The sequence below is a fragment of the Hemicordylus capensis genome, chromosome 3 (genome assembly GCF_027244095.1).
Source record: "Hemicordylus capensis ecotype Gifberg chromosome 3, rHemCap1.1.pri, whole genome shotgun sequence".
Taxonomy (NCBI): Eukaryota; Metazoa; Chordata; class Lepidosauria; order Squamata; family Cordylidae; genus Hemicordylus; species Hemicordylus capensis.
This window is the reverse complement of record NC_069659.1, coordinates 22,330,279-22,402,367: the sequence shown is the minus strand read 5'-3', so window position 1 is coordinate 22,402,367 and position 72,089 is coordinate 22,330,279. Positions and strand designations below refer to the sequence as shown.

Here is a 72,089-nt window from a genome sequence, read left to right as displayed (position 1 = left end):
TGCACAATAAAGACCTGAGAGGGGAAGTATGGCAAGTTCTACTACTCACATTGGTAGCTGTTTTATACCAAGTCAGACAATTGGCCCATCTAACTCAGTAGTAGTTACACTGACTCCCCAGGCTCACTATGTCAAGCAGATATTTCCTAGCCCAGAGGTCCCCAACTTTGGACTACAACTCCCAACCTTGGGGCCTCCAATCCTTGGGAGTTGTATTCCCAACCTCGGACTACAACTCCCAGCCTTGGACTACAATTCCCATGATCCCCATCCACAATGGCCATAAGGCAATTGTGGCTGTGGATCATAGGAGTTATAGTCTAACAACATCTGGGGACCCAAGGTTGGGGACCCCTATTCTAGCCCTACCTGGACATACCAGGGATTTAACAGTTGATTTAAAATGGCAAAGTATATACACCATATATAATGAGCTACTGTGGTCGTCCTCCTCTATGCATTCACGTATTTCACTTTTTGCCCAGCAGTAAATTACCAAGAGCAATTTTTAAAACAAAGTATAAATTGGGGGCTTAGTGTTTTGTTTTGTTTTCAAAATTCCTGCAGAATGTAGTGTTTATTGGAGAACATTTGGGCAACATTTGGAGTGGTTTAATGGTGAAAGGGAAAGACAAAACTATTTACTTCCACTGCCTTTCTTTGCCACTGCGTGGGCTCTGCAGTGGTAACAGTGGTGGTGGCACTGTTGGCAGCCATCTTTTTCCCTTCCCATCAGCACAATATTACATCATGATGTGGTATCATAAAGAACGAACGCATGGTGCTTGCTATCTGAAGATCACTGAAAGCCACCTCTAGCCTCAGAGGCAAGTTGCCTCTCAATACCAGCTGCAGGGGAGCAACAGCAAGAGAGAGAGAGGAAATGCCCTCACCTCTTGCCTGTGGGCTTCCCAGAGGCATCTGGTGGGCCACTGTGTGAAATAGGATGCTGGACTAGATGGGCCTTGGGCCTGATCCAGCAGGGCTATCCTTAAGTTCTTATGAGAGGAGTACTGCTGCTACCACCTACATTGTGCGCCCCCTGATTTCATTCATCTCTTGAAAAATCACCAAAATCTCCCCTCCATTTTTGACATCTTAGTATGGGACAGAAAAATTATGGGCCTATGAGTTAAGGGCACACTGGAGTTATTTTTTTAAAGGCTACAGGTGGCCCTCGTTATTCATGGGGGTTCTGTTCCCACCAATTTCCGCAGTTAATGAAACCGTGAATAACAAAACCTTAACTCTATGGGAATTGGTGGGTTTAGGTTCCGAACAGAAAAAAAATGTCTAAAAAGTGGGAAGGGGGAAGAAATAAGAGTAGGAATGCACAATAGTTGCTCTCCAGGGCTGTAGGGCCCCAGAAATGCCCACAAAAAGCCCAAATCGGCCAAATTTTGACAAAAGGAATGTTTGTTTGTTTGTTTGTTTGTTTGTTTGTTTGTTTGTTTGTTTTTAAGAAAGAGCCTCAAAATGGCTCCGTTCTCTAAAATGGCGGCCGGAAGTGACACCGGAAGTCATTTCTGGCCACTCCACTATTGTGAATAGGCAAACAGGGCAGAGGTGCTTAACACTGGGTCCCAGCTGTTGTTGGGTTACAACTGCCATCATACCCCTCTGGCCGTGGTGGCTGGAGAGGATGGGAGCTGTAGTCCAACAACATTTGAGGACCGAGCGTTGGGGAACTTCTCTAATAGGGAATGAAAAAGAAAAGCATAAAGGGGCAAAACTCAAATACTGAGCACCTGCTTAGCATGTAGAAGATCATAGATTCAATCCCTGCTCTCTCCGGGTAAGGCTAGGAAAGATCTCTGTTTTAGCTGTGATGCCAATCAGTGTAGGCAATACTGAGCTAGATGAACCAAGAGTCTGGCCCAGTGAAAGGCAGCTTGCTATGCTCCTAAAATATGCATTTTCTGTCTTCCAGTGTGTGGCAACTTTTTAAATTGTTGTCTTGCAATTCCTTATATAGTTCAAAAAGACTTTGATAATATTGAAATTTAGTTTCTTTTAATCAATTAATTAATGGCTTAACAGGCAGGTGCTCAGTCAACTAAGCTGTCTTTCAACAGTTGGCATCCCTACAAAATACATCCCCTGCTGCTTAAAAAAAGCAACATGTAACTCCTTTGGGGGGACAGAATAAATCCTAAGTAAAATACTGCTGTGATATAAAGAAGTTGCATAAGATCCAGGCAATCACAGGACACGTGACAAGACTTGGATGTTTGTGTACATGGTTGTGCAGTAATTCTTCAGTTAATTCTTTCCTAACAGTATATGAATTGCAATTATGATTTGGATATGCACTGAAACTCAAGCTAATCTGAGGCCAACATGAGGGAGAGAGAAAATAGCTGTAAAAATTTAAAAGACAGATTTTGTACATCCTAAAAATGTCAGAAGAGATTCTTTTTCTTCTTCTTCTTCTTCAAGGAAAGCCTTTCCCCTGTGAAAAGGAACCTGACTCCTTTAGCTCATTGAAAGGTCCCACAGATGGTGCATTGGAAATATGATTATTGATTCCTTAACGATTGTGTTATGCATATGTGTGTCAACTCCACAATGCAACTGCTCCCAGATCACACTGAATTCTTGCTCTGACACCCACTGAGAATTAAAACTGAAAGTGAACCAACAGCTTGTTTCCAATGTGTGAAGCTTCTCTGATAGTCTAATTCATTGCTAACATATTTTAGAACACAATTACATTTCTCTACTTTCCTTTAACCCAAAGAACAAGCACACTTTTGACTTTTAAATCATTGGAAGGCCGGCTATTGCAAAGTAAATGATTACAGCATACAGCTGGCAGTGTTCAAGTAACGAAGGGGGTGCCTTGCTGATCCTTGACAAGAAAGTAGGGGTGTTGCAATTTTGCCCTTCATCTGTGAAGCAGGGCCATAGTTCAGTGGTAGATCATCTGTTTAGTATTTAGAAGGTCCCAGGTTCAATCCCCAGCATCTCCAGGTAGGGCTGGCAGGGCAGGAATCCTGCCTGAAGCCCTGGAGAGCTGCTGCCAATCAGAGTAGGCAATACTAAGCTGGTTGGACCAATAGCTGGCTAAGGAGATGGCAGCTTCCTAAGGTTGGAGATTATGTATGGGCCAATGGTCAGACTCAGTATAAGGCAGCTTTATATAGTCAGATGGTAGGCTTCACATGGACCCACCCATAGGGATGTGTGAACCGATTAATGACTGCATTGATTCAACTCGTATCTGAGCAATTCAAGGGAGTTGACCTTGAATTGTATCACCCTTGAGGATACTTACCAGATTCAAGGTTTAATCGAACCACCCTTGATTCAAGCTCAAATCAATTTGGTGATTAGAGCCTCAATGTGTCCCAAGTGATCTCCATTTTGTCCCCTCCGAGCTTATGCCATCACTGCCAGAGGTGAATTTTTAGGAATTTTTATGTGTGGATTCACGGTTGCGAAACAACTTCTTTATAGGGATTCCCTATGAAGAAGTCATTTCATAACAGAGAATCCACAACACAAAAAAATTCTTAAATATTCACTGATTCATTTGGGGGTTGGGTGGGAGTTGGCACCCATGGGGCCCTGCCACCCAACCAACTTTGGTAACCCCTAGCCCTTAAAAATTTGGTCAAATCTATTCAAATTTTAATCAGATCAAATCTGAATCAAATCAATCCAAATTCAAGCTCAAATCAAATCAGGCTGATTCAATTAGAACTCAAATTGAATCACAAAAATTGATTTGTGCACATCCCTACCCACCCAAAACCATGGGGCTCTGTCCTCCAACTCTACCACCAGGACAAACATTGAGCTCCAACGGCTGACTGAGCAGGCCCTCTCCCCAACTCTCACCCAGGTGCCAAACTTCTTGCTTTCAAGAGTAAGTCACAGCTAAACAGAATACCTTTCCATGGCAACTTGAAACAAACCAAGAAAGAAAACACCCATGATCAGCTTTTACTCCAAGGAGATACATCAAACATTCTACACTAAAAGGATGATGTTCTTTTATTCCATAATGAAAGTGCCGAGCAAGTCTGGCAGTCTCATACAGACAAGTTAAGTCAAGGTCTGCAAATGAATCGGTGCTCTGGAACTTTGAAGCTTTTACATCATCTAAGAGTTGGAAGGGTCTATTGTGTTTGCCATGGCTCCCAGCAGGCCAGGAAGTAACTCCACAGCAAACTGACAGAATGTGGTAGAGAACATGAAATCGATATGATGACAATAGACTGTAATGATAGCAGAATTTTCAGTTTCATTCCAATATATTTTTGCCTGTAATCCTGATTTTTACAATTAAACAGACAGCACTCTCTCTATATGTATAGAAACCATATGTATATGTGCCTTATGCGAAATCAAACCATTAGTCCATCTAGCCCATGATAATCTATTCCAGCGATCCCCAACTTTGGGTCCTCCAATGTTGTTGGACTACAATTTCCATCATCCTCAGCCAACTGTGACTGGGGATAATGTGAGTTATAGTCCAACAATATCTAAGGACCCAAGGTTGGGAAACCCTGATCTACACTGACTGGTAGCAGATCGCTGATCTCAGGTAACAGATTCAAAAGATAAGAATACAAGAAGGACCTTCCTGAATCAAGCCAATGCCCATCTAGACCAGCATCCTGTTTCCCTCAGTGGCCAACCAGACACCTCTCAGAAATCCAGAATTGAACTATGTTGGCAAATAGCTCTCTCCCTCAGCTGTTCCCTGCAACTGGTATTCACAGGGCAGGTCCAGAAGATCACAGAGGTTTGGTTCCCAGAGAATACGGGAACACTACTTTTCAAAAATAATCAAGGAGGGAGACTGACAAAGCACCTTGGGGTGGGCATTTCAAAAGCAAGGGGCCACTGCTGACAAGGTCCTGTCCTTGGTGCATTAATTGTGCACTGTGTGAAGAAATACTTCTTTTTGTCCATCCTAAAACTGCCAGTCCAGTCCATTGAAGGACCCTGTATTTTGCTGTTATGGGACAAGAAGAAAAACTCTCCATCCACTTTCTGCACACCATGTATCACTTTATAAACCTCTCTCATGCCCCCTTAATTACCTTTTTTCCTACACTCAAAAGCCCCAAATGTGTTAATATGGACTGTATTCATTTTTTAAATATGTGCTAAGGTCTTTCAAATGCAGAAATAATTGCCAAAAAAAATTAACTTTCCACCAAACCATGGGGTCAAGCAAAACCTAATAGCTGTTACTTCTTGGAAATATATAGACCCATTAAGTGAATACATTCTTTATACACCAGATCAATTTTGCAGGCATAATTGAACCTCCTTAAATGACTACTTGTGAAAGAAAAAATCTAGCAATCAGGATTTAATGATTTTTTTTCCCCCACAGTAAGGTCAAACACTCGATATATCAGTATCTTTGTCCACGGTAGCCAAAGATGGGGAGAAAGAGCCCATTCTAGGAGCGAACTTCCAAGGATAATGGCCTTTAGCAGTTTGAAGGATAAAATTTTTAAGTATTACTCTTCAGTGACAGTTAATTGCCTCCAGTGGAGATAATCATCCCTTATTATTATTTTTATCACACTAGTACTCAGATCCTGATGAGATTAGACCTCTGTTACAACCGGTGCCATAAAAAGCCTGCAGCATGTTACACTGGGAGTAGCAAGGAACCCTTTCATAAAAGAAGAACTAAGTATTAAGAAGAGGGCTCCAGCTGAGATCAGGTCTCCATTTCACCAAATACCATTTTCAAAAACAAAACAAGGCACAGGGAAGTACATTGGTTGTAACAGTGAACATCAGTTGCTGCTGAAATCCATACGCCAGGGCCAAAATTATCCTTACAATCAATAGGAGAACATCCCTCAGATTTACAGCGCTAGACTGAAATAAAGGTCAGTATTTATTGGTCCTGGCAAACTAGAGCTGATAGGCTGAAAAACAGGAAAACACCATAAGAACATAAGAACAGCCCTGCTGGATCAGGCCCAAGGAGGCCCATCTAGTCCAACATCCTGTTTCATACAGTGGCCCACCAGATGCCGCTGGAAGCCACAGGCAGGAGTTGAGGGCATGCCCTCCCTCCTGCTGTTACTCCCCTACAACTGATACTCAGAGGCATCCTGCCTTTGAGGCTGGAGGTGGCATTTAGCCCTCCAACTTTTGATTAATTTGATTTGATTTGTATACCGCCCTTCCAAAATGGCTCAGGGCGGTTGGGTTACATCAACTAGTAGCTGATGATAGACCTCTCCTCCATGAAATTATCCAAACTCCTCTTAAAGCCATCCAGGTTGTTGGCTGTCACCACATCTCGTGGCAGAGAACCATACATGGTTTTTGCAGGAAACACTGTGAAAGCAGGCAGGAGGACTGGGGTGACCCTAATTTGTGGGAGCAAAGGGGTGGAAAAGAATGTTATTAGGGGAGCGAGGATTTTGCTATACATTAAACATTTCTACAGATAAGGTAATTAAGGATATTTATTTATCTTATTAAGGAAGCTTGCCTTTTTCAAACTTACTCAGAAAATGGGCCAAATTCCTCTTCAAAAATATTATCTTTTTGGATTAGGTCAAACCTTCCAGGCTGCTTTCCACATTAGACTTCTCTTCCTGTCCATGTGGCAGGAAAGCCTGAAGTGGGGAGAGCGGTCAGTACCAGGCCAGCTGTAACCTGCAAGGCAGATTACCGTGCACACATGGTCTTGCCCAGCCCACTTCCTGATAAGGATGGAAGTTAAGGGGCGGGCTGGCTCTTGTGGGGGCTAGAGGAGCCTCCTACCTGCTTTGCTGCACTAGCTCCTGCTGTCTGTTCTGTGGTAGAGGAGTGAGAGAGGTTTCTTTAGAGGCCTTTTGAACTAATTAATTCAAGCTTTTGGACAATAGCATACTATGACTGCATTATCTGATACTTTGTTCTAAAGTTCCAGTCTAGTGGATGGGAGAGCAAAAGTGGGCGGGGGGAGAAATATGTTTGGGGGGAGAACCTGCTACCCCTTGCTACCCCTTCAAGTCATCCCTGCAGAAAGAGGGAGTGTTGTGCAGCTGCCACCATTGGTAATGCACAGTAACTAAAAGGGTAAGGTTGGAAGTGCATGTCGACTACCAGGCACAGTTGTATGTCAGACTACCAGGCACTACCCATCCACCCAGAGGCCCCAAACTGGATTTTTGTTGTCTTTTTCTTATTTCATTCAGACCCCTTTTACCATCTACCTAAAATGACTGGACATCCAAAATGAGCCTGAAAAGGGCCAACATTGCATGGGTCTTCTTACAGCCCTTCAGCCCTTCAGGATGTCCATCAGGAACACAAAGGGGCCTATCAGCCTCCTGAAATAGACTGGGCTCATCCCAGAGCACTCCACCAATATCTCAGGAGCATGCACAGCTCTTGGATCCTGGCTGAACGCTCCTCCTAGCCTCAACCAACCCATGGTGTACCCATGCCAACCCATATTGTGTACCCAGCACTGTAACAAGTGTAGAGGGAAAGCATTTCAGCGCCATCCTACACAGATCATGGCTAGCACATGATCATTTCCCCCTCGTGCTACCTCAGTTTTTGCCGACACATGGCCATTTCTCAGGAGTACACACAGGACTTGGAGCCTGGCTAGACATTCCTCCTAGCCTGGGTTTGATTGTCAGAACCAGCCCATTAAGTCTAGAGGGGTGCAGAACTGGTTCGAATCGAACTGGGTTCAATTTGAACCGGCCTGATTCGATCAATTCAAACTTGAACCAGATCGGCCCCCAAAATGTCAGCCAGTTCGAGTTCGAACCGGACCAGGCCCGGTCTGATAAAGTCTGGTTCGACCCAGTTCAAGGGCTATGCTCATAAAGGGGAATCCATGCGCGGAGGCCATTTGCGTGACCACGCAAATCTGCATAGTAATGCAAATGGCCTCCGCAGATGTGCAGAGGTCATGCAAATGGCCTCCTCACAACCGTGGAGGCCAGAACTGGGCTGCCGTTGGCCCACGCTGCTGGGGGTGGAGCACTGGCGGTGCTTAGAGGAGCTGCTGCTGAACTGCCACTGCAGAAGCTGTTAAATTGTCCTCTCACCGCCGCCCCCCTGGCCCCTCTTACAACACTTTTCAAGAATTTCCCCACCCCTTTGCTTGTAAAGGGGAGTCCTCACTGAATTCCCCTTTACAAACATAGCTCTCGAACTGGGTCAGCCTGGTTTGACTGAACGGACCAGATCGAACTGGCTTGCGGACCAGTGGCTCAGTTCAGATTTAAATCAAACTGCCTGAACTGGTTCCATGCTTATTGCACACCCCTAATTAAGTCATGAGTCCTCTCTCATACAAGCCCACATTATACTGCCCCTGGAACTGCTCACCCCAGAAAATTGGGACTGTGCTGCAATGATTACTTCTGTGGCCAACAGGCATTGGACAAGTGGCCACACTCTAGCTTGCTGAAGCTATGGTGACAGTGGAGCCCACTGTGCATTGATACAACCAAGCTCTCGCTTCTTGGCAATCAGAAAGAGGTAGGCTCAGATGATCAGCAGCCAAGTGGCAGCTTCTTAAGAGCCCAACCATGTAGGAAGGCAGTTTGTATAGTTTCCAAACAAGCCATTAAAATCTGGTCTTCTAGACTTTATACTCACCAAGCGATCAGCATCCCCATGGTGAGTTGTTGTTTTAATTATGACAGGCGTTTGGATATTGTGTTATGATTTATGGCTTGAAGCTTCATCTGTAAACAATGGCTCAAAGGCCATAATTCAGAAATGCAAAAAGACTCTGATTATGTGGACTGGGTGCAGTTGAAGATCTACCCGTTTATTTCATTGTTCCATTTAGCACCATAAAGGCAAACTGCTGGCCCCATTTTTGCAAAAAATATGGGAAATGGTTCAATCCCCACTAAAGCCAAGTTCTCCCTAAACAGCCTGATGCTTATAAAACATCAAGGGGAAACAGATTTGCAGTATATCCATAGTAACTTTGTTTGCTGTACAGGCAATGAATTGATTTAATCACTTGTATATTGTCAGGTTATTTTTTATCTGTTATTTGGCATGATTTTAGATGCGATGCTGCATTATTTTAGTCTGTCATTTTCTTTGCGATGGCTTCAGCTTTAACAATACAGAATGATGATATTATGCTGCGAAATTTCATAATTAATTGGCATTGTGGTTGTGTTATCATGCATTGTAAACCATGTTGAGTGCCCTGTAGGTAGAAGTCAAATCAAGTTTATTGTTGAATTGGCAATCAGACTTTACAGCATTAAATAAATCTAAAATGAAACAGATTCATTTCCACCCTTTGTGATCTAATCGTTGAGAGAAAACAATAGTTTCCAACAGTCCGTAATATCTGAAACCTGTCCCTGCTAAATCATTGCCACTCTTTTGCCTTTTGGGAATGCCTTGATAAATTACTGTTTTTAACATTGCCATTCTTCAGCTCCATTTTCTTTAGAAATGCATATTCTCTACCAAAGTGGATGTATGCACTGCACACCTCGACCACAAGGGGGCATAAATTGGGTCTCTCTCCCCATTTTCTCTTCACAACAACCCTGTGAGGTAGGTTGGACTGAAAGATGATAACAGGCCCAAGGTCACCTAGTGACCTTGAAGACAGAATTGGGTTTTGAACCAGACATGGATACAAATAATCTCTACCCATTGGTTGGTTTGGTTCTTTGGCATTTTCTTTGCTTGGAGTGGGTGAGAATTATCTCCCATTCACCATTTCACACCTCTCGGATTCCATACAAAGGAATAATTTGTATATCTATAGAAGTCTCTTTGGGATCTTGTCTACCAGAGAAAGTAGAGCCTCCAGAATACATTAAGAAGCATGCGGGGGGGAGGGGGCTTGAAACTCCTGTATGGTTGTTTTTTAACTAAAAAGCTTCACAAGCATTTTGTAAAGCAGTTTATACAAACACATTTCTCCAGAGACGGGAAGCAAACACAGTTGCCTTTTTGTGCACTGCCAAGAAATAATGAGGAAAGTTACTCAAAGTAGTCCCATCAAAGGACAAATTAGGCAATGCCTAATATGTCCTTTTAATTTTAATGGGACTACTTTGAGTAATTTCTCTCATAACATCAGCCAGTAACTTCATTTAGAAATCTTATCTATTTATTTGCAAATCTTCATTTGGAAATTTGTCTTTAGCCTGGGGCATCTGGTCTTGCACAACTCTATCTATCTATCTAAATATATAAATATCTGTCTATCGGATTTGTATGTCACTCAGTTGACCAAAGTTCTCGAAGTGGTTTACAGAAAAAACAATCAACAGAAAAACCAAAATCTCAACAAAAGCAATAATGATTTATACATATTTAGTACCACCTCCTCTGTCCTTCAGTCAGTGCTGATGGAATGGTTCCCTTTGTAGGGATGTGTGGACCGGTCCGGCGGTTCAATCCGGGGGTTCTGAGTCGAACCGAAACACCCCCCACGGTCCCGTCCGGTCCGGCAGATCCGTGGACTTAAAAAAAAAATTTAAGTGAATAAAGTATGGCCGGCCACATTTGGGCATGCACGGCAGCGGCCCAAATGGCGGACATTCGCTCTTACGGCAGCCCGAGAAGGCTGAAAAGGATTTACTTACCCGGCCATGGCAGTGATGAAGAAGGCCAGTGGGGGGAGAGGGAACCCGTGCAGACATACACATACCCCGCAGCCTCAGCAAGCCCCCCGAAGGGGCTAAAGGTACTTTATTCACTTTTTTTAAAAAAAAAATTAAGTTTGCGGACCGGTCCGGGTCTGGACCAGTCGGGGGGGGGTTTCGATGGGGGGCCGGCCCAAACTGGCCTGGTTCTGTTTGAGGCCGATCCGGCCTCGAACTGAACAGGGGCCAGATGGTTCTGTGCACACCCCTATCCCTTTGCGACACTCACTTTTATGGCTCCTGTTCATTAATCTCACTTACTCTGAGCTTTCAAGAGTCAGATCAGTCCTGAAGAGCTGCTCTTTGCCGCCCTCTGCTGGTGCCCCAGGGTGGCCCGTTCATGAGACAAGGCAAGGCAATTGCCTCAGGCAGCAGGTCATTGGGAGAGCAACCAGGCTGCAAAATGTTCCCCACTGCCAACCTCAGGGCAGCTCTTGGGGACTGATCTGAATCTTGCAAGCTTTGCAAGAAATGCTTCTCCTCCTCACATTCCTTGAAAAGCTTGCAAGAAGCATGAGACATGAAAAGGAGGCTGCTGGCAACCTTCCCTCCTCATAAAAACAGCCCTGTTGGATCAGGCCCAAGGCTCATCCAGTCCAGCATCCAGTTTCACACAGTGGCTCACCAGATGCCTCTGAGAAGCCCACAAGCAAGAGGTGAGGGTATGCCCTCTCTCTTGCTGTTGCTCCCCTGCAACTGGTTTTTAGAGGCATCTTGCCTCTGAGGCTAGAGGTGGCCCATAGCCACCAGACTAGTAGCCATTGATAGACCTGTTCTCCGTGAATGTGTTCAAGCCCCTTTTAAAGCCATCCAAGCTAGCGGACATCACCACATCCTGTGGCAGAGAATTCTATGGGTTAATTACGCGCTGTGTGAAGAAGTACTTCCTTTTGTTGGTCCTAAATTTCTCGGCCTTCAGTTTCATGGGATGACATCTGGTTCTAGTGTAGTGAGTGAGAGAGAGAAATTTCTCTGTCCACTGTCTCTGCTCCATGCATAATTGTATGCACCTTTATCATGTCTCCCCATAATTGCCTCCTTTCCAAACGAAAGAGCCCCAGAAGCTGTAGCCTCCTGGCCCCCTGTGCCATTTTCCAAGCTTTGAAGGGACAGTTTTAAAAGGGGGCTGGCCCCCACCAGGGGCATGGGGCTTGGCAGCAGACCTGCAGCCAGTGGTGGGTAAGACGGACCACCACCCCCGTGCTAAGTTTTTACAAATATATAGTATTTTAAACTTCTATATTGTAATGTGATGGAGAGCAATTAAGGTTTCTCCCCCCTACTTTGTATGGCAGCCCCCTGCCCCAAACATTTAGAATGGCTACAGGCCTGCCTCAGGCACTGCATTACCCAATAATCCATGCCTGAAGCCATCTCCTCACCTTGCCTCATGAAAGGCCCACCCCACTGTGAACCTCTTTGGGTCAGGAAAGGGCTTAGACAAATTAATGGAGGGCAGGTCTATCAATGGCTACTAGTCTGGTGGCTATGGGTCACCTTCAGCCTCGGAGGCAAGATGCCTCTGAATACCAGTTGCAGGGGAGCAACAGCAAGAGAGAGGGCATCCACATACCTCTTGCCTGTGTGCTCCCCAGAGGCATCTGGTGAGCCACTGTGTGAAATGGGATGCTGGATTAGATAGGCTTGTGGTCTGATCCAGCAGGGCTTTTCTTATGTTCTTAAGTTGTCTTCTTATCAGGGGCGTAGCAAGGTTGGAGTGGGCCCAGAGACAAGATTTTTAAATGGGCCACCGCCTCACTGCAGCTCAGCTCATGAAGTAAAGAAAAATTAAATGAGGCTGAATAGCAGGGGTTAGCAGTTACCCCTGCTAACTTGGCAAAGAGGCACCTTTTAACGTGGTGATTCTCTTTATTTAGCAGGGGGAGAGTAACTGGCCCTATCCACCCTCAGAACAGTACCTCCAGTGACTGATGCCGGTGTCTATCTGATGTTTCTTTTCAGATTGTGAGCCCTTTGGGGACAGGGATCCATCTTATTTATTTATTATGTCTCTATGTAAACTGCCCTGAGCCATTTTTTGGAAGGGCGGTGTAGAAATCGAATGAATGAATGAATAGTGGTAACAAAAAGCATAGTAAAATTTATTAACCTATGTGCCACAATAGAACATCATCCTAATTTTTTTTTTTTAAGGTTTTGCAAATTGTGGACGATGCAAGTCATTTAATGGTACTAGAAAAAGACATGCTGTTCTGGTAGCTCTAGGTCTTAACACCCACATCAGTTTTGGAGGATGAATACAACTGAAGGAAGCCCAGGTGGGTGCGTGGCTGGGGGAGTCAGTCATGTGACTTGCCTCTGCCCCCCACCCAAGGCAGTGGGCCCCCAGACAACTGTCTCCCCTTGCCCGATTATAGTTACACCCCTGCTTCTTATGCCTTTTGCTCTGGAAACTGCTCTGAGAAGAACCCTTCTCTTGAAAGAGGTTTAATACTGTAATGTAGGTTTACCCTAAAACGTTGCATTTTTTTATCCCTCATTTGAACATATCAAGTTGCCTTGTACCGAGTCATTACCACTGGTCCATCTGGCTCAGTATTGTCTTCACGGACTGGCAGCGCCTCTCCAGAGCTTCAGACAGCAATCTGGAGAGGAGAGCTGGTCTTGTGGTAGCAAGCATGACTTGTCCCCTTAGCTAAGCAGGGTCTGCCCTGGTTGTGTATGAATGGGAGACTTGATGTGTGAGCACTGCAAGATATTCCCCTCAGGGGATGGAGCCACTCTGGGAAGAGCAGAAGGTTTCAAGTTCCCTCCCTGGCTTCTCCAAGATAGGGCTGATAGAGATTCCTGCCTGCAACCTTGGAGAAGCTGCTGCCAGTCTGTGAAGACAATACTGAGCTAGATAGACCAATGGTCTGACTCAGTATATGGCAGTTTCCTATGTTCCTAATCTTTCCCACCTACCTGAAGATGTCAAGGCTTGAAACTGGGACCTTCTGCGTGCAGCACAGGTGCTCAGCAGCAGCCCCAGCGGCTTTTTGAATGCAGGCCTGCCTTTTTGTATGGTTTTTAAACACTTGCTCTTTCTTGAAGCAAGCTGCGCAAAACTGTACTCTTGAAGCAGGGAAGCGGAAGACAAACTGCCAGTATCAAAAACGCCAGGGGTGGCAGGGAGCACAAAAGAACCCTGAAGTTTGAATCGGCACAAAACAAAATCATGTTTTAATCAGGTACAAATGCCTTTGAGATTCTAAAAGCGCTGCAATTAGCATAGTCCTAAATGGAAATAATCTGTCTCGTTCCAAGAACCCTAAATATTACGGAGGCTTCTCAATAGATGGTGCTATTATCTCAGTTAATAGCTCAACTGACTATTCAACATGCAAATCAAACATGCTTGAAATGTTCTTTACCAAATGTTTTGGAGTACATCATTATGAAGGCATTTTGCCTCCTTCATTTGCCTCCCTTTGATCAGCAATAAAGGTGCCCCTAATTAATCAGGCATGATTTTTTTTCCATCCTACAAAATTTAACTTTTTAATACAAGTGCCTACAAAAACCATGACTCATAGCCGCCATCGTAGCATAAATATTCCTCCTCCTCTCTCACATGATGAATTGCCTGTTCTAAGGTGGTACCTGCTTGTAGGGCTATCCTCTCCTCACAGGGGCAATTCCAAATCAAAATGGGACTAAGGTTCCAGGGATAATATTTTTGCTAGCCAACAGGTTCATTTAAGGCAGAGGTCTCCAACTACGGCCTGCCACGTGTAGCAGCTCCCATCATACCCAGTCACAATGCCCAGTAGCCAGGGACAAGAGCCGGTCCTGCGGTAATGAGCATGAATTGTCCCTTTTGCTAAGCAGGGTCTGCCCTGGTTTGCATTTGGATGGGTGGCTACATATGAGCACCGTCTATTGTGAGATATCGTAGCTCAGGGGCAGAGTATCTGCTTGCACGCAGAAGGTCCCACATTCACTCCATGGCAGCATCTCCAGGTAGGGCTGGGAGTCTGGGACAGACCTCTGCCTGTAACCTTGAAGAGCCACCACCGGTTATTGTAGACAATACTGAGCTAGATGGACCAAGGGTCTGATGCATTAAAAGGCATTTTTCTACACCGCTATCATGGGAGTTGTAGACCCAGATCTGCAAGTTTGACCCCGACTTAAGGTTAACTTCACTCTGCCCCACCCTCCTCTCTTTACAGCATAGCCCAGTCTTCCTGAGGCTTTCCAGCTGTTCATGCAACTGCATCAGGATGACTTTCTGCACATCTGGTTCCATCAAGCCAGCAGGCCCTCTCTGCCCATGGGCAGTTACTCTCACCATCTCCTTTCTTCCACACCGGAAGACATCCAGGCCACCTTATAGCTGGTGACTTGCCTCCTTTCCTCCCACTGGGCCCAGGTGTGGAGAGGGCCAGGACTGACTGATCTACTTTGCCCCACTCCCAAGCAGCAGTTTCACTTACTGTCAGGGACATACTGTAGGAAGCTGCCTTTCTTGATTGATTGATTGATTGACTGATTGATTGATTGATTGATTTTGTTAAATTTATATACCGCCTTTCATTAAAACAATCCCAAGGCGGTTCACACAGAAAAATTAAAACAAGACTATAACAATACACAATTAAAATATTAAGCTAAAATATAGAAACCTGAACCTGACTAAAAAGATTTAAAATACAAGCATGAAATAACCACACAAAATACAATATACAAGGAAGCAGCAGTAGAAACAATCATATAAAAGTCTGGGTAAAAAGCCAAAATTTAACACGCTTTCTAAAAACTGTGATGAATAGCCACCGGGAGTGAATAGCCACCAGGAGAGCATTCCAGAGTCTGGGGGCAGCAACAGAGAAGGCCCTGTCCCGCGTGCACGACAGCCGAGCCTCCCTCATTGTCGGCACCTGGAGCAGAGCGCCCTCAGATGACCTCGTCAAACGGGCAGCAACCCTTGGGAGCAGGCGGTCCCTCAGGAATCCCGGGCCCAAACCATTAGGTATCCAGGACCTCAGCCTTCTACTGAGTCAGACCATCAATCCATCGAGCTCAGTATTGTCTACACTGACAGGCAGCAGCTCTCCAAGGTTTCAGGCAGGAGTCCCCCTCCCAGCCCTACCTGGAGGTGCTGCCAGGGATTGAACCTGGGACCTTCTGCCTGCAAAGCAGATGCTCTGCCACTGAGCTGCAGCCCCATCACCCTAAGGGGAATGTCTTAGCAGAGAGTGTTTCCATGTAGCCACCCATCCAGATGCAAGTCAAGGCAAACCCTGCTTAGCAAATGGGACAATTCATGCTTGCTGCCACAAGACTGGCTCTTCACTCCCATAGGTGCTTTCCCAGCAGCTCCCACTATGGTACTTCCTTCCTACTCTCGGTCCCCCCTGAACCATGCCCCCCCCAGCTCACACTGATGTAACATGTTGCTTTATGTAGGAGATTTGTGCCCCACCTTTCAGGTTAAAATCCTCCCCAAATGGTTAACATGATAAGCTATAATACAATAAAACATTACTAAAAAAAACCACACACACACACACACACACACACACACACACGACCATACAACAGTAATCACAATAAAACAGCAGCTTGGATTAAAATGTTCGACTAAAAGCCTAGTGGATTAAAATGGTCTAAACCTTCTGTTTAAAAGCAGCTAATGTTAGGGTCTAGAAAACCTTCCCAGAATGCAAGTTCCAAAGTTGTGGAGCCATCACAATGAAATGAGATGGGGCCATAATTCAGCCATAGAGCATCTGACATAGGGACATAGGAAGCTGCCATCTACTGAGTCAGATCCTTGGTCCATCTCGCCAATATTGTCTACCCAGACTGGCAGTGGCTTCTCCAAGGTTGCAGGCAGGAATCTCTCTCAGCCCTATGTTGGAGATGCCAGAGAGGGAACTTGGAACCTAGATTCTCTTTCCAGAGCGGCTTCATCCCCTGACGGGAATATCTTGCAGTGCTCACACTTCTAGTCTCCCTTTCATATGCAACCAGGGTGGATCCTACTTAGCTAAGGGGACAAGTCATGCTTGCTACCACAGGACCAGCTTTGCTTACGGAAGGTCTCAGGTTCAAGAAATGGCATTTCCAGGTAAGGCTGGGAAAGACTTTTGCCTGAAACCTTGGAGAGTTGCTGCCAGTCAGTGCAGACTTTTAGAAATATGGTGATCAGAATTGTACACAATATTCCAAACATGGCCATGCCATAGTTTTGTTTAAAGGCATTATAATATTAGCAGTTCCCCACAACCTTTCCCCAAGGGTTGTTCTACGCAGTTCAGTGGGAGGGGCAATCACATAAACATGCATCTTTGCATGTGCCTCTCCCTTTAAGTGAATGGAACAAGAGCTCCATGGAAATGCTCACAGAATGGCATGTGGGTTCCTTTAGAATGCTGAAGATCTTTTCCAAATAGGCAGGCAAAGGAAGTGAAAGCCCTGAAAGGCAAGTCTGACCTGCTGCAGATTATGATGCTACAGGAAGGCCTTTAACATTTGATTAATGTTAATGAGGAACATTGAGTTTAGTATCCTAAGTGTACATTTTAATGTGACATTAAACTTCCTGGATATGTAAAAGTTATATAACAAAGAATAAATCATAAATCGTAACATTAACTCAAAAAGAGAATAACTGACTATTATGTTTCCGTAGATTTCCCTGTGAAAGATCTGAAAAGTTGCTGCTTTACTTAACTGTCCTCACATTCTCCTTTTTCCTCTCTATCTTTTAGTGGCAACCACAGCTTTTAAAAGAAAATAAATCAAATCCATGGCTAGTTCCTCCTTTCACAGTCATTTTCCTATTGCATTTATGAGTGCCGTACTGTGAAATACTATGCAGTACATTGATTTATTGAACATCTTCCAATCTGTGTCATTGCAAACCAGATCTGACAGCAAAGGTAAAACACTCAATAAATGGGTGAGGAGTAGTTAGTTTGGATTTCAACCTCATATATACCAACTTTATCCTCTTGGATTTATGGGTTCCATTTTTCTTTTGAGTTTTTTAAGGAACATGTTAATTTATCCTTGTACAACCACGTGCACCTTTGCTAGGGATCATGGCCAGTGGTGGATTAACGGAGAGGCAGAGTAGGCATTTGCCAACGGTGGCAAAATTTGATGCCCCTCTCTCGGGATGGCTGCGGGAAGGGGGGTCAGGAGAAAGTCCTGGGATGGGAGCAGTAGAGGCCGCAGTGGTGGCTGCTGGGGGGGGGGTACGAGGGGAAAGTTCCCCTGTTTACCTTCTAACACAATGCCACTGCCTGCACAGAGGGGTGGGGCAATGGGAATGGCAAGAGAGCTCCCCTTCCAGCTCCCCTCCTCCCCAAATGACTGAATGGCCCTGTCTGCATAAGGCCCATAACAGGGCCTTCCAGTCATTTGGTCAGGAGCTGGAAGGAGCCCTGTCTTGCTGCCCCTGGCCCCATGGCCCCATCCAGGAGAGCGGTTCCGTGCACACCCCTATCTGGAAGCTGGAAGCTGGAAGTTGTTCTCTCTCTTTATCCCCATCACCCATCCTGCCATGCAGGGGAACTTTCCTCTCCCCCTCCACTCTCCCAGCAGCTGCCGCTGTGGCCTCCATCGCTCCCATCCCAGGACTTTCACCAGTCAGCAGCATTTTTTAAAAGGTGAAAGGGGGAACTTTCCCTTTGCCCCCCACCCCCGCAACAAGTGCAGTTGCCGCCATCCCCAGAGAGGGGCGGCAAATCCTTAGCTGCCTATGGGCATAAAAAACCTTAATCCGCCCTGATCATGGCCCTGTTGGAGTGAGTAGGGTCCTTTTGATGACCCCAGAGGCCCTGCCTTACCCATACAGGCAGAAGACTAGCTAGCGCTCCAAGCAGAAGGGCCAAAACTGGCAGAAGTGGTCTTTGGGATGTGGCTAGAGGGATTAAATTGCGGGCAAGCAGGATGGAAAGGCCGGATGGCACCTCGCTGGCCTCTTTCGGCCTCTCTCAAGATCACTATGTGCTCTCATGAGATGGCCGCTGCTGTGCTAAACTCCTCAAAGCAGTCAGGGATAGCACCAAAGAGCAGGAAGTTCTGGGGGTGAGGCTGGTTCTCCCAGGAGAGGAGGCAACCCTTGAAGAGGTGAGATTGGAGGAAGAGGATATGGATATTTGACAAACCCCACCCCTCCACAACTGAAGTGCTGGGGTGGGGGGGAGATACGGAAGGAACCACCTGGCTGGCAGAATCCTAGAAATGAAACCCAGAGCCTGTAACATCAATAAGTTTGTGGAATTCAAAAAATGATGGGCAGTGGGTCTCTGAAGTAGCCACACTTATATAGTTGCGGGTGGGGGAACCCTTGCTCCCCATTCCTCTTCCAATTAAACCGGAAAATGATGCTGAACATAAGAATTTAAGAGAGCCATGCTGGATCAAACCAAAGATCCATCGTGTCCCCCTTCCTGTTTCCCACAGTGATCAGCCAGATGCTTCTAGGAAACCCATCCTCCCATGATTGGCAGGTTCACATTGAGTCCTGAAAAGGCAGCCATTACTCCAATCAGCCATGGGCAGGGACTTCTAGGACATTGTCCCCAGCCCTTGGGATGCCCTCCCAATGGACAGCCACTCTTCATTCTCCCTCACTTCAGGAGAAGACCTGCCTGATTAATCAACTCTTTGTTGATTTTTGCTGCTGTTGCCCATTTTGTTAGCTGTATTTCAGTGGGTTGTTCTCAGGACCAAGATCAGAGTAGGATTAGCATCCAGCTATTTATTTATTTAACTTATTTTTATAACACCCAAAACACCAAGCCCTGTGCACACTCCCAAGAAGTGGTTGTGTGTCAGCAAAAATCAAGGTAGGAGGAGGGGAAGTAATTGTGTGACTGCCACCATCTGGCAGGATGGGGAAGGATGTGCTTTTCCTCCACCCTCAATACAATGCTAGCTACAAAATGCAGGTTGGCTTCCACCATCCTACGCAAATTGTGGCTAGCACACAATCACTTCCCCCTTTCGTGACTTGCGTTTTTCCGACACATGACCGTTTCTTGAGAGTGTGCAACCTGGCTTGGAGCCTGGCTGAACATAAGAACAGCCCAAGGCCTGTTTAGTCCAGCATCCTGTTTCACACAGTGGCCCACCAGATGCCTCTGGGAAGCCCATAGGCAAGAAGTGGATGAGAGCATGCCCTCTCTCTTGCCATTGCTCTCCTGCAACAGGTATTCAGAGGCATCTTGCCTCTGAGGCTGGAGGTGGCCTATAGCCACCAATTAGTAGTAGTCATTGATAGACCTGTCCTCCATGAGTTTGTCCAAGCCCCTTTTAAAGCCATCCAAGTTAGTGACCATCACAACACACCTCCTAACCTGATTTTGATTGTGAGAAACAGCTTTTTGTTTTATTGGCTGTCTGTTTTTAATTTTTTTTACCATTTTTATTGGGGGGGGCAGTTATATTCACATAGGAACATAGGAAGCTGCCATATACTGAGTCAGATCATTGGTCTATCTAGCTCATTATTGTCTTCACAGACTGGCAGCGGCTTCTCCAAGGTTGCAGGCAGGAATCTCTCTCAGCCCTATCTTGGAGATGTTGCCAAGGAGGGAACTTGGAACCTTCTGCTCTTCCCAGAGCGGCTCCATCTTACAGTGCTCACACTTCTAGTCTCCCATTCATATGCAACCAGGGTGGACCCTGCTTAGCTAAGGAGACAAGTCATGCTTGCTACCACAAGACCAGCTCTCCTCTCCCTAAAAACCTGAATTGGAACATAGGAAGCTGCCGTATACTGAGTCAGAGCATTGGTCCATCTAGCTCAGTACTGTCTACGCAGACTGGCAGCAGCTTCTCCAAGATTTTAGGCAGGATTCCCTCAGCCCTATCATGGAAAACCCAGGGAGGGAACTTGGAATCTTCTGCTCTTCCCAGAGTGGCTCCATCCCATGAGAGGAATATCTTACATGTGGTCTCTCTTTCATATGCAACCAAGGTGGACCCTGCTTAGCTAAGGGGACAAGTCATGTTTGCCACCACAAGACCAGCTCTCCTCTTCCTGTCAGTTTTCTTCACTATTTTTCAAGAAGAGCAGTATTTTTGCCACTTTGGCCAAAAACAAACAAAAACCACCCTTCAATGTCAGAAAAGAAAGAAGGAAAGCTGCTGCTCTGGATAAGACCCCAAAATGGTTCATGCATCTTAATAAAATCTTTAACAAGCAATACCAACTTCCTGCTGGGGTTGCCTATTGACAGAAAATAAATTCAGGAAAAAATAATTTAAACAGGGGGAGATAAGCTGTTTAGTGCAAAACATTTTATGGCACTGCAGCAGCCTGTAAATTTTTTAATTGGAAATTAAGAGAAACAATTTCTGATGCCTTCAGTGTTTTTGTGAAGTTCTCTAAGCATCAGGGCTGTGCATCTCAGATGTAACCAAAGTGTCTTATATCATTTGTTAGCAGTAAAACAATTAAGCCGGCTCTAAGGAAAGCAAATATCAGCAATGGATTAAGCAGGGTGCTGTTTTCTGTTCTTTAGCTAATATATCTCTTTATCAGTGAAGCAAGGGAATCCAGCAGGAAGTCTTTTGAAATGCAGCTCTCGGATGACTCTTGTAGCATCTCTATGGAAAATAAACTGCCAGGAGGCTTAAACACAGGGCTTCTACCCTGAATCTCCTTCGGGAGAGAGTATGTGCATTCACACACCAGCCAAACTTACCCCAAAGTCCCTTTGAGATCCTTGGACCGACTCCACACACAGGTCGGGCTTTGTCTTGCAAGTTCTAGCTTATCTTGAGGTATTTTGCATTTTTAAAATGCTGGTTCTAAGCTACTTTATCTGAATATGGCAGAGTAAATAGGGAGAGGCACTGACATAGAATCACTAGCATAATAAGAAGGGTACTTTCTTTACAAATGCAGATGAAGCTCTTCAGTACTCCTGCCCTCTCACCCCTCCCCACTATTGGCTAGAAGGAAAACACAAAGGAAAACATGTGAACATGTATCAATAGCAAACCCGAGAGCAGCAGGGAGGGGCTGCTTCCCTCAATGCCACGAGTGTACTTCGAAGTGGCTTTGCTCAACATTTACCCTGCAGCATGAAGCCATGTACAAATAACTCCCAAGATAAGTTCCTTCCATAACAGGCAGCCCAATTCTTATAATTCAAAGTGAATATCAGGATTCCTCCCAAGATGATGATGATAAATATTTATATACCACTTTTTAAAAAAAGTTCACTAAGCACACAAACATTTATACAATTTATTCATGTACCTTTTCCTGAACTAGGCTTTTCAGGAACTGAATTGAATTGACCAGATAGAAGTGACAAGAAATAATGTTCTAAACTGTCTGAAAAAATTAAAAACTAGCAAATCACTGGGTCCAGACAGCATCCATCCAAGAGTCCTTAAAGAACTCAAATGTGAAATTGCTGACCTCCTTGCAAAAATATATAACTTATCCCTACAAACAGGCTCTGTACCAGAGGACTGGAATGTAGCCCATGTAACACCGATTTTCAAAAAAGGATCCAGGGAGATCCGGGAAATTGTGGGCCAGTTAGCTTAATGTCTGTTTGAGGCAAATTGGTGGAAAACATTCTCAAGGAAAAAATAGTAAAGCACAAAGGACAACAGGCCCTGCTCAGGGAGAACCAGCATGGCTTCTGCAAAGGTAGGTCTTGTCTCACTAACCTTCTGGAGTTCTTTGAGAGTGTCAACAGGTGTGTTGATAAGGGTGATCCAGTTGACATAGTATACCTGCACTTCCAAAAGGTTTTTGACAAAGCTCCTCATCAAAGACTCTTGAAAAAACTTAGTCATGGGATAAAAGGACAAGTACGTGTGTCGATTAGTAATTGGTTGAAGAACAGGAAATAGGGTAGGTATAAATGGAGAGATTTCACAATAGAGGAAGGTAGGAAGTGCGGTCTCTCAGGGATCTGTACTGGGATCAGTGCCTTTTAATTTATGCAGCAATAATCTAGAAGTTGAGGTTAACAGCAACATGGCCAGATTTGCAGGTGACACTAAACTATTTAGGGTAGTGAAATCCAAAACAGATTGAGAAGAGCTCCAAAAGGATCTCACCAAACTGGGTGAGTGGGCGACAAAATGGCAAATGTGTTTCAATGTTGGCAAGTGTAAAGTGATGCATATTGGGTGAAAAACCCCAACTTCACATATATGCTGACTGGATCTGAGCTGTCGGTGACTGACCAGGAAAGGGATCTTGGAGTCGTGGTGGACAATTCATTGAATGTGTTGATTCAATGTGCAGCAGCTGTGAAAAGGGCCAATTCCATGCTAGGGATCATTAGGAAGGTGATTGCAAATAAAACTGCTAATATTATAATGATCTTATACAAAACTATGGTGAGGCCAAACCTGGAGTATTGCGTACAATTCTGGTCACAACACCTAAAGAAGGACATTGTAGAATGGGAAAAGGTGCAGAAGAGGTCAACCAAGATGATTGGGGCCTAGAGCACCTTCCTTATGAGGCAAGGCTACAACACCTGGGGCTATTTAGTTTAGAAAAAAAGATGACTGTGGGGCGACATGATTGAGGTCTATAAAATCATGCATGGTGTGGAGAAAGTGGAAAGAGAGAAATTCTTCTCCCTCTCACAACACTAGAACCAGGGGTCATCCCATGAAATTGATTGCTGGGAAATTTAGGACCAGCAAACGGAAGTATTTTTTCATACGATGCATAATCAACTTGAGGAATTCTCTGCCACAAGATGTGGTGACAACCAACAACCTGGATGGCTTTAAGAGCGGTTTTAACTTCATGGAGGACAGGTCTATCAGTGGCTACTAGTCGGAGGGCTGTAGGCCACCTCCAGCCTCAAAGGCAGGATGCCTCTGAGTACTAGGGATGTGCATGGCCTCCAAACCGGTCCAGTTTGGCACGGGGGGGTTGTACCTTTAAGGGCGGGAGGTAGTTCTTCCCCCCCCCCGCCGCTCTTCCCCCTCCGGCGCTGTAGTTTTCGTTAAAGTTTCTGGGGCAGCAGCATTCCTCCCTGCCGCCCCTGGCCCCGTCGTTAGCCTTCCAGAGCCGAAGACAGTAACACGCATTCACCCGTTCCACCGTGCGTGCGCATTTGTAGCCGCCACGCGCGCTCCGCAGACATCACACGTTGAAAAAGTCCTCATATAGTAACTAAGATTACTCATTAGCCAAGATGCTATGAGATTTTAGTAGAATGTTTTATTTATTTTTATTTAACATATTTGTATACTGCCCCAAACACAAGATGCATAAACAAATACGTCTTGGATTCAGATCATAGTTAAGAACTTGCACTGTGCTTTGAGCTTCTAGATTTGCAACAAAGAATCATGGTTTAGAGCTACTGGTCTGCTTTGGTGCGACAAGTGCACACACGCGGCGGAACAGACAGTAACACGCATGCGCCTTCGGCTCTGGAAGGCTAACGACGGGGGCAGGGGCGGCAGAAAGGAATGCTGCCTCCCCAGAAACTTAAACGAAAACTACAGCGCCAGAGGGGGAAGAGCAGTGGGGGGGTAAGTACTACCCCCCCCGCCCTTAAAGGTACAACCCCCCTCCGTGCCGAACCGCCGGACCGGCTTAGAACCAGACCGGTTCGGAGGCTTCCAGCATGGCCTCCAAACCGGTTCAGGCACATCCCTACTGAGTACCAGTTGCAGGGGAGTAACAGCAGGAGAGAGGGCATGCCCTCAACTCCTCCTGTAGGCTTCCAGCGGCATCTGGTGGGCCACTGTGTGAAACAGGATGCTGGACTAGATGGGCCTTGGGCCCTATCCAGCAGGGCTGTTCTTATGTTCATTAATTCAAGGCAAGTGGAGTAGAGCTTTCCCATCACTAAATATTAATCACTGAATCCACATCATTGCTACCATTTCTTCTTCTTCTCTCAGTATTATTTCTATAGAGGCTTTCTGAAAGGTCAATTGAGTTATATAGATATACATTTTCCAATGGTACTTTTATCAAACATTATAAGACTGAACTCTTTTTCACTTCAGAGTTTTCTCAAGCTTTGTCTTACATTGATTTTCTACAACCGGTGAGACTTGCTGAACCACAGCTGTCCAGCCAGTCTGAGAAGAGACAGGGAAGATTCCATTAGTCAATATAGATGGTGTCGAGAGAAGCATTTTCCACCATAACGTTAGAACTTGGGATCCCCCAATGAAACTGCTTGGCAGTAGCTATATGGGGCAGACAAAAGGCAGTACTTCTTCACACTGTGCACAATTAACTTAGGGAATTCAAATCACAAGATCTGAATATGGCCACTGCCTCAGATGACTTGCAGAGAGCATTTAAGGCATTCTCTCAAATACCTAGCTAGCACATTTTTATGCCACTCTACACTTGAGTCTCTGGGAGGTTCACAATCTAAAAAACACAACATTTAAAACATTAATACAATTAAAACAATTTAAAATAGAGAGAAAAGCTCTAAAACTTAAAACTATTAAAAACTATAAATTAAAAAGCCTGATTAAACAGGTATGTTACAGATCTTTCTTAAAAACATCCAGAGAAGGGGAGGCTCTAATTTTGTTAGGAAGCATATCACAAAGTCCCGGGACAACCTTAGAAAAGGCCTGGTTTTGAGTCGCCACCAACTGAGCTGGTGGTGACTGCAACCGAACCTCCCTGATTATCTTAATTGGTGATGAGGTTCCTGAAGAAGTAGGCGTTCTCTTAAATACCAAGTCTACAACCAGCAGACTTCCGCCTGCTCTAGGGGTTTGTTGACTTACAGCCCAATGGGGCAGACACAGAGCAGACACAGAAGCTGTGCTGGCTGACACAACAGCTGGTGAGCAGGGGAATGTCCAACATGCTTGTGAGCAGCAACCTAGGTGGGAAAGATACAAAGACGATGAATATTTATACACTGCTTTTCAACCAAAGTTCCCAAAGCGGCTTACATAGATATGAATGAATAAATAAAAGTAGCTCCCTGTCCCCAAAGGGCTCACAATCTAAAAAAGAAACATATAAACACTGGAGGGATGCTGTGTTGGGGATGGATAGGGTCCCCCTGCTCAATCAAGAGAATCACCACTTTGCTCACTTAGCAGATCCAGGAGGTGGGGGTTGAGATGGGGAAGGATCAGGAAGAAACTAGAGTTGATTGGTTGAGCACCAAGGGGGAGGGGAGTGCTGAGACAGAGAGAAGGGAAGGGTTCAAAAGCAGAGATGCACAGGAGCAACCACTGGATACACCCGTGGGTGGGATGAGAGGAGGAACCTGGCACTTTTACACACAGCAGGTTTTACCGTGAGTTTACAGGGAGGCTTTACTGCGAACTCGAAGTTGTCCCCAAAAACCGACACAAATAGTGGATATTTTTACCCTGGATATAAATCAGGCTACACTCTGGAAAACCCAAGTTGTGTGTGAACTGCTCTCCGATAGCTCACAGGGACTTCGGGGTAAATCTGGCCGATATGTGAATGCACACCCTTCATTCCAGAGGAGATGTGAGTTAAAGGGCTTTAAAAGCCCCGTGTGAAAATCTTCCAGGTGGCAGCAACCACCTCCCTCACTTTAACTGAGGCCTCGAGGGGGACAGAGAGCAGGCAGAGCCCTTCCAAGTCACCATGAAATCTGAATGGAACCTCCATGTTCAAAGGTAGCATACCTCTGAATACCAAATTCTGTGGGGTGAAACAGCTGGGAAGAGGGTTGCACCTTGTTGGTAAGCTTCCCAGTGGACTCCATTGCAAACAGAATGCTGTGGTCCTTTGTTCTGATACAGCAAGGCTGGATTTCCTCAGGTGTTTGTTTTAAGAAAAGAAATCTAGGTCTGATTACTGGCAGCTGAGAGGCAAATTATTATCTTATACCCCAAGTGGGATAAAATCTGCAGGGGTGGAATCCTCCAAAAAGATTCCTTCATAGGCCTTGCTTCCTTCACTGTCAACCTCTGCTTCATTCGTGTCCTAATAGTGCTTCCTAACCCCCTTATCAGTCACCTCCAGTGTTAAAACCATGTATTAAAGTGAATACCTCAGCCAAACCTTCCCTGAGGCGATATTAAACACTCTCTTTTTCAGCTGAATGATTTTCTGTCAGCGAGCAGATCGGGCTCAGCAGGGGTTCATTTGGAAAGAATTGTGCTTCTACCGTAATAAATTAAAGTCACACTAATCAATACAATTGGGGGGGGTTGGGCTCTGTGTGTGTGTGTGTGTTTCTTAAAATAACTAGTCCCATCCAACGCCCTGGAGTTTTAGTCTTTAAAATTCTGAAATAAATGAAGAAGATTTTAAGTCCCTTGAAAAAGGTGGAGGAGGACAGGGACCCCAAATACCTGGGGATCTGGATACACACAGATCTGCCTGGGTGTTAAGATCCAATTCAGAGATGTTTTTATGAATTCCACTGCCACAAAGGTGAGGCAGGGTGGTGACTCATGGCAGGGTTGTGCCACCCTTTATTTAGGATACTCTCCCCAGGGAGGTTCGCCTGGCACCGACCCTGCTATCCTTTTAGCACCAGGTGGAAACCTTGTTCTTTGCCCAGGACTTTTCTGGGTTTAAGCTGCACTTGATTGTTTTATCTGGCCTTTCCCCCCTGTGTGTTATACTGTTGTGTCTTATACTATTTTATAATTGAGCCATTAAAAATAATGTACTAAAGTGTAATACTTTAATGGGGGAGGAGCTGGTCTTGTGATGGCAAGCGTGAATTGTCCTATTTGCTGAGCAGGTTTGCATTTGGTTGGTGACGGCCTGTTGAGTGCTGTCTGCTGTGAGATATTCCTCTTAAGGGACGTATTGCCACTTGGCTTGTGTATTGCTGCCCTTTGTGAGGATCTCAGATTGAATGAAGTAAAGGAAAAGTGTGCCATCAAGTCAGTTTTGACTCCTGGTGCCCACAGAGCACTGTGGTTTTCTTTGGTAGAATACAGGAGGGGTTTACCATTGCCTCCTCCCACGCAGAATGAGATGATGCCTTTCAGCATCTTCCTATGTCGCTGCTGCCCAGTATAGTACCAGCAGGGTTTCAAACCGGCAACCTTCTGCTTGTTAGTCAAGCATTTCCTGGGCCTTTTGGAAGGGTGGCATAAACGTTTTAATAATAAATAATAATAAATTTCCCCGCCAGTTGCCAACTGTGACACCTAGGCCTGTCCATGACACCTAGTCCTGTCCCAGAGGCTCCTGCTGTTCAGGTCCACCGTAGCAAATGCTGTGGTGGACCTGAACAGCAGGAGCCTCTGGGGGACGTTCCCATTTTCAGAAGTGGGGAGTGCCCACTGAAGGCAGTGGAGACACAAGCCTCTCACCTCTGAACCTCGTGCTGGCACTGCCTTCACCTACCTCCCCATACACAAAAGAGCTTCCTCCAAGACGGCCCTGTGATGAAGCAGGAGCCTCCAGAAAGAAGCCCATTCAATAACGACGATGGTGAGAGAGAAGGCGGAGGCTCTGCTGCTTCCCCTCCCTATTGACAAATGGAGAGCACACAGAAATGACTCCTTTTTCTCTCAATATCTGAGCATGGGAGGAGAAGCCACTACCGCTGAAGATCCCTCCTTCAGCTGCCGGGGGAGTGAATTCCCACACCACTGCAGATTCCCCCCTTGCCGATTCCTCATCAGCAAAATGGGGGAGATTGGTGTTGGCAGCAGCAATAATGGGGAGATTATTGGGAGAATGGGGGAGTTGGCAGAATAGAATGCAAGGCAGGGGATGCAATGGAATTGCGAGAGAATAGAAGGAAAATGGCAGAATGGGGAGATGCAAGTGGGAGATTGGTGGGAGAATGTGGGAGATTAGTGGTAGCAGCAGCAGCAGCAGCAGTAACTCCTCCTGGGCACCTTCCAGCCTAGCTGCTCAACAGCAGTAAAATGCCTCCATGCAGGCAAGTCGCATTCGAAATGTAAACAGCAGGGGGAGCAGTCTCGTGGATACTAACAACCCAAAGAAACAATAACTTCCTTACGCCAGATATACAGCATCCTAGCTCTATATCGCAGCTATTAAATTTGAAAGAAGGCATTGTAAATGTGAACAGCACCCTGATGTCCATATAGGGACTGTGGTGTCACAATGCAGGAAGTGTGGAAGCACACTTCCGAGATACGACGTGACCCTGTTGCAGGGTCTAATCTGGAAAGCACCCTGCTCAACTTCCCCATTGGCAATGAGAGTGATGCCACAGCAGATCATTTCCCTACCACTCTCCAAAGGTGGAGGTGGGGAGGGAATATTTCCCCCATGGAAATCACTACCGAAGATTTCCCCCATGGGGAAGAATGAGGAACAGAAGGGGCTGCTGGCACCACCAGATGCATTTGCTGGTGGGAAGGAAGAGAGACAAACTGCATACCCACTACTGTTGGATTCCTCCCTCCCTCTGTCAAAGGTAAAACTACCTCCATGAAGTGGGGCTATGGCTTCCTCAGACCTGGAGTTCACCCTGTGTGCTATCTCCCTTGGGCATGTCAGGAGACTCTTCAATACCCCATCCCTCATAGACTAGCTGGGCTCTGGGGCTGTAGAGGCAGCATCCTAGCGTCCTTGTTTGTAGGGCCACAGGGCCATGCTTCCATGCTGTGCCTGCCTCCCAGACTTCACCCCATGCTGGTCCCACTGCCAGGAGGGGCAGCTTGTCTTTGGTGGGAGCCTGCAGTCCCTGCATATCTTTTCCACCATATCTTTTCAGGTGGTGATGGGAGTACACAAACTAGGGCAATCGCCAAACTAGGCCAATCACCAGTTTAACCCTTGGACCCATTTCGTGTGGGTGCAGGGACCAGAGATGCAAAATTTGTTATAACACAATAACTGAAGTGAGGTCTCTCAAACATTGCACTTTGTTAAGTACAAGCTGTAGGGTGAAACAACTTTCAGATGATAATGTTGTTTTATTCTACTGACTGCAACCTCCGATCACAGGAAATATCAGGAGCACAAATATAATTGTCTCTTAATGCCTAATATGTGGCACTGGAATACAAAGCCACAGTTGTAATACAGCATCCTTTAATGGGCCCAACTCAGTCCATTTTAAAGTCCTCCATCACATCTTCTTTCAGAAGGAATTAAACTAATGGTCTCTTAAGTCATAAAGAATTGCAGTCCATAATGACCAATTTCACCATGTTATATAATCTATCAGAGGGGAAACATTACCTCGGGGTACAGTTTATTTTTTTATCATAAAATGCCACGGTAGTTATAAGGATTGTATGAATAAAAAAGGAAGTCTCTGGAGAAGCAGGCACTGAAAGGAAATTTTCCGTTCTCCTTGTGATTGTTCATTCCCTAAAAGATAAAGTGCAATCAAGTACCTTTCATGTAATAATGAAACATTTAAACATTTAAGTGCATCTGTCCAAATGACATGACCAACAGTGGCATTAAAAGAACCATTTCATGGGTTTGTGTGAAGAGGTGAGCTTACCATGTTTAAAATTTTAAAGTTAATTCATCTTAAGAAAATTTGTGTGGAACATCCTTTTATTGTGCCTTGCATTAGAAAACATTTGCAGGATGGATGGAGGAAAGCTGGTCTTGTGACACTGAGTATGAATTGGCCCCTTTGCTAAGCAGGGTCCACCTGGGTTTGCATTTGGCTGAGTGACTACATATGAGCACTGCAAGTTATTCCCCTTAGGGGATGGGGCCATAGTTCAGTGGTAAAGCATCTGCTTCACATGCAACAGGTCCCAGGTTCACTCCCTGGCATCTCCAGTTACTGCTGAGAGAGACTCTGAAAACTTGGAGAAGCTGCTGCCAGTCAGTGTAGACAATGAACCAGTGGTCTGACTCAGTATAAGTCAGATTCCTATGTTCCTATGACTGCTGCCTGCTGCCCGCTCCTTGCTGCATGCTGCAGTATTTGTTTTCCTCCCATGTTTTTTTCAGACTTGCTTCATAGTGGGGGCTTTTTTGCAATCAGCAAAACTAGTAGATGGCTTCTGTGTGCTTCAGGCAGGATACCAAATGCCACCCCCCTTTATATGCACCTTCCTCCCCCTCTTTTTCTTTTTCTTTTAAAGTGGGGGTGGGGTCAGGATGACATCTTACTACTCCACTGGTACTCCAGTAATCGACTACCCGAGGTGACCACTTCACCTCGCCTCATGGAAGGGCTGCCCCCATGCAAAACACAATTGCAACAGCAGCCTCTCTGTCCGACTTCCCCACCCATCCAGTTTTGCAAGTCTGTATCTCAGTGCCAGTATGTTTTTATCTTCCATCACCAAGCTTGTCTGCTTTTGGCACTAGAGAAAGCACACAGTAGTAAAACCCAAGGGCAAAACTGTGCATGCCTCGAAGGTGAGGTGGGGGAGTGTGGTGGCATCAGCACCATTCTCTGACCCATATGGTGGAGCTTGGGGTGGCAGAACGGGCACTGCCCAGTTATAGTGATGTGGCATTGCATTGTCCTAATTTGCTACTCTGGGTATCTTGTTCTTCCACTGCAACATCTGGCTCTTCTACCTGATCCTATTCACTTTTTGCCTTGCACAGCAGAATACTGTGTCTCTTCTCCCCGCCTCACCCCCGCTCCCACCCGGACATTTGTTTGCTATTGTGAAGAGCCCGTTTGACTGCAGGAGAATGACAGCAAGTCTTTTTCTCTCTGCATCTCCCTCTCCATCTCTCTTGGTCTGCTGTACATGCCTTATGCCTTGATATTGTTTCTCAGTGTCAAGTACATTTGAAGGCTCTTCGTGTGTGTTTTATTACACAGAGTTTCTATACGGTAGAAAAGAAATCTTTTAAAAACATCATTCCCATGCTTCTTTCATGAGTCAGCAGTCTCAGAGTCAGAATGTACCTCTGGACAGCAACAGAAGCTTGAAGCTTTTGATCAGTGTTATCTAGCAAAAAACCTAAACAGGAGCCAACTATTGAATTGTCACACTTGATAGGGGGTGTCCCCCCCCCCGAGTTTCCTCTTCAGGGTGCTTGCTAATCTTTGTGTTTTTTTTAAAGCAAGGCAGCTTTCCACATCAGTCCTCAGAAGAAAAAGACAAGGTACATTGTTTTGTTTTGTTTGGCCACATACTGCACAGTGTCCCATGGGTGATTTTGAGAGACACAATCAGGAACCCTGCAGGATAAAGCGTGTCTCATTTGGTACACACCATTAGGAACCCTGCAGGAGTGAAATGGTTTTCATGTGTCCCACATTGTAGACCTGCTGAAGAATCAGGTGGGGGGGGCATAGGCTATTCCCCTCCCCTTCGCTCCCCGTTGTATATGCATTCCAAGATGTATTTATTTATTTATATATTTATTTTTATTTCAAGATGGCTTTAAAAGCTGAGTTATATGTTACTAGACACAAGGGACTGTTGCATTTAAGAAGGAGAGCTGGTCTTGTGGTAGCAAGCATGAGTTGCCCCCTTAGCTAAGCAGGGTCTGCCCTGGTTGCATATGAATGGGAGAACTGTTGGAGATGAACTTCCAGTGCATTGACCTTTTGCACCAACTGTCCTAATGACCACTAGGGGCATTGGGAGTAGAGACAGTCAGTCAGGGTCTCCCTATCTGTCCCTACTCTATGACCCCTGAACTGACTCTGCAGCACTTCCTGTGCTGAGTCACAATCCTTTCTTTTTTCCTAGAGAGCAGATGGAAACATCTCTCTCTCTCTCTCCTTACCTATCCATTATGTAGTCCTTTAGATTAGATATAGGTCTTTCCTATCTACGTGTATTTAACCAATAAATATTTAGTGTTTAGTCATACAAGGATCTCCATGTGTTTTCTCTAAATAGCTGCAATATCCAAACCATCCTCTGCTACCTACTCTGTAACTGGAGTGTGTGCTCATTCCTTAGTGCTCTGCTGTTTTACCTATTGTGGGTAAATATTGTGGGTAAATATGCCTATTGTGAGCACTGTAAGATATTCCCCTCAGCGGATGGAGCCGCTCTGGGAAGAGCAGAAGGTCCAAGTTCCCTCCCTGGCATTTCCAAAATAGGGCTGAGAGAGATTCCTGCCCACAACCTTGGAGAAGCCGTTGCTAGTCTGTGTAGACAATACTGAGCTAGATAGACCTATGGTCTGACTCAGTATATGGCAGCTTCAGTATATGTCCCTATAAATCAATGTGCTCCATCTCAAGTTCTGCTCATGCTTCCCATAACACGGAGTACCTCTGCTGCTCCTCCTTCTGCTGCTGCGGCGGCTGCTGCTGCCACTGCCTCGCCGTGAGACCCGGTTTCTTAGGGTGAGCGGGGAGAGCAAGCTAAGTGGAGAAGGAGCCCTGGGCGGCCAGATCGGCCACCCACACAATTGCTGGCTCCAAGACAGAGCCGGCGGAGGCTGGGGAGCTCAGGGGCCACGCGTCCCCCACAAGCCCCAGTATGCCCTGCTGAGTGCGCAGGGCATACTGGGGAGACCCCCGAGCCAGGAGGCGGCTTTTCGCCTCCCGGCTGGGGGTCTACTCATGAGTAGGTATGGCGCGAAGGCACACAATGGCTACTCACGATTGTAAAAAGCAGGTTTGCAGAGCACTCGCTCAGCAAACCTGCTTTTTACCAGGGGTTCCAGAGCAGGTTACCCGCTCTAGAACCGCCGGGCTCGCAACCGAGCCCGGTGGTTCTGATGACTAAAAAAAATCGGGCTAGGCTCTCCTAGCCCGATTTTTGTTAATCATGAGAATAGCCCCAGTATGAACGTTCACACACCAGCCAAACTTACCCTAAAGTCCCGTCGAGATTCTCGGACCCACTCCACACACATGTCGGACTATGTCTTACAAATTCTAGCTTATCTCAGGGTATTTCCAGATTTTTAAAATGCTGGTTTTAAGCTACTTTTTCTGAAAATGCCAGAGCAAACAGGGAGAGGCGCTGACGTAGAATCATTAGCATGATAAAAGTCATGCTCTCTTCAAAAATGCAGATCTATCTCTGTAGGGCTCTCTCTCCCCCACCCCATTCACTAGAAGGAAAACACTGGCAACTGCATGTGGACTTGTTTCAAAAGAAAACCAAGAGCAGAGGGGAGGGGCTGTTTCCTTCAATACCACGAATGTATTTTGAAGTGACTTCACTCAACGTTTACCCTGCAGCCTGAAGCCAAGTGCAAATAACTTGCAGGTGTGGAATTTTACCCCGGATTTGCATGATTTTAAACCCCCTGCAACTATTTCTGTGCTGGAGGGGGATTTCCAGTGATCCTGCTGCAACCGCCGAGTGGCTCAAAACAATCAGCGGCTATTACCTGTGAGTAGGCCCTTTGGAAATAATAGACCTACCCATGTGTAACATTTGCTGTGTGGCAGCAGAAGGAGCTCTTGTATGCTGCTGCTGTGCTGGCAATTCCCATCCCATTTTTCCAGCCACGTGTTTTTTGCAGCAGCCTGCCTCCTCGTTTTCTCAGTGACTCGCTGTGATTGGCCCAGTGGCCCCAAGGAGGGACTTCTTCTTCTAACTGTGTCATGTGTCTCTGCTGCTCTACAGCTGTGGCGCACAGTCAGAAAGCTCCCTCCAGGTTAGGAAACTTATGCTTCCTCTATATATCCCCTTTCTTCACTAGAAAGAAAGCACCAGGGTTCTAGTTAAAAGAACACTGGGCAATTCCATTAAATAGCCTCCTCCCTGCACAGAGGCCATTTAAAAGAGCCTAGCCCGGTCAGTGGGAGAGCTAGCACTGGCCAGGCCGGCCACAGGGAGAAATGGTGGTCCAATCACCACCTCCCCATCACCTGCTGCCAACTTTGCAGTGGCAGGGAAGAATGGCGGGTCTGATTGCTGCCTCCCCACCGCTGCCAGGTGGCCAGCCCTATGTTTCCACTCCCACCAGAGTGGGTTAAAAAAATATGGGGGCAGGCACCATTTCACAGGACCAGCCAGCGGCTGAAGGGGGATGGCCAGTTGGGGGTCACCCCTGCAGGCTCTGCAAAGGTAATTCATTATTTATTTTCAGGGTGCCCCAGCACCATTTTCTTTTGATTAAAGTAATTCAGATGCTCTCCTCCCCCCTTACATTGAAGGCTAAATCAATTTGGCTAGATTCAACTTGAATCTGGCTGATTTCAATTCAACCTCGAAATCTGACCACCCCTTCTTGAGGTGATTCATTTCAAGGTAGAAACACTCAATCAGTCAGATTCGAGTAGAATCGATTCAGTGCTGAATCGATTTGCACATCTCTAATTTTGACTGTTTTCACCACCTGGACCTGGCAACCCTAGAGATGACCCTGCACACATGGTCTCACCCAGCCCAGTTCCTGGCAATGAAGGGAGCTGAGGAGCAGGGGCATATCTAGATTAGGGCAGGCAGGGCACGTGCCCTGGGCACAACTTGAAGGGGCGCTATTATTATTATTATTATTATTATTATTTTTAAAGGCTGCCGAAACGGCTGCCATGCATGCTCAAATGGCCTCTGTGAGGCCCTAGGCCATGCCAGGCCTTGCAGGGGCCAATTGAGCATGCGTGCTGGCCATTTTGTTTTTGGCAGCCATTTTTAAAAATATACATATTTTTAAAAATGGCCACCACACATGCTCAAATGGTCCCTGTGAGGCCCTCAGCCTGGGATGGGCTGTAGCAGTGAATTAAGAGGCCGGCGGGGGAGGGGGAACCTTTGCAGACTCCCCCACCCCATGGCCTTTAGGAAGGCCCCCGAAGGGGCTACAGGTAATTCTTTTTTAAAAATTAATATAATATGTCACTGTACGCATATTCAGTTTGGCACTATGTACAGAGAATTAGGGCTTCTGAATATTGAGCTGAAGCTTATGAGCTAGGATTGTATTCATTTGCTCTTACTTTGCTTCTTGTGATAAGTGAGTTAAATGTGATGTCTTAATAATATGGCTATTAATGGTGAGTTTGTCTTTGAATCAGTGTGAAATCCTTGGTATTAAGGCCCACTGGGAGCTTCTTGCTCTCTTTCTCTCATTTTAACTGTCTTTCTGAAATACTAGAATATACTCCAAGCAGTGACACAGTTTACTCCACATATCCTTTAATTATTTGCAGAGTATCTGGGAAAAGTCAAATTCTCCATTTATTTTTAAAACTTACGTAATAGTGATGCTACAATGCATAGTGGAGAATTAGACAGGCACTTCTGTTTAGTTTTCCAAGTACACCTCCACATAGTATTTGCTTATTTCATGAGCCCCAGCATACTGAAATTTGTAGTTTTTCAGCATTTTTTGGTCTGGCTAAGTCCACTGCTAAATAGTTTTTGAAATATTAAAAGATTAACGAGCTTGGCTTGTATTTTTCAGTGGATATTATAGCAATAGCAATAGCAATAGCACTTACATTTATATACCGCTCTATAGCTGGAGCTCTCTAAGCGGTTTACAATGATTTAGCATATTGCCCCCAACATTCTGGGTACTCATTTTACCGACCTCGGAAGGATGGAAGGCTGAGTCAACCTTGAGCCCCTGGTCAGGATCGAACTTGTAACCTTCTGGTTACAGGGCAGCAGTTTTACCACTGCGCCACCAGGGGCTCCTATTTATTATTTATTATGGTAAAGTTATCTGAAAGATGGGTGTCAGATGTTTGGTAAGGGGGTGCAATTTCAGTGCTTGCCCTAGGCATTATTTTCCCTAGATACACCTGGCTCCTGGGTGGCTGGGGGAGTCTCCTAACTATTTTGCTACACTGGCTTCTGCTGCAGCTTCTGGGGTAGAGAAGTGACTGTATGAAGCTTCTTTAAACCACAGAGGCTTTTAAAAATAAGTAATTCAAGCTATAGGACCATAATATACTATATCTCAATTGTCTCTCACTTTGAGGTAACATTCCTGTACAATAGGTGGAGAAGTGAAAGGAAGAGTGAGACCAATTTCAAGGGGGAGTACCCATCATCCCTTGAAGTCATCCCTTTGGTGGATTGACTGTGGTGCATGTGTGTATGAGAGAGAGGGGGGGGCGGGGGGCACTTTTGCAGTTTTAGAACAGACAAGATCAAAAGAGAGAAATGTGAATTAGCTGAATGATGAATGTACCTTGAGGGTGCAGGGCCTGTCTTTCGGGATCTGATGTGAAGTAGCAAATCCGGCTGCCCTGTGGGACTGTCTGATCTTTGCCCCCAGTGACACTCTGCTTCTAAACCTGTAAATAAGCAAATTCTACAAAGAAAACACCAGAAGTTTCCAGTGCTCAGTCACCCGAAGGAAACCCAACCTGAGTTGCCTCCCTTGGAACTTCTCACTTTTCAAGAAAGTGCGACATATGAAACCCAAGTGCGACTACCTTGTTGATCGCCAAGAGCAGAGAACACAGGCAAGGAATAGTTCTCTCTGTCATTCTCTCCTTATGAGCTTCCTGGGGGTGCTTGGCTGGTCACTCTTGGTTTAGATGAACCTTTAATATGAAGAAATAGCAAGGCAATTATTATGATCTTAGCTATAAAATCTGATCCTCCCTGCAATCTCTCAAGAAGGAAAAGACACCAAATGGCAGACAATGGAGGCAAATACATATTGACCACCAATCTTATTTCAAACCAGGTCTGGATTTACCCCATTTTTAAAAGGATTTAAGAATAAGCAAGCACGTCAGTGGCAGAGCAAAAGGGCATATTTTAAAACAATTCCTCATAATTCATTTTTCAAAATCTTGTTTTGATGCAACAAAAAAGAACAGACTAGAAAATAATGTATTATTTGGGTAAAGGTAAAGTGTGCCATCAAGTCGGTGTCAACTCCTGGCAACCACAGAGTCTTGTGGTTATCTTTGGTAGAATCCAGGAGGGGTTTACCACTGCCTCCTCCCACACAGTATAAGATGATGCCTTTCAGCATCTTCCTGTATCACTGCTATCCGATATAGGTATTCCCCATAGTCTGGGAAACATACCAGTGGGGATTCGAACCGGCGACCTCTGTCTTATTTAATTTATTTATTTAAAATATTTCTATACCATCCACTTGCGTTCTAGTCATTTACTTCGCCGCTTTAGCCCCCGTAGTACTTCCGTATACTAAGGGGCCAGTTTCAAAGCGGGTCAGAGAGGACGCTTAGGAGCAATCATGTCCACTGCCCTAGTGAGTTGATTATTCCAGTTCTCCACCATAGTGTTGACAGAGTCACCAGCAGAGCCAAAGCTAAATCCTTCCAAGACTTCTTGGAATCCTATTGAATCCAGTAACCTACTCGGGCGGACCACTCTAATGGGCCTCCCGCCACTGTGGAGGTGGGACGTAGTCGTGCGTCCAACCTTAACCAGATAGTGGTCCATCCATGACAAAGGGAAAATCATAGGCGTCCCCACCCACAGAACACCACCCTGTTCAGAGTGAAAGACCATATCAAGTGTGTGATCAGCAATATGTGTTGGTCCCGAGACCACCTGAGATAGGCCCATAGTTGCAATGGCCGCTATGAAATCCTGAGCCGCCCTGGACAAATTGGTCCCAAAGTGAACATTGACATCCCCCAGCACCATAAGCCTGGGAGACTCCAACGCCAAGCCAAAGACCAAGTCCGTCAGCTCAGTTAGGGACTCTATTGGGCAGCGGGGCAATCGGTACACCAAGAGAAGTCCCAATCTATCCCTGGTACCCAAACATAGGTACACACATTCAATATGGTCAGACACTTCAACAGGGATCCTGGCAAGGGAGATATTGTTCTTGTAGACCACAGCCACTCCACCTCCCCACCCACTTCCCCTCCCCTGCTCCTCAACAGAGTACCCTGGAGGAAGAAGCCGGGACCAGACAGGGCCACCAGCCTCCCCCAACCAAGTCTCTGTAATACATATCAGATCGGCACCGTCATCCAGAATCAAATAATGGATTATTTCAGGTTTATTCTGGACTGACATGGCATTACAAAGGAGCAAGACGAGGCTCTGTGGGTGGTTAACATTGCCTTCTAAGGTCAAAGAGCTGGCAGGACAGCCAGAAGGGAAGACAGCACTTAAGTTTCTGATTTCTCTTCCCCTGCAATGGCCTGCTGATCTGTCAATGTTACTTTTTCTGTTCCCCACCACCACTAAAATAGCTGCCCCATAATCAGTGGATGCACCCCCTGACTCCCCATCTCCAGACAGACTCAGACACATTAAAACTCAACTCACCCAAGATTTCAAAAAGAAGCCCAATTATAATACCCACCCTCCTTTATACACCCACGAGGGATCTTGAGCCAAACAGCCTGGTCCTCACCCTCGTTATCCCTCATTATCCCCCAAAGTGGCTCCCCCAAACTGGCGACAGGTGGCGTTCCTATAAAGCCCAGAGCTGGGCAGATGACCCGAGGAACTGCTGAGTCACCCAGGAGCTGGTCCCACTCCTGCACACACTCCCCACAGATGTTACACAGAGACAGCAGGCAGCAGCCCCACAGAGGAAGCAGGAGCAGGCAGGTAACAGCAGAAGGAGCCCACAGCACCCACCTGGTCTCTCACCCCAGGCAGTACTGGATGGGAAGCGGATAGACTGTCCCTCTCCTCTGCTGGGCTTCTAGCCCAGGCATGCTAGTCAAGTCATTGGTTTGCTAGTCAAGTCATTTGCCCACGGGGGGAATTCTCAGTTATCAGTCTGTAAGCCTTTGCAAAACAGCAAAATAAGATGGATATTTTATTCTATTGCAAGCTTATAAAATCAGACTGTTTACTGTTTATACTGCTGTAATTTCAGTGACCTCCCTTTTCCCCAGAAAAACGCTGTCACCCAAAGCATGTCCCTGAGGGCTGCATACTCTTCAGGGTCATATTTTTGGGAGGCATAGAGTGCTTCTCGGGGAAGGTTGGTAGTCAAAATTTGCTTCCACTGTTGAGCCAACAGTGGAGTCGATTTAGTTGAACTTTTCAGAAGCACTGATGCTTTTCCCATTGTATTGGTGCTTTGATAGTCAGTATGCCAGCCACATTGTTTAGTTTTTCCACCAGCATTTTTAAAAATGTAATGATCAGGCCAGACAAGTCGGCATGTTTATTAAACATTTAATTTAATGTTTAATAAACATGCCGACTTGTCTAGGTGTAGGAACCCTGAAAGTTGGAGGACTATGAATGTTAGGGATGCCCTATTGAACTCTCATTGAACTCAGTGTGACTTCTGAGAAAGCATGAATCGGATTCAGCTTTTAGAGTTGTAGGTTTCAGTATATTTAAAAATCAGAGGCTCAACTTGTTAAGCAACTTGTTGCTTATTTGTTGCTTATTTTCAGTTCGCTGTCTGTACTGGGGCTCGTGGTGGTCCGTACTAGAGTGACAAATTGTGACAAGGGGGAAGAGGATTAAAATGGTTTTCTAAAAGTACGACATGCTTTATGGACACCCCGTTCCTTGTAACAAATGAAACTAAAATTCTGCTGTACCCAGATGAGGCCATAATTCATTACGGCACAGTTTAAGCCTGAATTTAATAACAGGGAAAATGGATATGTATCGTTGTATATACAAACAGCGCCATAATTGTTTTTCAGACAGAGCAAAAAGATCATAAACGTGTTTTACTGTGTTGCTTAATTGTATCAAAAATTGGAAACCAGGACTTTATGGTGGATGAGGGAAGCATTAATCTTCCATAGAATCATTTTGTGGATAATGTTCCAGAGGAGGTGTGGTGATAATTACTTATCTTTAAGGGGTTTCTAGTTTGTGGCATCAAAATATGGTGGCTAGCGAGGTACGCCAGTTATTTATTGTGCCTCAGCTCGCCAGGTGCTCTTTCATTCCCTTTTAATAGAACCAGCAGATTTGCATCTTCAGCAAGTGTGGGTTGGCTTCCTTAAAAAAAAAAAATAGCAGGAAAGTGATTCAGCAATCCCAATGAAATGCAGGGCTGAGACAGGTAAGACATCATCTGAATGTGTCATGAATCTCTTGTGTGCAGTACAGCAAGGCTTTCCATCGAGTGGTGATAGATCAGTTGGCTCTCGCAGGTAAATCACACACTGCAGGGATAAGCAGGTGATGCTGTGAAATGGAGCCGCAGTTCAGAGGTTGGGGGAGGGCTATGCCTAGGAACACAGGAAGCTGCCTGATATGGAGTCAGGCCATTAGGCCATCTAGCTCAGTATTGTCTAGACCAGGGGTTTGCAACCAGTCTCCCCTCTCACAGGGATTCCCAGATGCTGTTGACTACAACTCCCAGAATCCCCAGCTGCATTGGCTTTTGCTTGGGGACTATGGGAGTTGTCGTCAACAACGCCTGGGGATCTCTGTTAAAGGGAACACTGCTTGTAACCTGTGGTACTCCAGATGTTGCTGAACTACAACTCCCATCATTGCAAGGAAATGTACCTGGAGCCTTCTATATGCAACTGCTCTGCCACTGAGCTGATCCTACATGGGAAGCTGCCTTTTACTGAGTCAGACCATTGGTCCATCTCAGTATTGCCCATGCTGACAGGCAGCAGCTCTTCAGGGTTTCAGCAGGAGTCTTCCCCAGCCCTACCTGGAGATACCAGGGAGTGAAACTAGGACCTTCTGCATGCAGTATGCAGATGCTCTTCAACAGAGCTGTGGCTCCATCCCCTGAGGGGAATATCCTACAGCGCTCACATGTAGTCACCCCTCCAAATGCAAACCAAGACAGGCCCTGTTTAGCAAAGGGGATAATTCATGCTTGCTACACCAGACTAGTTCTCTTTCACGTAGCCCTTTAAACCCTTAGATTCTGGCCTGACTCATCGGTCTGAGCATGAGCATCAAACTTCTGTCTGACTGCCCATACTGCTTTATCTGCCTGCTTAGTGCTTGCTTTGCTCTCTGGCCACCAGCACAGACGGCTCCTTTAAATGAAATACTAGATGAAAAATGCCATGATAGGCACATTCTCAACTTCCAAAATAACTTCTAGATAGGCTTGCTAACCATTGTATGACCATTGATGGTTATCATGCTTTTAGCACTGACTTCACAGTGGCAATAGGGCAACAAACTAAAATATTTTTAAAATTACGTTTCCCACTGTGAGGATTTCTGCACAAGAAGAGTGGAACTAACTTCTCTGTAGGCATTCTAATTTGCTTAAATAGAAGTTGTCGGCATCCTAGATATGTCCCCCAATTATTTTACTTGACGCAGTATCACCATTTTGTTTTAATGCACAGTGCAAGTGCTAAGGATCTTCATCTTAGACATTCATAGCTTAACTAAATTATTCTTGACCATGTTGCTAACAGCAAACGGTTCTGAGTAGAGAATATTGCTAGCCCTTAATTCCCCCCCCCCCGCCACTAATACTTTTGAAACTCTTGTGATGGAAAATGAAAGAGGCGGTGGATGCAGTGACTGTTGATTAGGGTACAAAGCCATAGTTCAGTGGTAGAGCCAGAGGCAGATTAAGCTTTTTTATGCCCATAGGCAGCTAAGGATCTGCTGCCCCTCTCTGGGGATGGGGGCGGCCTCAGCTGCTATGAGGGGGTGGGCAAGGGGAAAGTCCCCCCTTTCACCTTTTTAAAAACACCGCCGAGCAGGGTATGTCCTGGGATGGGGGCAGCGGAGGCCTCAGTGGCAGCTGCTGGAGAGCGCGGGGGAGTTCCCCTATTTACCTTTTAACACAATATTGCTGCCTGCAGGGGTGTAGCAAGGTTGGAGTGGGCCCAGAGACAAGATTTTAAAATGGGGCCCCCCTCACTGAATCTCATCTCATGAAGTAAAGAAATCTTAAATGAGGCTGAACAGTGGTAACAAAAAGCATAGTTTTTATTTGAGAGAGAGAGAGAGAGAGCGCTCCAGGTCTTAACACTCACATCAATTTCAGAGGACGAATACAACTGAAGGAAGCCCAGGAGAGTGCGTGGCTGGGGGAGTCAGGCATGTGACTTGCCTCTGGACTCCCCCCCACAAGGCAGTGGGCCCCCAGAGAACTGTCTCCCCTTGCCCTATTGTAGTTACACCCCTGGCTGCCTGCAAGGCGGGATGGAGCAATGGGGGCGGTGAGAGAGAGCTCCTTCCAGCTCCCCTGGATGGGGTGATGGGGCCAGAGGCAACGAGAGAGAGCTTCTTCCAGGTCCTTACCAAATGACTGGAAGGCCATGTTATGGGCCTTATGCGGATGGGGCCATTCAGTCATATGGGAAGGAGGGGAGCTGGAAGGAGAGCTCTCTCACTGTGCAGGCAGCTGCATTGTGTTAGAAGGTAAACAGGGGAACTTTCCCCTCATACTCCTCCCCCCCCCACTCTCCCAGCAGCTGGCAATGCGGCCTCCACCATCCCCATCCCAGGACTTTCCCCTGACCCCCCTTCCTGCAGCCACCCCCAGAGAGGGGAGTAAAATTTTGCCACCATAGGCAAATGCCTACTCTGCCTCTCCGTTAATCCACCACTGGGTAGAGCACATGTTTTGCATGCGGAAGGCCCCAGATTCAATCCCTGGTCTCATCAGGTCGAGGTGAGATGATTCCTCTCTGAAACCCTGGAGAACTGCTTCTGCTCGTCAGTGGCTGACATCTAGACTAACACAGCACCAGTGCAACGAACAAAGATGCACCCACATAAGAAGTTAGTGTAGCTGAGCAGGTGCTCACGGTTGCACAGTCTGGTGTTTCATGTCACATTAAACTGTGCCCTGAGGATACTAAGCTCAACATTCCCCATGAACAGTCATCAAATGTTAAAGGACTGGCTGCAGCATAGTGATCTGCAGATCAAACTTGCCTGTGGTTGATTTTCAGGGCTTTCTGCTCCTCTGCCTGTCTACTCTGAATTGAAGAGATATTTACAATTCTAAGGGAACCTTCATGCCCTTTTGGAGGCCTGTGAGCATATCCATTAGCTCTGGCCCCATTAACTTTAGAGAAAGAAGCACATGCAGTGGAGGCTCTTCTTTAGGTCAGGCCCTCACAAGAAGAAAAGAAAGGAATTAAATTAAATTATGTATTTAATTGCATTAAATCAATTAGACAAAGACTTCTGTGTGACCTTAATCACTGCTGACCATTTAATCCTAGTTTTATTTTGGTTTTTCTCAAGTCTAAATCATGAATCTAGGCTCTTGCTGGCAGAGGAAGGGACCTGCAGATTACAGATCATATGGTGAGGTTTCCCTACTCCAGTCTTCCCAATACAGGGAGGGCCAAACTGGCTTTTCATGTCTTGGTCCCCTCTGGGCAGGAAAAGTCCCATGGAAAGTGATGAGTTGGCAAAGGAGCAGCCAATAGAAATTTTCAGCCAACAGGAATTTTCAGCCAATTACATAAAGCACAATGGCATAAAGTAATCTTGGGCAGGGCTGGCCGCTTAGATACTCCTTCAGATACAACTTCTTTCTGAATGGCTTGGACATGCACACAGAGACCAATGGGCATATTGGGAAGAAGAAGCACAGTTCCAAAGAGCAGATTATCCACCTACCCTTTCGCTTTGCTGTTTCTAGACATAGGAAAAGGGCCTGGCTCCAGTGGATGGAATTCAAGGTAAGTAGGCCTAAGCTAGTAGGCCTTTATATTCAAATTGATTGATTGATTGATTGATTGATTGATTGATTTCAATACTGCTCTTCCAAAATTGGCTCAGGGTGGATTACATTAAAATAAAATTAAAATCAATTAACTGTTTAAATCAAAAACTGTAAAAAAAACAACATAAAACCAATATTAAAACATTTAAAACAGTTTTTAAAACCCTGGAGCACTCCACGAACCTTGTTTTCCCAATCATGGGACACCACACTGTGGTGACTCGTAAGTAGACCCCCAACCATGAAGCTACAACAAGCCTCCCGGCCTCGGGGGTCTCCCCAGAATGCCCCGTGCACTTGTGTGGGGCATCCTGGGACTTCCTGGAGCCAGGCGGCCCCTTATCCTCACAGGTCCTACTGGCTCTGCGGTGGAGGCAGTAGTCATGTGGGCAGCCGATCCAGCCACCCAGGGCAGGCCCTCCGCTCATCTCTGGGAAGAGCGGGCCAAGCCTGCTCTCCCCACAGAACCCTCTGAGGCTCTCTGCAATGCTCATGTGCAGAGCCTCAATGTCTGACAGTGTGTACAGATCTGTATATGCATAATCTGTACACAGACTGTGTGTTGAACACAACATGTGAAATCCCTACTAACTAAGCAAAGAAGCACCTGTTAAAGTGGGGGTTCTCTTATATTTAGCAGGGAGAGAGCAACTGGCCCTATCCAGCCCCAGCACAGCATCCCTCCAGTGGTTGTTGCTGGAGTCTGCCTTATATTTCTTTTTAGATTGTGAGCCCTTTTGGGACAGGGGACCATCTTATTTACTAGGCTCATTCTCACAATCCTAATCAGAGTTGGAGGAGCTTCCAGGTGGAGTAGGTGAGCCAGGAGTGCTTCCAATTTGTGGCCATATAAACCCAAACTGCAAGAGAGTGATCAGATGGGAGGTGGCTCAGATGGGCATGCTGAGAAGTGGGCTGTGACAGCCCCAGCAGAGTTTCCTCTGCCAGCAGTTGGTGGAATTGCTGAAAGGGAGCTCTTTCCCTGGTCCCAACCCCATGTGTCTGACGTCAGACACAGGGGAAGTGCCTTGGGGCACACACATGCAAAGTGTGCACAAAGTAACACCCAGGGGGTGGGGAAGCCACTGGTCAGACCTTGTCCCCCAGCCCCTACCAAGCTCCCTACACCCCTGCTACTACTGCTACAATGGATATTTATTTACTGCTTTTCAACAAAAGTACTCAAACTACTTCACACAGAAAAATAAACTCTAGAAACTAGAATCAGAGATTCTCTCTCCAGCATTTTACTGACGATGGATGAAAAAGCCATCCGACCCAGCTCCTGCCTCCTACAAGATCACTCCCCCCACCCCACCCCCACCCACCTCCTCCTATTTCATTTGAGCTTACATTATCTCTGATTGGGAGCACTCCAGCCTCTCCTACCATGACTGGGCACTCCTCGTACCCTGATTAGGATTGTGAGAATTTATTTTTCTGTGTAAAGTAGTTTGAGTACTTTTGTTGAAAAGCAGTACATAAATATCCATTGTAACAGTAGTAGCAGGGGTGTAGGGAGCTTGGTAGGGGCTGGGGGACAGGGTCTGACCAGTGGCTTCCCCGCCCCCTGGGTGTTACTTTGCACACACTTTGCATGTGTGTGCCCCAAGGCATTTCCCCTGTGTCTGACTTCAGACACATGGGGTTGGGACCAGGGAAAGAGCTCCCTTTCAGCAATTCCACCAACTGCTGGCAGAGGAAACTCTGCTGGGGCTGTCGCAGCCCCCTTCTCAGCATTGACCCCACCCCTCTTGCATCAGATGTCAGATGCAGGAGAGGGGCCAATGCCCGGTGGGGGAGAGTCCATCCCTCCCTACCCAGTGTGAAATGCTGGCTGGAGAGGAGAGGGTAGTGCCTTGTGCTCCCAACTGGCAAGCTCTTTACTTGCTGGCTGGGTACAGAAGGGAGCAAAGGGACACCCTGGCCGAGGGGGTCCTGGGGGGGGGGTCCCCAATCCCCTTGGGGCCTGGGGACAGTTGTCCCCCATTGCTCAATAGTTGCTACGCCCGAGTAATAGCAGTAGGGAATAGAGCTATAGTTTTGGGTGCAAGCGTATGAATTTTTCATCAGTGATTCCAGGAACAGCAGCTAAAAGCAAGCCAAAATACTCTAAAGTGTTTCCAGGAAGCCCAACCTATATATCATTCCTATTCTGCTTTCATTCTGCTGCTCCAAGTCATGACCAACATGACATCCTCTATTTCTGCTTCTTCCCTTGTAAAAATCAGAACTAATTATATTGAAGTATTTCTGCTGCTTCCCTTGTGAAAATCAGAACTAATTATATCGAGGTCAGCAGAGTTACGTCCACATTGCTGGACCAAAGCTGCAATCAGTGTTCAGTTTAAGAAGCCTCTTGGATACATGAACGTCAGCTGAGATGTCATTCGTCAACTTTGCGGGTATCATTAATGGCAGGACACTCAGTTAAACCCATTTTTAAATCCTTCTTCTTCTTTTAACTTTTCAGGTTAGACTTGTTTTTAGAATCCTTTTCATTCTAACATTGCTAGCAATGACAGGCTGAGGCATTGGTTTGGGATTTATTTTAAATAAAAACCCTTTAATTAAATTTAAAGGCAATACCAGCAAACAATTTACAGGCCACATAAATATGCATGCTACCCAAACAAATGGCAATATTTGCTTAATGGAAGAGGAAGAAAAATCATAAATTATGCAAATTTGTTTAATTGGGTCAGGTTAGAATGCTAACTAACTAGATAAATAGCATAATTTATTCTGGGCACAGAACAGAGAATATTGGGATGAAGGATAGAGAATTCTTACACACAGAATTAAAATGATCTTGTTAGTTAAGTAGCAGATTCAGACATCAGCCAGGTCAGCAGTAATGGAACTCTGTGTCAGGCTGTGGGTGGCTGAACCCCTATCTAGGCTTAGAAGGCATGTTCTCCAGCCCAGAGCCAAGGAGGTCAGTGGCTGGAGCTTTATCGTTGGTTGCTGCAGTCAGTGCTGACTTGATGCCATCTGCCTCTGGTGGTGATGGCAAGAAGCCACCCTGCTCTCATCACAACCCGGGCAGGAGCCAGCATTGACCCACACTTTGCCAGCTCTGCTCAGCCCCGCCTCCCATGCCTAGGCACCGCCCTCTTCCCTGCAAGGTCAATCACCACCAGCTGTTAGTATGGAGTGTCCAGGTCCTCCTGGAATCTCAGTCACCAGTGACTGTTCTCTCAGGATGTTTGCAGGCATGCCCAGTGCAGGCAGGTGCCTGAACTATCCCCCTCTCTCGCTTCCACTGGCTCCCTCTGCTGGCTTAAAGGTGTAGCAACCAGTGACAAAGAGCACAGGAAGCTACTCCATGCTTCTTCTTGCTGGGTGTGCCATGCAAAACCACCAGCAGTGGTAGTCTTGCGCCCTGGCAGGTGCCAGAATCAATGCTGACTCCTATCCGAGATTAACACCAACAGCCAGGGCCAGAGGCACATGACGGTGGCAGAGGGGGCTCATTTTCCCTCCCTAAATAGCAGCCCTCCCAACAGCACCACCAGAAGCAATTGCCTCAGTTTGCCTCATAGAGGAGCTGCCTCTGGCTGCAGAATAGCAAGCAAAATATACTGGAGAGTATCCAGACTAGTTAGTCATGACTATCATTGAAATCAATGAGAAAAGCTAGTCATGACTAACTAAAGCCCCACTCTTTGCAATGTGACTTAGTCGTGACTAACTTAGTCTCGATGCTACTCATTGTTCTGTTGGGCATGCAAAGGGAGAAGACCAAGCTCCTGGTATCTGAGACCTGTCCAATCAAAGATTTGGTGCTGCCTGCTAGTCACAGGGTCAGTGCTCTCTTCCTCTTGTCTATCTGAAGAGGACTCTGAGGCCTAATTGTTGGAATTCTGTCCTTCAGCCCTAAGAGGACATTGTCCAACATCCAGAGTAACACTCTGCAAAAGCATTTTCTTGTGCATGAGGGGGAATGATTTTCAATTATTCCCCCCTTCCCTCTGCAGCCTTCTGTGCCTCCCAAAAATGTCCCTGAAGGTCCCACAACCCACAGGGACATATTTTCAGCAGGCACAGAGAGATGAAGTGGGAAGGGGGGAAATCACAGAAAACCACCTCCCCCATAAAACAGAAAATGCTGTTGTACCAGTTCAGCAGCAATCCAGATGTCTGCCATTATTCCTTTGTTACACTCCACCAGAGGTGCAGCTACGTAATTTTGGAGCCTGGACCTAGTGGGTTACTGGGGTGCCCCCTTGCAAAATCAGCATCCTCTCCCCCCTCTCCCTCACTAGCCCTATGGTTTCACACAGCTTCCCATTGGTGCGGGCAGACAGGAATTGTGTCCCTTACTCCACAGTTCAAACACACATCTGGATCACAAACCAGGTGGGACATATAGTGCATATTGTAAGGAGCGGGGGGAGTTAAAACCACAGCACATGACCTTTGCTTCACAGTTCCCACTCAGACCTTCTAGACAGCAAACCAACTTGAGTATGGTGCATTTATTTAAATATATATTATTTGTTTCTGCAGGTGTTAACAACTCTACTTTCACTAGGTGTGAAGTAGTAGGTGTGAAGTCACTATGGATAGAGATAACTTTTCTGGCAGCTTTATTGCAATAGGGGAAAACTTAATTAATCATTAAATTACCCAGAAGTAATTTAGTACCCAGAATGTTGGGGGCAATATGCTAAAAAAATCATTGTAAACCGCTTAGAGAGCTCCGGCTATAGAGCGGTATATAAATGTAAGTGCTATTGCTAGTGCTATTGCTAAATTGACCCTTTTGCTTCAAATTAAATACACAGAGCTCTCCCACCCTGTCCTACATCTGTGCTCAATATCAAAGCCCTATGCCAAGCCATTCCAGGAGATCGAAGGGATGGAGCAAAAAGGGAAGTGCTTTACCCTTTTTTATGAAGACAAAGGATAGATTCCTCCAGTTGAGGGTGGAATGATGGTCCAAGGAGCGGCTTCAGTTCCAGACATTTTGGTGATTTTCTGCCATGAAATAAGCCAGTTATAGGACTTGTTTTTTAAAAAATTCAAAAAAATATTAAAAATCAAGAGAGTAGCCAATTCACTTTAAATTATATGTATGGAGCCCTCACATCCTGCCCTACATCTGTGCCTATCAAAGCCCTATGGCAAGCCTTTCCATAAATATACCAAGTGGGGGGGGGGGAATAACCACAAAAAGGAAATCACATAACTTCCATTACTAGGTCTGAGGAGGAGGCAGGCACAGGCAGCATACCAGTAAGTGCACAGCTCTCTGGTGGGCAGTGAGCACGGGCCACTCTGCCTCGATCTTCTTTGCTGTCTTCAGGCAGCCTGCCAGCCCATGCTGGGGAGCTTCAGGGAGGCCAGCAGAGAGGCCTCTGGAAGCCCTGCCCACCCATCAAACAGCTGATAGTCAGGTGGGAAGAGCTGTAGCAGGCAGCCTGTCCCAGCTCTAGGAGCTTCCCAATGGCCAGGCGAGCCTCCCAACAGTGACCAGCCCCATGCTGCCAGCACGTGCCGGGCACAGAGGAGGCATTGCAGAGCCCGTGTTGGCTGTGGGGCCGGTGCACTGGAGCCCTCCAAGGGAAAGAGGCCACCAAGGCCAAGGACCTGCACCTCTGCATGCCACTGGCTAAACCCACCTGTTCCCCTCAGCTGAGAATCTGAGTCTAGATGATAACTTGTATTGGTGCTGCACGTTTTGAACTGAGATTTTGTTCTCGGATTTTACTGTTGTGACTGTTTTAAATAGCTTGTATTAATGTTCACATAAATGTTGTACATCATCTCTTTGGCATTTTTAAAGGAGAGAGATTATTAATCAATAAGAAACACATAAGCAGGCAAGAGGTCCCTTGCAGTGATGGATAACTTCAGAGCAACTTGGCCTTCGTCCATAACTCTCTCCCACTGAAGGATGCAGCCAGGCCTGTCATTGCCAAAGCTTGCCCGCTTTCTTCTTCTTCTACTAATACTACTTCTATTTATATGTTGCTTCCCCTCTGCTAACTGGACAAGAGGTGCCCACTCTCTCCACTGAACCCCTCCCAGCTCTACACACCAATCGTGTGTAGAGCCTCAGAATCTTCTAGAGTTGGCTGCACCAGCCAGAAGCAGAGTTGCTCCTGATCTGAGAGAAGGAAAAGGAGGCTTTGAAACACTTTGCTTTATGAGCTTGCTTCTATTTTTGCAGCTGGTCTTCATGCACCATTTCAAGACCTTGGACAAGCTGAGGAACACATTCCATATCTGCCACTGCCTTCCTTGTCTCTCATATCCTTGAGATATAAGAGCGGTATGGACAATACTAGAGTCCTTTTGGGACAAGAGAGAGACTGGGGGTTTTGTTCTTCTTAAGCCACATGCTACCTTGAACAAGCAAAGCTATTGTATAATAGTTGTATGATAATATTGTAGAAATACCATATGGTTCTGTGATTTGTCCTTTTGTAAACCTGCATTTGGAATTTATTTCTACTTATGTGTAGGGGTGTGTGTGTGTGTGTGTGTGTGTGTGTGTGTGTGTGTGATGCATGTTTTGAGACTTAATGCTTACTTATCCTTTAAGTTTGGCAACAGAATTTTTTCAACCACTGGTGGAATTACACTGTCATAAAAAGGGGGGGGCTTCTTTTCTTGAATAAGAAGAGGGGTTACACATTGACTTCTGAGTTCAAACTGCTTTTCAAATAATTGCAGAAGTGGCTTTCCATGTGGGTGTGGCGTAGAGAAGGAATGGATTATGTTGGGAGGAAAATAAATTTTAAAATCAATTTGCTATGCAGAGAGCTAAGCAGGTTTTTATTGAATTGTGGCCGGTATCTGTAACATTAATATGTCCACTGGTGGTCATGGTTCTTTGGGCAAGGATTAAGGAATTGATCTCTATTAAAAACATTTGTTGGTATATTACTCCAGCAATGATTTCAAAGATGGACAATAACTACCCTGGAGATTGTTGGAAATGTATGGTGCAGACAAATGTTTTCGATCACATGTGGTAGACATGTAAAAAAGCTCAAAATTTTGGGGAAACAATGCATTCTAAGATGCAGCAAATTTTGCATACAGATTTCCCTTTTCTCCTGGAAACTTTCAAGGTCAATTTTACTAAACTACATATTCCTGCAAAACACACTGAACTTTCTTTATGATAATGGTGGCAAAAATCCTTTATTCTTTCTGTTGGAAAACAAATTTTATTCCGACTTTAGATGAATGGCATCTTAAACTTTGGGAATATACATCTATGGCCAAAATAACTGCATATATTAAAAAGAAATTTGAGGATTTTTTCCCCTTCAAATATGGGGACCATGTATTCAATATTCTCCCCCCAAAAGCCTGCTGGAGAGGAAGAGAAGAGGATACCATCTACCCCAGGGTGTGGGACTGGGGTGCCTGCCTGGCAGCCTCTTCTCTTCTGCCCCCCCCCCCCGGATGCCATCTGCCTCCCCCCGGGACTGCTTGCAGAGAGGCTTTGCAGGACTGGGGCTGCAGGGGTGACTGGTCAGTTTTTCCCTGGTTCCACCTGCTGAGCTTGCTGCTCAGCCTATATAGGAAGACTGCCAGTGGCGGCAGGCCCACCATCGGCGGGGTCCCCTTTGGGGGAACCACTTCGGGGGAGAAACAAGGGAGAGGGCTGAACACTCTGTCCAACTATTTGTATAGGGGGAGGCATTCAATAGTGGGGTTTCTCTCTAATCAGTTTTAGGTTGTGCTGAGGTTGGGTTGAAGTTGCAATGTGTGGGGGTTTGTCTGGAGATGGGAGCGCCTTCGCTGAATGTGGGGCAGCTATTCCGGTGGTGGTAGGGAATAAAAGAAGTAACGTTGGCAGGTCAGCAGGATGTTCCAGGGGAAGGGTAGTCAGAAAGCTAATAGATGTCTCCCTTTCCAGCTGTCCTGCCAGCTCTTTGACCTCAGGGAGCACTGCCAACATTCCACATAACCTTACCTTGCTCCTCTGCAATGCCAGGTTGGTCCAAAATAAATCTGAACTCATCCATGATTTGATCATGGATGACGGGGCCGACCTGGTGTGTATTACCAAGACTTGGTTGGGGGAGGCTAGTGGTCCAGTTTGGTCCCAGCTTCTCCCTCCAGGATATTCTGTAGAGGAGCAGGTGAGGGGACGTGGGCGGGGAGGTGGAGTGGCTGTGGTCTATAAGGATAACAGCTCCCTTACCAGGGTCCCTGTTAGGGTATCGGACCATATTGAATGTGTGTACTTGAGTTTGGGGACCAGGGATAGATTGGGACTTCTGTTGGTGTACCGATCGCCCCGCTGCCTGACAGAATTCGCCCTTTGGTATACGGAAGATCTACGGGGGCTGAAGCGGCAAGGTAGGCGACTAGAGCGCAAGTGGAGAAAAACTCAACTTGAATCCGACAGATTATGACATGGAGCACATTTAAAGATCTTTGCTCAGGCGATACTTGCGGCAAAGAAGCGGTTCTTTTCTGCCCGTATTGCCTCTGTGCGTTCACATCCAGCGGAGTTGTTCAGGGTTGTGAGAGGACTAGTATCTGCCCCCTCTCCCTTGAACCAGAATTTGGAAGCATCAGTTACCCGCTGTGGTGTGTTTAATGAATTTTTCACAGACAAAATCTCTCGGATTCGGGCCAACTTAGATGGAGACTCCACAATTAATTTGATGTCTGAACTGGAGGTGTCCAACTCCTCTTATACGATTCGACTGGATCAATTTCAGTTTGTGACTCCTGATGATGTGGACAAGCTGCTTGGAGCGGTGAGGCCTACCACTTGTTCCCTTGACCCTTGTCCAACATGGCTTGTTCTATCTAGCAGGGAGGTTGTTGAAGGCGGCCTGGTAGAAATCATAAATGCTTCTCTGAGGGAGGGCAGGATGCCTCCTTGTCTTAAGGAGGCAATTATTAGACCTCTTCTAAAGAAGCCTGCATTAGATCCCTCAGAGTTGAGCAATTATAGGCCAGTTTCCAATCTCCCATGGCTGGGCAAGGTAATTGAGAGGGTGGTGGCCTCTCAGCTCTAGGCGGTCTTGGGGGAAACTGATTATCTAGACCCATTTAAAACTGGTTTTCCGGCGGGCTATGGGGTGGAGACTGCCTTGGTCGGCCTGATGGATGATCTCCAATTGGCAATTGACAGAGGAGGTGTGACTCTTTTGGTCCTCTTGGATCTCTCGGCTGCTTGTGATACTATCGACCATAGTATCCTTCTGGAACGTCTGAGGGTGTTGGGGGTGGGAGGCACTGTTTTTCAGTGGTTCCGCTCCTACCTCTCGGACAGATTCCAGATGGTGTCGAGTGGAGATTGTTGCTCTTCAAAATCTGAGCTTAAGTATGGTGTCCCTCAAGGTTCCATACTCTCTCCAATGCTTTTTAATATCTACATGGAACCGCTGGGAGAGATCATCAGGGGATTTGGAGCTGGGTGTTACCAGTATGCTGATGACACCCAGATCTACTTCTCCATGTCAACTTCTTCAGGAGTTGGCATATCCTCCCTAAATGCCTGCCTGGAAGCAATAATGGGCTGGATGAGGGAGAATAACCTGAAGCTGAATCCAGATAAGACGGAGGTACTTATTGTGCGGGATCAGAACTCTAGGGACAATTTTGATCTGCCTATTCTAGTCGGGGTCACACTTCCCCAAAAGGAACAGGTTCGCAGTCTGGGAGTACTTCTGGATTCACACCTCTCCCTGGTTTCTCAGGTGGAGGTGGTGGCCAGGGGTGCTTTCTATCAGCTCTGGCTGATACGCCAGCTGTGCACGTTTCTTGAGATCAATGACCTCAAAACAGTGGTACATTTGTTGGTAATCTCCAGACTGGATTTCTGTAATGCGCTCTACCTGGGGCTGCCTTTGTACATAGTCCGGAAACTTCACTCGGTTCAGAATGCGGCAGCCAGGTTGGTCTCTGGGTCATCTCAGAGAGACCACATTACTCCTTTGTTGATGGAGCTACACTGGCTGCCAATAGGTTTCCGGGCAAAATACAAAATGCTAGTTATAACTTATAAAGCCCTAAACGGCTTAGGCCCTGGGTATTTGAGAGAGCATTTTCTTCATTATGAGCCCCACCGCCCATTGAGGTCACTTGAGGAGGTCCGTCTCCAGTTGCCGCCAACTCGTTTGGTGGCTACACAGAGACGGGCCTTCTCGGCTGCTGCCCCAAGACTGTGGAATGCGCTCCCTGCTGAGATACGATCCTCCCCATCTCTGGCTATTTTTTAAAAACACCTAAAAACATATTTCTTCAACCAGGCTTTCTCAGCTTTTTAAAACTTGTTTTTAAATTGTTCTGTTTTACGATATTTTTAATTGTTAATCGTTGTTTATGCTTTATAATTTTTGTTTTAATTATTAACTTATTTTAATGGTGTTTTAATGTAAACCGCCCTGAGCCTTTTGGAAGGGTGGTATAAAAGTTTTAATAATTAATTTAATATAATATAATATAATATAATATAATATATCATGGGGATTGGTACCTCATCTGAAATTCAGCTTTTCTTTGTAGAGGAAATTAATGCAGATAGTAAGAATATCATTTTTGTTAACTTGCAGTTCTGCAGACAATAATTTGTAGAGTAGAGGGGAGAGACATGTTGGTTGAAGGCATTCAGGTTGATGTATATAGACTGTATTGAGAATCTTTATATATGCTGTTTTTTATTATCTTGTTTCATCCCCCCCCCCCGCGCTTTTTTCCCCTTTTCTGTTTATTTCTCTCCATTTGTATTTTTCTTAAAACAATAAAATAATATATTTTTTAAACACATTTGTTGCTTTCTTGAATGGACACCTAGGCTAAGTGGTGGGCACCCAAGGTGGGCAGAGAGTAGCACCCAGCTGTTCAGCAGGCATGGAGTAGGGAGAGGGTGTCCACATGCATCCTTGCTTCTCATGGTGTCCTCTAAGCTACAGGAAATGGTTCATAGCATTAGCAAGCATCACTGAAAAGCCTGCAATTTTTCTACTATTTATGTATGCATCTTTGAAACAGGCAGGCAAAGCTGCACTTGTAACCTCAGAAAGCATTTTTTCTCCACTTTTGTAGCTGATCTATGCTTTACCTGTGTGGCTTATATAGATTTATTTACTTTCACATGTTTAGCCTGTGCTTCCTCCAAGAAGCCCAGAGTGATGCACATGGCCCTTTGAGGAAGGCTATGGTGAGAGAGAAGTGACTGTCCCAGTGCCACCCAGTGAGTTTCATGGCTGAGTGGGGATTTGAACTTGGATTTCCCCAGCCTAGTCCAGCACACTAACTACTGTACCACGGTGGATCAGAGTTCTTTCTTTCTTCAGACTGTTAGTTGTTTATAAGTACTACTCTTCCTTTCTTTTTTTAATAATCAGGCGGACAGAACTAGGGGTATGCACAAAACCCTCCTAGTTCCATTAGAATCCAAACTGGATTCGAACCAGACCGGACTAGCTCAGTACCGCAACCTCCAGAACCGGGCCCCCTAACTCCATTCTAATTCAAACCAGCTCAGGCCCAGTTTGAAGCTCCTACAGTGGAGTTAAAAGTTTAAAAAATTACTCATGGTGGGGGGTGGCAGCAGCAGCGCCAGCCTCCCTCTAAGTGTCATCAGCCATCCCGTGGCTGGTTCAGGCCTTCATCGGCCCATTTCTAGCCTCTGTACATGCAAGGAGGCCATTTGTTTGACCTCCATGCATATGCATTGCCCATTTGCATGACCCAGGTCATACCGAACTTGGACTGAACTGGACCTGGTTTGGTTCACGGTCAAACCTCTGAGCCAGTTCAATTGCAAACTGCCTCGATTTTGAGCCAGCTCGCACATCCCTAGACAGAGCTGCCCTGATGACTTCAGAACATATTTACTCTTCACAGAAGCGGCCTATTTGTAACTGGTCTATGCTTTTACTTGTGGCTTGTACAATTGTGTGTGTGTGTGTGTGTGTGTGTGCACATGCATGTGCACATGCACATGCGCTTGTATGTTGATCCTGCCGTGTTAGATACAAATCTACACACCACTGTAGTCCTATTAAGCACTATAAAGCAACTGATGTTTTCCATATTTATCTGTATCTCTTTTGATGAACAATTGAGATTTGTGTGTGCGTGTCTGTGACTGTGTCTGTGTTTGTATTTTGATCCCACTTGTTGGCTACAAAACAACACTTTGCCAGTTATTGCTAAGGCACCCTCATAGTCCTGGCTCCACTTCCACAGCTGCCCACAATTGGCTCTGCCTCCTGCACTGCCGTCGTCGGCTCCACCTCTCAATACCTATGGCTCCATCCATCACCTGCCCTGCCTAATACCCCGCCTGCATCCCAGGAACTACTAGCTGCCATTGCCCACAGATGGCCATCCCACCTGTGTCTGGAAACAGACACCCATGCCCCCCAAAAGAACCACCACTGCATGTGGCAGACGCTTAAGCTCTCAAACAACTCTAAAAGTCAGGACAGTCTTTCTTTCTTTCTTTTTAAAATTAAGATTCTTTCTTTCATGACAATGCTTTTGCAGATATCGAAGCTCTTCTCACGATCGGTTAGATCTGTGGGTCTGCGGGGAAAGTGAGCAGCCTCCAAGCCCTGGGCAGCCGAATTGGCTGCCCACACAACTGCTGGCTCCGTCACGGAGCCAGTGGAGGCTGCGGGGATCAGGGGCCACGCAGCCCCAGGAAGTTCCAGGATGCCCTGCGCAAGCGTGCAGGGCATCCTGGAGAGACCCCCGGGACTGGGAGGCTTGTTTAGCCTCCCAGTGGGGGTCTCCTCATGTGTCACCATGCCACGGAGCCATGCTGCAGTGGCACACGACCAGAAAACCCAGGTTAGCGGAGCAACCAGAAAACCCTGAGTTAAGGGGAGGGCTTCTTTGGCCGGCTAGCTGCCAGAGAACCACCGGGCTCGCCCACGAGCATGGTGGTTCTCACGATGGATGAAAACCGGGCTGGGCTCCTTTAGGGTTCATCCATCGTGAGAATTGCCTCATCCACATATAATGCTAACTCAGCCTTTGTTACAACATGCCAGGTTTTAGAAAGTCATTCTTTAATTGAAGTACTCTGCAGCCCTAAAGGAAGACAGAAAGAGGAGTGCAGTGCTGCTTTAAGTCTTTTACATGGAAAAGCAGCTTTCCTGCTTTGTCAGTAAATCTACAAGTTATATGAGTCACCAAGCAATTTACTAGCCCAACTGTTCACAACTATTTGGTCATTTGTGGTAGGTTTGAGCCCGAAACATTTTGGAGGCCGTTACAAAGGCCTCCGAAACGTTTTGGCTCCAGGGGCCATTTCGGCATTTCAGCACCGGTGGGGGGTGGTTCTTTAAGGGTGGGGGAGGGTGCACTCACTCCTCCTGCCGCATTTCCCCTGTCGGTGCTCCGTTATTTTCAATCCCCTCAGGACGGCAGCGTTCCTCCCTGCCGCCCCATTGCCCTCATCAGCCGAAAGTGGTCGGAAGTACCAATTGCATGTGCACCCATCGCGTGTGCCCGCATGCATGCTATGGGCACATGCACGATCGGTACTTCCAGCCACTTCTGGCCGGTGAGGGCAATGGGGCGGCAGGGAGGAATGCTGCCATCCCGAGGGGATTGAAAATAATGGAGTGCCAGCAGGGGAAATGTGGCAGGAGGGGTGAGTGCACCCTCCCCTGCCCTTAAAAAACCACCTCCACCGGCACCGAAGCACTTTTGGGCACATCCCTAATTTGCAATACAAGAACAATTGGAAAGAATGAAAAGCATATGAACCAAAGGCATTTCTGTTTAGAAAACCTTCTCTCTCTCTCTCTCTCTCTCTCTTTCTCTCTCTCTCTCTCTCTCTCTGGTTGTCTGGAGACCATTTTTGGTCATCACAAGCAACTAAGACAAGTAACGATTTGCAAGCGATAAACCCAGAAAATGGATTTTCTCCCACTACTGGGGGTGAGGGGGATTCAGATTCAGCCACGAAAGACCCAAACTCTGCCTGTTCTGCTTGATTAGAAAGAAAGAGAGGCTGCCAACTGCATGGTTTGTTGATTTAATTCCCTTTTGTTTTGGTGGAAACTGCCCTTTGCAAAGGTTAGAATTCCATATACTGCCTTTTCATTAGAGCTGGGGTGCATAACCTAAATCATTCATGACACTTTTATATTTTACTAACCCAAGAGAGCCATATCATTACATTAACCACAGAAAACCTGTTTTCTTTTCACTTTGATTTGGTGTTTTCTTTTAACCCATTCTCTGCTAACCCTCACTCCCCCCTCTGCACCTCCGAGTGTACTCTCTCATCTCTCTCTGCACCATCCCAGTTTATCTGAACTCATTTTTCTGTTACTCCTCCCTCCTTTCATTTCTTCTGCCTATCGCACAGCCTCATGGCTTACGTTTCTCTCTCTGTACCCCCTTCTCTGCATTACTCCTCTCTTTTTCTACCTTCCCACCCACAGATCACTGCGTCCAGGGGTGGCTTGCCAATGAGGAAAAGTGAGGCAATGGCTACAGGCATGGGTGTGCCAAGAAGAGATGGGTGTACCGAGGGGGGGTGATTCCAGACAACCCGCTTCACCCTCTAGGTATCACCCACCTGCCTTCATAAGTGCTAGTTCCAGGCATGACAGGAAACACATGGAGGGTGGTGGGTGGGCTGGTGAAGGAGGTAAGGGGTGGGGTGGTATTGGCTTTGCCTCAGGAAGTGGGGCTAGTGCCATGTGGGCAAGCAGCTGGTTGTCCTTGCCTCAGATGCACGAGATCATTGAGCCAGAACTGTCTGCATCCCTATCTCTGCTGCCCCCCTCTTTTCTCTCTGCCCCACAGCATGCTCACTCCCCTTCCTGTACTTCCACAGGTCTCTCTACACCTCTGTCTCTCCATTCTCTCTATATGTTGTGCTTTCTTTTTAATTTTAACTAATTTTTACCTTTATATCCCGCTCTTTCTCCAAGGAGTGTAGTGTAATGTGCCTAACTAACATGTGTGTGTGCAATCAGTAATTACAGCTATCTAATAATCTAACAGATCCTAATAAAACATTTAGAGAGAAGCAGAGAAAGAAGGAAGGAGAGAGGGCTTAGGAGAGGGATGGCAGTGATTAGTAGAGAGAAGGGAAGAGGAATCCAAGGCTTGTGGAAGCAGCATACTACCAGGGTCAGAGGCTTTGAGAGTGGTGAGAAAGCTGAAGGAGAGATGGTCAAGCAGACAGTTTGCTCAGAGCAAGGCAGAGAGTGAGAGCTCCATGGCTGGGGAAGTCTTGACTTCTCACTGCTCAGCAGAAGTCACAGACAGTTCCTGTCCATGGACAGAGTTCCTGCTTGTTGCCCCACGGCTTAGCAGCAAACTCTGGGAAGGCGCTTAAGCAAGTTTGCTTGTTAGGCAAGATTGCTAATCTGCCATGTCCAGAGACTTCTTCTCATAGTGGTTCCATCCTTTGAGGTCCATTACAGTCTCCTGGATCACAAAAGGTGTTCATTCCTGTTATCCTCTGGATATTGTCTTTTAATTCTCAAAATTATTTCTGGATATTTGGTCAGTCCAGGGTAAACAGGGTCTCAGTTCATCTCCTGTTAGCAGAGAATTGTTCTGTTGTCATTTCCAAAGTAAATTTGCCTCTTGGTCCCAAGAATGTTAAAAGTCAGGAGTTAGTGAAAGAATTAGCCCTACTTGTGTGAGACAACAATTAAATTACTTCTTGTGTACATCTATCTAGTGTGTAATTATAACAAAAGAATATTTAAAGTAACATCAAAAGGGGTACATGTGTGAGGCGAGTTAATCAATACATTTGATTAAGGCAGAAGCATCCTGTCAGTGAGGTAAGGGGATTACTGGAGAGCAAGTTAATTTCAGCAGTGTGAGACTGGTAATCAAGCAAGATCCATTGTGTCTCTTGTGAGTTCCACAAACACTGATAAACAATGCTAGACTGCCCCTGCCTTCACAAACCATTCACCAGGCAGTCATGAAATTTTGGGTTTCATGTACTGGTTAGGTCATCTGAATTCAGGCATTAATTGATTTCTTAATAAAATGGAATCAGACACAGGCCTGGGTTCCATATAATTCTGGGTTGGTGGCTCTGGGTTGAATGTTGGGGTCAGGGGGTCCACAACAGTTTCACCATCTTTATTCAGTAGCAACATCCCACAAGGCTTTCACTCTCCCAGCATTTATCTGATGTAGTCTCCGACCTACAGAAGGTGGGTCCTGTCTGACTATCTGGCTGCAGCAGGTTGAAAAAGCTGCTACCAACTTCACTGTACACTCCTGAACCCAGAGAAAAGAGGAATGCAGAAAGAAGGACTGTGCTTGAATTATAATATTGTTATTGGCCCTGGCACTGCTTCTCTGAGTGGTGAGAAGTTCCAGGGATACAGCAACACTTGAATTCTGATTTGCCTTGAAGGTGAGATCACTGGAGATATGTGGTGTCTTTGTAATATTTGCTTATTTATAACCACCATGTTTATCTGAATCCAAGACTAGGTTTTTCCAAGTTCTTTGATTGTTAGAAATCGAGGGAAGGGTTTATCTTAAATTCAGAGTCCTATTCTTTTTTGGTAAATACTTAACCTCTATTTGTAAGGGGGTTGTGTTAAATGCAGAGTTGTCTCCTTTTTGGGTAAATACTGTATATAAGTTGACCATTAGATTCAGTGGCAATAGTGAACACTCCTATAAGCACAGAAACAGGTTACATCAGTTCCCAGAAAGCAAACCCTGGCCTGAACCCTCACAAGCATTCTCAGACAAGGCCTTTAGCTTGCTTCTCCACCTGAATGGAGGGTGTGTGTTCACACATCAGCCAGATTCATGCCCAAAGTCCATGTGACATATTGGGGAGCATTTCACACATTATTCGGGTTTTTCATTGCACATGAGAACCTAGCCCAATTTATGTCCAGGCTAAAAATAATCCACTTTTTGTGTCGTTTGGGGGTGCAGATTCGAATTCGCAGTAAACCTGCTGCCTGGGAAAGCTCCTGGTGTTCTGCGCAAAGGTTGCCAGAACCTAAGGGGTATACTTGTGGGTCAAATGGGCCGTAAGCCAGAATTTGGCTTTTTTAAAGCCAGATCTGGCCAGCTAGCTCTGTGCTCTGGCCTAGCCTGTCCATTCTCGAGGTGCATCCAAAAATCATTTCTGTCTCTCTGTCTCACGCCAGCTGTTTCTTTACACAGGCTACACAAATGCCCCCTTTGGGGGTGGGGAGGAGGATGGTGAATCATACATCAGTTCCTCCCATCAGGTGAATTTTACAGGTATCCTTCATTACCCTTCATGGCTTCTCTGTTCCAAATGCTTCAGAGCCATTAGGAAATGACTTGGGAAACATCAAGCTGGCCTTCAGCACTGTGAGCGGGAATCTGTCTAACAAAAGGATTGGTAAGCTAGCTAAAGACTGCTGTTCACATTAGGGTGTTGTACAGTGTACATTGGGAGAGTGGGGTCATACCCTCTGGCCCTGGCCCCCTTACTATACATATTCACCACAGTTTCTGAAAGAGGCTATGCTCATCCCTGGTCATGTGTACAGAGCCTATACACATATAGTGCATATGCATATAGGCTCTTTCAGAAGTTATACTGACTGTGCGTAGGGAGGGAACCTAGGAAGCTGCCATATACTGAGTCAGACCATTGGTCTATTTAGCTCAGTACTGTCTTCACAGACTGACAGCAGCTTCTCCAGGTTTGCAGGCAGGAATCTCTCTCAGCCCTATCTTGGAGAAGCCAGGGAGGCAACTTGGAACCTTCTGCTCTTCCCAGAACAGCTCCATCCCCTGAGAGGAATATCTTACAGTGCTCACACTTCTAGTCTCCCATTCATATGCAACCAGGGCAGACCCTGCTTAGCTAAGGGGACAAGTCATGCTTGCTACCACAAGACCAGTTCTCCTCTCAGGAAAGGGTCAGAGGATTCAATCTCACTTCCCCCCATACAACATATGCTCTATGCAGACATTATGTTGTATGAGTGTACAGATGTCTGTACACTCGTAGATGTTTTTGTGTGAATGACTGTACCAGTGTTTGTGTTAAAAGTGAACCTGGGTACAGAGTCCTCAGTGCATGGTACAGATAGGAAGTGTAGTGCTGTACCTGTGCTCAACATAACGCGTGGATAACTGTACCTCTTTACAGACCTGGGCGCTTTCCAGATCAGACCCTGCAACGGAGTCACATCGTATCTCAGAAGTGTGCTTCCACACTTGCTGTGTTGTGACACCGCAGTCCCTACACTGACATCAGGGTGTCGTTCACATTTCCGATGCCTTGTTTCATATTTAATCACTGCGATATAGTGCTATGACAGCGTATAAGCAGTGTAAGAAAACTGCAGTTTTTTCGGGTTGTTAGTTTCTGTGAGACTGCTCCCCTTGCTGTTTACGTTTCGAATGTGACTTGCCTGAATGGAAGCATTTTGCTGCTGTTGAGCATATGCCCTATACCTCTGTAAACTCCCAACTTGCCGTATAAGTGTTGAAAGCCCTATTCGGATATTAGGAGAAAGAGGCTGTACACAAGAACAAGCTTCTGGGAGCATGTCAGAAGTCCCGCCCCAACCCACCTCTCACTCACACACACACCAAGTGCATCGCTCACAATTACAGCATACAGCCTCTTGCTCCTAACATCTGAATAGGGCTGGACATGAAGCCTGAATAGGGCTAATGCTGTACTGTGCAGGTGTTCTTTCTTGCCTTTTGATGGTTGTAGGTGGGCCTGAGAGGTTCCCACAAGGACTGTAAACCATACAAAAGCCTGCATCAGAGGATCCAGGAAGCAAAATCCTGGCACAAAATCCTGGCTGCAGATGCTGCAGTCCCAGTGCAAAGTGAATAATAGCTCAACCTGTCACATTTCCAGATGATAAAGGAGACAACGTTCTTCATCAAGGAAAATATTGTCCCCAGGCCAGTATTTTCCAGGGGGCTCTGTAGTTCCATAAATAAAATCTATAAATAAATTCAACGTGGTTGTGAAGTAGAGTGACATTAATGCACAGACCTCCTGATCTTTGTTCATCCCAAGAGATATTCATGTTTCCTCATCAGTCCCTAGCTGAGTGAGAGTAAACTATTTTTGCTGTGTTAAGTGAGAAGTAAAGCTCTTCCAAAGACTATTGGATTGGATCTGGAATATTCTTCTGTATATAGAAAGCTGTTTTGATCTCAGCATCACTTAAAGACCTGCTGACATCACCTGGATGGGGAAATGGAGACATATTGGCAGGTATGCACTTATTAAGGCTGTGCAGAACATAAGAAAGCCCTGCTGGATCAGGCCCAAGGTCAATCGTCCAGTATCCTGTTTCACACAGTGGCCCACCAGATGCCTCTGAGAAGCCCACAAGCAAGAGGTGAGGGCATGCCCTCTCTCTTACTGTTGCTCCCCTGCAACTGGTATTTAGAGGCATCTTGTCTCTGAGGCTGGAGGTGGCCCACAGCCACCAGACTAGTAGCCACTGATAGACCTGTTCTCCGTGAATGTGTCTAAGCCCCTTTTAAAGCCATCCAAGCCAGTGGCCTTCACCACATTCTATGGCAGAGAATTCCGTAGAATAATATGCGCTGGTCCAAGAGGCACATCTGACCCAATACGCCCTCTGTTGGGCATGATTGGAATAAGTTCAGACATGACAGCAGGGAGCCCTAGCGGTCAGAATCTCTGACTGAACTCCCGGCTGTCATGTCTGATCTCTTTCAGAGTTCTGACATTCCTGTTGGACACAGGTTATATGGCCAGTGAACTGCCACTCAGCTAGGAGCAGCCCACTGGCCAATTAACTGGAGTCTGACAGAAACATCAGGAAATGCCAGATTTCTGTTCTGCCATGATCTAAGCCACCAATTTTGGAGAGCCACATGAGGTCCGATCAGATCCGACGTATTTAGCTGTACAGGCCTACCACTTATGTCATGTTTACAATTATCTGTCAGACCCATGAATTATGTAACCTTTCCCCCCACCTTTTAATTGTGAGCTGTTTACAGTCACTTTGTGATAAAGACTCATAGCGAACCAGATCATGGCCAAGAGTCATGTTGAATTCAGGGTCATCTCAAGTTCTGTCTTGTTATGTTATGTTATGTTATGTTATGTTATGTTAATGTTTTGTTTTTCCCTGAGGCATGTTAAATTCCGATTGATCCACAACTGAAAAACACATCAGACCTTCCCCATAATTCAGACCTGCAAAAAGGTACTGCAGAGTATCAGCTGCTTGTTGGGAAAATACATGTATGAAAATACCCTTAGTTTAAATGACAGTCCGTGAAGAGCATTACAGCTGTTTATAGACTGGTCCTAAAAGGGAAATCGATGAATGGGTGTAGCTGTATTGGTATTTCAATTTGCTTTTTAAACTTCCTGCTTTTGATCGGTATCTCTTTCTTTGTACCTCTTTTTAAAAACGTCTGACTGCAAAGTCTTTGGGGAAGGCAACTGGCTGCTATGGCGTAGGACTAGGACACCATAAGAACCCACCTTACACAGTCAGACCACTGAATCCTTCACGCTCAGTATTGCCTACACTGACTGGCAGCGGCTCTCCAAGGTTTCAGGCTGGAGTCTTTCCCAGCCCTACTTGGAAATGCTGCCAGAGAGTGAACCTGGGACCTTCTGCATACAGAGCAGGTGCTCTTCCACTGAGCCACAGCAGCCAAATCACATAGCAAAGCTCTTCTCACAGTCAGTGAGAAGAGCTTCTTCCTGGTCTGCGGGGAGAGTGGGCTTAGCCCACTCTCTCCACAGACAATCAAAAGGCAGCCCTGGGCGGCCGGATTGGCCACCCAGATGACTGCCGGCTCCGTCACGGAGTCGGCGGGGGCTGCAGGGATCGGGGGCCACGCGACCCCCGGAAGTTCCAGGATGCCCCATGCAAGTGTGTGGGGCATGCTGGAGAAACCCCCGAGCCCGGGAGGCTGCTTTCAGCCTCCTGGCCAGTGGTCTCCTCATGTGTCGCCACATGCCACATGAGCAACCAAATGAGGTTAACAGAGCGCTCGCTCCGTTAACCTCATTTAAGGGGAGGGGGAATTAGGCGGGCTGGCCGCCTTGGGAGCACCGGGCTCACCTGCGAGCCTAGTGGTTCCCACAATCCCTGGAAAGCAGGCTAAGATCCCTTAGCCCACTTTCCAGGGATTGTGGAAATAGCCTCAGCATGTCTTAAAAGAGGCACCTTTGAAAGGCGTGGTTATCTTATTTTTGCAGCAATTCTCTTGTCCTTAGCAGGAGAGCAACTGTCAAGCCCCAGCACAACATCCCTCCAGTGGTGGTTGCTGGTGTCTACCTTATTTTTTTTTTTACACTGTGAGCCTGTTTGGGACAGGGCGGGGCATCTTAGGAACATAGGAAAGTGCCATATACTGAGTCAGACTGTTGGTCTATCTAGCTCAGTATTGTCTTCACAGACTGGCAGCGGCTTCTCCAAGGTTGCAGGCAGGAATCTCTCTCAGCCCTATCTTGGAGAAGCCAGGGAGAGAACATGGAACCTAGATGCTCTTCCCAGAGCAGCTTCATCCCCTGAGGGGAATATCTTGCAGTGCTCACACATCAAGTCTCCCATTCAGATGCAGCCAGGGCAGACCCTGCTTAGCTATGGGGACAGGTCATGCTTGCTACCACAAGACCAGCTCTCCTCCCATTATTTTATCTATCTTGTTTTGTTTTTTTCTTTTTCTGTGTAAACCGCTTTGAGAACTTTTGTTGAAAGTGGTATATAAAAATCCATAGTAGTGTATTTACCTGAATCCACGACTTAAGTTTTTTCCAAGTTCTTTGATGTTTGAAAGCAGGCGGTCATCTTAAATTCAGAGTCCTCTTCCTGTTGAGAAAATATAGGTATAACCTATATTTAACTTCTGTTTTTAAGAGGCTTGTCTTAAATTCAGAGCCGTCTTGTATTCGGGTAAATACGGCAGTCGAAGCAGTATTCAGAGGATGTGTAACCCACCCACCTCCAAAGCTAAATCACAGGAACATTGAAAGCTGCCTTATACTGAGTCAGACCATCTAGCTTAATAATGGGCCGATTCTCACAACTGCCAAAATGCGGGCTAAGGGAGCCTAGCCTGCTTTTTGGAGGCCATGTGCTCCAACGGGAGCTGCGTGGCTCCTGGCAGCAAACGCCATTAATTCCCCCTCCCCTTAGCCCAGGTTTGAGGAGCAAGCACTCTGCTAACACACGTGTTTTGGTTGTGTGTTGCTGCGGTGTGGCTCTGCGCCATGGGAACACATGAGGAGACCCCCAGCCAGGAGGCTGCCCTGGGCTCGGGGGTCTCTCCAGGATGCCCCATGCACTCACATGGGGCATCCTGGAACTTCTGGGGGTCGCGTGGCCCCCTATCCCCGCAGCCCCCACCGGCTCCGTAATGGAGCTGGCAGTTGTGTGGGTGGCCAATCCAGCCACCCAGGGCTCCCTGCCTGATCATCGGCAGGGAGAGTGGGCTAAGCCGATCACGAGATCCACACCATTGTCTACTCCAAATATCAGTGGCTCTCCAGGCTTGCACACAGGAGTCTTCCCCATCCCGACTTGAAGATGCCAGGGATTGAACCCGGTACTCTCTGCATGTAGAGCAGATGCTCTACCACTGAGCTACAGCCTGATCCCCTTCATAAGGTTGTTGGTGAAAGAGAGAGAGAGAAAAGAAGAGGGAGAGGCAAAATACTCAACTTGTGTTTCTATCACCAGTGTGAGGAAGGGGCTTTTTCCCCCTGATAAATATCACTAAGTTTAACAAAAGTGTGACAAGGAAGCCAAACAGGAGAGATGAGAGGAAGAGAGAAATGCAGCTCCTCGAATAATGGGACCAGAGCACATAAGTGGAGATCAGATATTCAATCTGTGAACGTTAATGGAAGGAAAAAGGCAAGACGGCACAGCTAGCTATGGCAGACCTTTGTAGATAACAGCAAAAACAAGTGCTTGCCTGATTTGTCACATCACACTCACAATTGCTGTGCTGGAAGGGTGGGCCTGGCTAACCTGCTGTGCATCTTTATTGCGGCAAGAAAACAGCACTGAAAACAAAGCAGAAACTGCCTGCTAGAAAACAGGAGTTGGATGGGACTTTATTATTCCATGCATTCACCAGGCTCCCTTTTTATTACTGAATTGGTGTCTGTTAAGAGTTGAAACAAAACGGGCTGTTCCAATCTGTCTCGGGTCAAGCAGCTGAATAGATACTGACACCTGGGGGAACAATCCACTGCATATTTATCCAGCATGAGGGCTCCAGACATGGATGGGAGTTAGTGCAGAGCCCAGGTAAACTGAAATTGAACAGTATGGGGCCGGGTTTAACATTCAGCAGAACTGTGAGAAAGCTTTTCCTGGACTGAACTATTTCAGGGTACAGGTACAAGTGGGAGAGTGCATCTTGACTGTTCTCCCATCTCTGCAATTCCCTGATGGTCGAAAACTAGCATGAGCATTTCCAGACTGAGCTTTTAGCTCACTTCTCTTCCGGAATAGAGGGCGTGCATTCACATATCGGCCAGATTTCACCCCAAAGAACTTGTGAGCTCTGAAACACAATTTGGGTTTTTCATTGTGTGTTAGAGTGCAACCTGATTTATGTCGGCAGTGGGGGGGGAATCCACTTTTTGTATCTGTTTTGGGAGACAAATTCAAACTCGCTATAAAGCCTCACAGTAAACCTGTGATAAAGCCTGCTGTCTGGAAATACTTCATGACAGGGAAGGGTTCAGCCTAGACTCCTCTAACCAATTGACAGCTGGTTCAGATCAACACTTGCTGCAACAGGCAAGCAAGACAAAGTCACGGCAAGAGCGTGCCTGCCCTGACATCACCGGAGGATGTCTTGATCCACTCTTGGGGCATTTCTTAGTCACAGGAGGTGCACATTCATCTGAATCACCCTTCAACATATGCTCCAAAAGCCAGGGGTTTGTAGCATGTACAGAGAGGCGATTCAGATGAACGCCCCCCTCACACAACGAAAGTTCTCTCTGAGATTGCAGTGGGATCTCCTCCGGTGACATCAGGGTGGGCACTCTTTCAGCACATCCCCAGCCTTATCACATGTTGTGGCCAGTGCTCGTCTGAACAGGCCCAGGGATTCCAAATTGTGGGGAGAAATTCTCCCCATATTCAGCTCTCATCTATGCAGATAAGTGCTGAATGTGAGGATACCTGGAAACATGGTCAGGGAGCATGGTGGCACCAACAGGTGTGGCTCTTCCACACATCCACCCTACTCCGTCACCTGCACAACCCATGCTTTGGACTGCATGTGTTGGTCCTGCTAGAGCCGAGCTGAACAATTCAAATGCCCTAGTGGGCCAAAACCAACCATGATGTGGCATGCAGAGGCTGAAGTCGATTTTTAGAACGCTATTACTTTAAAATTGATTATTTAAAATATTAATGAAAGGCTTTATTAGTTATTTGTGGATCTTGTTACCACATCAAAGGACCTACCATTTTAACCAAGGACAGTAGACAGAAAATAGGCTCTGTCCCTGCCCAGTCAGTGGGGCACCTGGGCGCTTTCCAGATTTAACCCTACACAACAGTGTCACTACCAGATCTGCTAAGTGTGCTTCCATACTTCCTGTGTTGTGACACCGCAGTCCCTACGCTGACAGCAAGGTGCCCTTCACATTTCTGATGCCTTACTTTGGATTTTATCTTTGCATTATAGTGCTACAACATTGCATGTGTGCCGCAAAAAAAGGAGCTGTATTTTCCCGTTTGAGATTCTGAGGATCATTTTCAATATGATCTTGCCGAGCTGATTTTACCCCTGTTGTAGTGTGTAATCTAGAAAACGCCCTGGAGTGCATGGCAGCCCCAAACTACTGACAAGTGCTTTTGGACCAGGGTGCTTTCCAGACTGCAGGAGGAGTCTGGAGAGGAGAGCTGGTCTTGTGGTAGCAAGCATGACTTGTCCCCTTAGCTAAGCAGGGTCTGCCCTGGTTGCATATGAATGGGAGGCTTGATGTATGAGCACTGTAAGATATTCCCCTCAGGGGATGGAGCTGCTCTGGGAAGAACAGAAGGTTCCAAGTTCCCTCCCTGGCATCTCCAAGAATGGTCTGAGAAAGATTCCTGCCTGCAACCTTGAGGAAGAAGGTGCCAGTCTGTGTAGACAATACTGAACTAGATGGACCAATGGTCTGACTCAGTATATGGCAGCTTCCTATGTTCCTATGAGTCTCATCCCATGGCTTTTATCCCATGGCTTTTACCATGGGGGCACCTTGGAAAGAAGCATATTTGAGAGTGCCAAGATGGAAGCAGCATACCATCTTGATAACCTCTGGCCCAAGGACAGGGTCACCAAGATGGACAGGGACATCAAGTGGGCAACTCAGCATAGGAACATAGGAAGCTGCCTTTGAATTCTGGACATTTAAGCAACCTACCTGCCTAAGGCAGAAAACAATATTAGGAACACAGGAAGCTTCCTTATACTGAGTTGGACCATTGGTCCATCTAGCTCACTATCGTCTACACAGACTGGCAGTGGCTTCTCCAAGACTGCTGGCAGGAGTCTCTCTCAGCCCTATCTTGGAGATGCCAGGAAGGGAAACTGGGACCTTCTGCATGCAAGTTTGCAGATGCTCTTCCCAGAGCAGCCATCCCCTAAGGGGAATGTCTTAATGTTCACATGTAGTCTTGGACTCAAATGCAAACCAGGGTAGACCCTGCTCAAGGGAGGCAATTTATGCTTGCTACCACAAGACCAGCTCTCTTCTCTTTAAACTCCATTAAGCCACTGTTGCTTGTCATTGGGACAGAACTTCTCATGGCTCCTGCTGTTGCTGCAGGATATTTTTAGTTGTGGACCAGCAAAAAAGTCCCCATGGGCCAAGTCCAGCCTCCGGGTCTTCTGTTGTGCAGGCCTATGCTAGAGGGTGACAAAGCTGAGCTGGACTCGGGGTATCTTCTTCCTCATAGCATCCTGGCATTTTAGTCTCCACCTTATATTTTCTCAGGCACTGTATAAATCCCAACAAATGTGGATAATATATGCACCAGCATTGCATAGCCTACATCTAGTCTGTAATCACATGCAAATCATGCTGCTTGATAAAAGTTCAGATTTTTCAAATTTATGAAATCCTAGAGCTTTTATTGAAGATGAGTGTTTGGGTGAGAGCTCAGTAGGAACCTGAATAAATAACAACCGCAGCTAGCACTGAGATAGGCTTACTCTTAGGTACACTTTCCTGTGATTTTTTATATCAGCAGTTCCGAAAGTCACCAAGCCGATCATGGTGGCATGCCACTCGATAGTTCCTATGATAAATCAAGAGAAAAGGCGACATAGTTTATTTTAATATCAACTTCAGCTAGGATAAATTTCCCTCTGCACTGGCTAGGTTGCTGTGCCAGATAAAATGTGCAAGTGGGGGAAAGGATTAGAAAGATTATTAAAATGTGCATATTCAACAAACCTCAGACCACTTAGGACCAAAGCGCTAGGTTTCATTTCTTACCATAAATATTTTCTTTGTACATATTGAAATGTTGCTTTAACGTTGCTTGGTTTCATGTATTTTTATTGTTATTAATTCTGGCATCTATATCCCATTACTATTAGTGATACTATTACTAACATTCAGAAAGTATACAGCGCTTTTCCCAATGGCGGTTTACCGTAGAGGCAGTGCAGGCAATTGCCGATGGCAGCAAATCCTGGAGGAGCAGCAAATCTTGGGAGGGGGGAAAAGTTTGTTTATTTTGTTCTAAACTTTTAATTTAATTTAATTTAATTTAATTTAATTTAATTTTAAAACTGCCGCTGCTGGCGACGGTGGCAAGAGATTAAGCCTCTTGCTGCCCCACCACTGCAACAAGGAGGGGAGGGGTGGAGAGGAGGAAGCCCTCTTTTTTTTTACTACTAAATGCCTTTATATTCAATTGACCCTGTGCAGCGGAATGGGGTAACTGGGAGGGTTGTGGTGGCGGGGAGGGAGTTCTCCCATTTTACTTAAGGAAGGCAACTGTGGAGGCATTGAAACGAGGGAGAGCTCCTTCCAGCTCCCCTCCTCCCTCGCAAATGAGTGCCAAACCCTGAAGCAGCTCATCAAAAAAAATGGCCGCCCCATTCCGCCACGCAGGGGCAACTGAATATAAAGGGAGGGACTTGCCTCTCGTCCCCTGGTGCTCTCCGCAGCTGCCACTGTGTGGCCTTCACTGCCCCCAATCCAGCTGCTGTGGTGGCTTTTAATAGTAAAAAGTAAAAAAGGGGGGGCTTTCTCCTCTACACCCCTACCCTCCTCACTGCGGTGGGGGTGGAAAGTCCTTGGCTGCCTACGGGCGGCAAAAGGCTTAATCCACCCCTGGCTTTTCCTAATTGTTCAAAACACTTAGGAACACATCATGTTCAAAAACACATGTATGTTATTTCCGTCATCTTCACAACAGCCCTTTGAGGTAGATCTTATAGTATAAGTATGCCCAGCTTATTAAATCAAGCTATGAAACTGGGAGAACAGTGTATTTCCTACGGCTACCAGTGTAAGGTCCTGCAAGGTGCTCAGTTGGAATAAAATAGATATGCAGGAAAGGAATTGCAAGAGAAGATTAGGAACATAGGAAGCTGCCTTATACTGAGTCAGACCACTGGTCTATCTAGCTCGGTATTGTCAGCACAGACTGGCAGCGGCTTCTCCAAGGCTGCAGGCAGGAGTCTCTCTCAGCCCTATCTCGGAGATGCTGTCAGGGACGGAACTTGGGACTTTCTGCATGCAAGTAGGCAGGTGCTCTTCCCAGAGTGGCCCCACCCCATCTTACAGTGCTCACATGTAGTCTCCCATTCAAATGCAAACCAGGACAGACCCTGCTTAGCAAAGGGGACAATTCATGCTTGCTACCACAAGACCAGCTCTCCTCCCTTTCATCCCCAGCCTCCATGTATTCCTTTGAATGTCCGTAGAGAGCTCCTGAATGTAAGCAATCAGGGAGCCTCCAAAAGTAGGATTCCTGCTTATGTAGAAATGTCCCCTGTGTGCAGACAAGTCAGTGTACCTGTAAGAGCTCTCTGCAGATATTCTAATGAATGCACAGTGGCTGGAAGTGGAGTCTTCTGCTGTGATTCCTTTTGTGAAGTTGTGCCATCGAGTCGGTGTCAACTCGTGGCAACCACAGAGCCCTGTGGTTGTCTTTGATAGAATACAGGAGGGATTTACCATTGCCATCTCCCGC

General features: G+C 46.3%; 1 long non-coding RNA gene across 3 annotated transcripts; it reads right to left on the bottom strand.

Annotated features, from left to right (window-relative positions):
• Window positions 1-29,478: 29,478 nt before the first annotated feature.
• On the bottom strand, window positions 29,479-70,180 carry LOC128351031 (uncharacterized). 3 transcript variants are annotated; one of them, XR_008319561.1, is made up of 5 exons: window positions 70,105-70,180; window positions 65,654-65,728; window positions 36,800-36,910; window positions 36,553-36,675; window positions 29,479-29,874 (listed from the first exon to the last, which is right to left on the bottom strand). It is a non-coding gene; the product is annotated as an uncharacterized LOC128351031 (long non-coding RNA). The 3 variants fall into 3 exon arrangements; XR_008319559.1 differs by lacking the exons at window positions 65,654-65,728; window positions 70,105-70,180 and adding an exon at window positions 48,856-49,046; XR_008319560.1 differs by lacking the exons at window positions 65,654-65,728; window positions 70,105-70,180 and adding an exon at window positions 48,856-49,046 and having other exon boundaries at window positions 36,553-36,658.
• Between the last annotated feature and the right edge of the window lie 1,909 nt (window positions 70,181-72,089).